Consider the following 72089-nt stretch of genomic DNA (forward strand, 5'->3'; position numbering starts at 1 on the left):
GAATGTCCAGTGAGATTACAATGTCCAGAAGAGTTGCTAGTGGTTTAACCCAGGCGAGAGGCCTCAGAAGCTGGCTACGGGAATCCCCAGGAGGAAGCTGGACAGTACCGAGAAGAAGAAGCCCCCATCCATTTGCTGGTTGGGAAGAGTGGGCTAGGCAGATGAGGACCTCACAGTTTGTACAGAGTCACCCAAGGAAGGAGCACAGAGAGTTGCGGAAATGGCAGTCAGCAGAGCTGTTGCTTGCTGAGGACATTGCTAACAAAGAAAGCTCTCCCAACACTGAGAAGGAGTGGCCAGCACTTAAAAGTAAAGAAAAGAGCCAGAAAGAGAGAGGCCCAACTTGGGGACCCCAGCAACAAAAGACGCAGGAGGAGTACAGAAGGCTCTTCAAAGAGAAATATCAGTCTGACTGAGGGTAATAAGATAAAGCTGCTCCCAGGTACTCTGGAGAGGTTACAGAAAAGGATCGTCTTGCTGGTCACCTTTGATGAGAAGAAAAAGGGGCTAGTTGGGGTCCCCAAAGAAAAAATGCTTGTGATATTAGTGGAGCTAAATATACCAGCAAAGTTAGAAGGAGTTTTGCGATGTGAGATCTTCTTCTTCTTTGCAACTAGACTAACAAAGACAGATACGAACTGGAAGGGCCTAAAGTTTAAACCAGAGTATATGGCAAAGAGACGGACCAAAGTGACAGTGCTTGGAGTTCCATGCTGCGTGAGTGCCAAACATATTGGTGCAATTCTCTCGCAGTATATTGACGTCGAGGAGGTACTTTCAGCATACAGCCCACAAAACATACTCACCGGGGACTACCACCTCAGAATGCGCATAGACCGGGCAGGCTTTAAGGAGATCCATGCTCAACTCACCTGTGAAATGTGGACCCTGTGCACCATCGTGGAGGGGAAGAGGCCAACATGTTGGAACTGTCACATGCCAGGCCATATGGTAAAGGTTTGCCCGAAGAGAGTCCAAGCAGCAGTGCCTTCTCCTGTGGAGACTACAGAGATGAAAGAGAAGACACTAGTGAAGCAGGCAGAGACCAAGAAGACAGAGACAAGCTGAAGTATGGTGGCAAGCCAAAAGAAGGCCACTGCCACCAGAAGAGGGAAGGAGATGGAGGAGGAGAAATCAGGGACAAAAAAGAAACTCCACATCCCTCTTCAAAGACGGAAAGAGACTCCCCAGATGAAGACAAAGAGAAGTTTACCAGAGAAAAGAAGTCAAAAGTTAAAGACGACGAATACTGCTCACCCAGAACCCCAATCCCCGACACAGACAGATGAGCAAACCCCTCCCCTTTTTAATACCCCTGTGAAAGAGATGGAAATGCAAGAAGAGGAGGAGGAAGTGAATGAGAATGAGGAAGAGGAAAAGGAAAGAAGGGAGGAGGAGGAGGAGGAGGAGGAGGAGGAGGAAACAGAAGTCACACCCACACCATCTCCACCGAAAATAAGGACCGTTGAGATGAGGAAGATGCCCTTTTTGTCGGGAGATAGAATCTGTGAGGCAGATAGTGGCAATGCCCAAGCACAACTGAATGCAAGGCAAAAGAGGTGTTTGCAACAATTGGAAAGCCTTATACACATGGACAGAATGGAGGTCAGAAGCCAACAAATTGCCCAGAACTGTCAGTACCTTTGACGACCTCATATCCGAGGATTTTAGACCTGTACTCGGTGAATATTACTAGTTAGGGAATTATGGCCACCTTAAACCTAGCTTGTTTGAATGAAAGGGGCATGAGATCCCAAAGCAAGGCTGTTCGCTTGCTGAGGGATCTCGTGGCCCTTGAGGTAGACATAGCTGCAATACAGGAGACCCACTTTGTTGGGTCCAGGGATGGCGATGTGCTGGTGAACGACTTTGACGTTTACTCAGCATATGGCAATTCCTATAGTCTTGGGATTTCTGTGCTAGCTGCAACAGTTACTGTAGTCCATGCGGACGCTCATGGAAAGCTGGTCGTGGTCAATGTTGCCATTAAAAGCAGTAAGTTCATGATTTTGGCTGTTTATGCACTCAATTTCGCTGGGGAGAGGGTTTCCTTTTTTCGGCAGGTAGAGGTTTTTCTATCGGTGGGTTCGGAGCAGCGTGTAGTTTTAATGGGGGACTGGAATGCCATTCTGGATCCCAAGAGAGATAAAGTCGAGAGGGATAGAGGGTCAGAGAGGTGTGAAAGCAGCCTGTCTGACCTGATGGCCTCGTGCGATCTTGTCAACAAATTCTGTCTGGATCACCCAGGGAGGGAGATGTGGACGTGGCAAAATAGTGTGGCCTCCCATCCAGGTACATACTTGGATAGGATGTTAGTTAGAAGAGGTGACATAGATTTCTTATCTTGTTCCACATTCCAGGTCATTCAGACCATAAATTAGTAATGGCCCATTTGAGAGTAGGTAATAGGCCTGGGTTGGCTGAGTACTAGAAGCTGAACGCCTCCTTGCTGGAGATGGCTGACTTACGAGAACTGCTGACAGCATTAATTCAGCGGGAGTTAGTGGGGGGCGGTTAAACAAACTTAAGCCCACTATTAGGCGTTATTGCATCCAATATAGCCAAAGCCTCGCTTTAACTAGGGCGTGGACGAAAATGCACTTAGATGATAGGCTGACCCGGGCGGTGGCTGGTGGAAATCCCTAGAGATAGCATTAGTTAATGGGGACTTCCAGTGCTTGGCTAGCAAGCGTTATGAAGGTTAAGTAGTTAGTGGTAGGTTAAAAAGAGTCTCTAACGCAGTCGTGAATGTTGATGTTGTTGAGCATAAGGCCAGTGTAAAACCTGGAAGGACATAACCTCGCATCGGCTTGAGAAATTTGCAATAGGTTTCGCAATATTTGGAGGAGCACTTTACCCAACTACCCAGACTCCACAGCCAGGAGTTTTGGGTCTGCCCTACAAACTGTATTTGAGGCTGTTACCCGTGTTTTTTCCTCTTCTGGTTGGTGTGTCTAACAACTGGTTTGGTCAGGGATCTATCCCTGGGCAAGTTACCAAGGGAATGGTCACACTACTGAAGAAAAGAGAGCGAGATAGTGGGGACGACTTAGATGATTATAGGCCCATCATTCTGCTAAAGACAGAGTTGAAGATTTTGTCCCGCGTTCTTGCAAATCGACTGCAGGTTGTTATCGGCAACTTGGTCAAACCGGATCAGACTTGCTCTGTGAAGAGGAGATCGATTCAAAACAACTTACACTTGGTGCACACAATCATAGAGAGGTTAGAAGATGACACAGGAGATGCATTGATCAATTTAGATCAGTCCAGCTTCGACCATGCTTTCTTGGAATCTGTTATGCAGACCGCCAGCTTAGATCCAGACTTCTGCAAATGGATCTCTGTCCTGTATCGTAATCCTGCGGTAGCGGTACAAGTAAATGGTAAGTTGTCGAAGTCCTTTGGGGTCTCTCGGTTGGTGCGCCAGGGTTGTCTGCTGTCACCTCTGTTGTATGTTCTGGCATTGGAGCCCTTTCTTCGCAAGTTAATAGACGAGGCGACTAGACCAGTCCTGTGCGGCATAGCTCTACCTGGCGGCAAATTTGCCAGGGTGTCTGCGTACACTTATGATGTCACCATGTTCATTGCATGATATAGCGATATGAAAGTGGTGATGGAGGTGGTCGCTGAGTATGAAAAAGTCATCGGGGCTGTAGTCAATCGCAGCAAGTTCGTTGGCCTGCTGTTAGGCACTTGGTTGGGCTCGAATGCCCTTCCAGGTGAGTTCAGCTGGATGGATGGCCCGGTAAAGATTCTCAGTGTGTGGTTCAGACCTGGACTTTAGCTGGACAAAAATTGGTTGAAAGTACAGATGAAGGTCAAGTCGTCAGTAGGGACTTTGATTCGCCGGGGTCGTTTCTTGAAGGGTCGTGTGGAGGTGTGAGCAACTTACATCTTTCCGCTGATCCTTTACCGCTTGTCAGTACTTCCCCTGCCTGCGGACCACTGTAAGGCTTTAGAGCGACTCCTTTTCAAATTCTTTGGAAGGGAGGAAAGCCATATGTCCGTAGACAGATCTGTATGCAGGGAGGCTTGGAAATGCCTGACTTATTAAGTCATAAACATGCGGAAAGATTCCTGAGTCGGACACTGCTTGAGGAATTGCACTGGGTACCAGTTGTGGAGCAAGCTTTCCCACAGCTCATATCCGCACCTGCTGCTGAAGGTCACAAAAGACCGGTAGGGCAATCATTGTTCCTCTCCGAATGCTGACCCACCCTTAGGGCATTACCGAGGTCCAGTGACCTTGCACAGCCTAGGAGGAGGCTATATCGGGATTGAATGGTGGGGACCATACAAGATCCGCTGGTTGAGCAGCTGCACATGTTGAGGGAGGAGGTCCTCTCTCAATGAAATTGGGCGCAAGCCAGAAGCTTTTTAAATAATTCTGAGTTTCCAATAACATGGAGGCTTGTCCAGAATGCGCTGCAACTTTTCGGTGTGCTTGCCAGGTACTGCAGCAGGGATGAACACGTTCCCTTCTGTCCCCGCTGCGAGGAAGATGAGGATAAAACAAGGAATCACGCCTGTTTTCTTTGCAGCGGAGCTTGGAGGCTCTGGAAGTACGTCGGAGAGGTAACGGCTCACATTGACCCTGAGTGGTTGGTGCCACTTGATTTTGCATACGTCGCTGACAACATGGACTAACCGTTTGCTGGGGAGAAATGGTTGGTGTTTCTCGCGATCCTAGATGTAGCTAGGTTAGTGATGTGGGTTACACATCTTAACATTGTCTATGGGGTTGAATGTGTTTTGGATCGGGATCTGGTTGCTTACTTTAAGCATCAGAGTAAAATAAAAATAAGATGCGATTGGAAAAAATTACATTGCATAGATTTGATAGGAAATGAGTGCACAACACTAGTTTGTGCATCTGACGAGGCGCTGGGTTTAAGTTTGTTCTCCTGCCCTAGTGATATTGGTCAGGAGGTGCTAAGGTTGTACAGAACCCAGCCTCGAGCAAAGTTTATTAGAGTAGGTTTAGTTAACCACTTCGAGTGGCAAATACTTTATTAGGTGCTAGACTTGCGCAAGTATGATATGCAACCCCCACACTGATGAAGCTCGGCTAGGGCCCCTTTTTGTCTGGAAACTCGGCTCGGATCGTCTGGTCCTTCCCTGGGTGTTGTTACATTGAATCCTGTATGCTGAAAGCGAATATCGAAGCTGCAGATAGAAAGAAGAACAGACACGTGAAACTCTATTCTACAAGGATTAATTCACGAAATTATGTACAAATGTTTTTACAAATATCGTTCAGTTCTTAGTAAGTTTTTCAAAGTGTCAAATCTTCACAGACAGTATCAGACGGGTGGAGGAGGAGGAGTCACGTCTTCAGGGAATGGCGGGTTACTTCGAGTTTTGCGCACAAACTCTTGCTGGACTACTTCAAAACTGACTAATTTTTGCGTGAAATTCGTATTAATAGTAGTGTATGTGGTTGAGGGTGGAAGTCTCCCCAGCCAATCAGATCATGCCACGAAATCGGGGAAACCCCAGATTTTGCGGGTGTGCAATTCACCAATTTTGCGATTTGAGATTTACAGATATATTAAATTCCCATGACCCCTAAGGTCAACCCTGTCAGTCCGACATCTGGCTTTTGAGTTAGCTAAGGCTAGACAGTGTTATGTTATTGTTCTAAGTTCCCTGTCATCAATTTTAAATGCAAAATATATTTCTCTGTCTTCCAAACAATATTTTGACAATGAAATAAAATATTTATATTCTCTATTTCAACTCCTCAGGATATTTGTCACTACCCAGGATCGATTAAAGCGATCTTAGCATAGTTATTCAGCCCTACTCAGGCCCCTGGGGGATCTAAAGTTCCCCAATGAGGGCAAATTGCCCCCTCAGGTTGATTACGTCACAGATAGTTGATTCTGTCTCAGACTTTATTTTTCATCGGCACTAGGAGAGCTTCCAAAGACGCCCAGTCCACCCTTTGTTTTGTCCCCGGTCTGCTCCCCCTATATGTACATTCATCTTGGAAGACGCCATCCATTTCCTATGTTACCCATTCCCATCTAATTTATTTTCGAAATATAGCCCCTAGGTCCCTCACTCCCCAATAGGGAATGCCCTGCTTGCTTCCGACGTTTGGGTCTGGAAGTCAGTGGGCGCTCCATATTTAGAAGTAGGTTTGGAGGATCCCTTACTAACCCACCCCCATAAGCATTTTGTGTAGTTGTTTTCTTTTTCTTTCTTTTTGGGTGTATTTTAGCTTGCCCCTGCCATCATCTCATGCCTCTTTTATTAAAAAAAATTGTATACACATTTTTGTTTTGTTAACTTGTAAATATTTGTTTTTCCACATTTTGTATATTATGCCGACTCATACGCTGAGGAGATTTTAAGTAGATAAACTTCATGGTAAGAATGAGGTATTATGGTGATAGTGTCTTAGTGTAGGGAACTTAATAAAGTCTTTGCAACGACCTAGCTCTTAGTTAGAATGACCCTCGACCCCCACTTCCCCCTATGGCCTTATGCCATAGTGATTTAAACCCTAAATGAGGCTTTGACAGTAGATAATGCCAGGGCCGGGGCCAAACACTAAATAAAGCTAACTTGGCCGAGCCCTGTGGGGCTTGGCAACAAAGTTCAAGCAAATACCATATGAGGGGGCACCCCACATATAAGACCATTGCTCTTGTAGCTATCAGTTATTGATCAATGTAGGGGAAAACCTTCATGCCAATTGTCACTATCTAGCTCCCCTACTCCCCGATGAGCTGGTTCCCATTTCCCCAATCTCTCCACATTAAAAACCAACCTTGTGCCTAATTTGCTCAGTGAGGAAGCATATAAATCCAGCTAACTCGGCCGGGGACTTTTCAAGGATTAGTAGTATCTTATCCAGCAGCATACGAGCTAATTTTCTGAAAGACCAAGGCGCTTTCCCACTTGAACACTTTTGTGCATCATTTAAGGGCTTTTCTTGTTTGGCTATTGGGACCAACCCCTTCTTTGGGTGAGTGGTCCCTTAAGCATTGTTTTTATTTATTGCGCACAATTGGGCTTGTTTTTGTTATTATTAACTGTTTTTCCTTTCCTTTGCAAGTTAAGGGACGAGGCAGCTAGACCAGTCCTGCACGGCATAGCTCTACCTGGCGGCAAATTTGCCAGGGTGTCCGTGTATGCTGATGATGTCACCATATTCGTTGCATGACATAGTGATATTAAAGCGGTGATGGAGGCGGTCGCTGAGTATGAAGAAGTCACAGGGGCTGTAGTCAATCGCAGCAAGTTTGTTAGCCTGCGGTTGGGCTCTTGGTCGGGCTCGAATGCCCTTCCAGGTGAGTTTGGCTGGACGGATGGCCTGGTAAAGATTCTCGGTGTGTGGTTTGGGCCTGGACTCCAGCTGGACAAAAATTGGCCGGAAGTACAGAGGATGGTCTAGTCGTCAGTAGGGACTTGAATTCGCAGGGGGTTGTCCTTGAAGGGTCGTGCGGAGGCATGTGCAACTTACGTCTTTCCATTGATCCTTTACTGCTTAGTACTTCCACTGCCTGCACACTGCTGTAAGGTTTTAGAGCGACTCCTTTTCAAACTTCTTTGGAAAGGAGGAAAGCTGTATGTCCGTAGACAGGTCTGTATGGAGAAACTCAGCGAGGGAGGCTTTGAAATGCCTGACTTATTAAGTCATAAGTATGCGCAAAAATTGGCATTCCTGAGTTGGACACTGCTTGAGGAATTGCACTGGGTACCAGTTGTGGAGCAAGCTTTCCCACAGCACATATCCGCCCCTTCCGCTGAAGGTCACAAAAAACCGGTAGGGGAATCACTGTTCCTCTCTGAATGCCGAGCCACCCTTAGGGCATTACCGAGGTCCAGTGATCTTGCACAGCCTAGGAGGAGGCTATATCGGGATTGAATGGTGGGGACCACAAAAGATCCACTGGTTGAGCGGCTGCACATGTCGAGGGAGGAGGTCCTCTCTCAGTGGAATTGGGTGCCAGCCAGAAGCTTTTTTAAATAATTCTGAGTTTTCAATAACATGGAGACTTGTCTGGAATTCCCTGCCACTTTTCGGCATGCTTGCCAGGGACTGCAGCAGGGATGAATACATCCCTTTTTCCCCCGCTGCAAGGAGGATGAGGATAAAACAAGGGATCATGCTTTTCTTTCTTTGCAGCGAAGTTCAGAGGCTCTGGGAGTACATTGGGGAGGTAACGGCTCGCATCGACCCCGAGCGGTTGGTGCAACTTGATTTGGTGTACATCGTCAACAACATGGACCCGCCATTTGCTGGGGAGAAATGGTTGGTGTTTCTCATGATCCTAGCATGGGTTACATGTCTTAACATTGTCTATGGGGTTGAATCTGTTTCGAATCAGGATCTGGTCCCTTATTTTTAGCATCAGCCTAAAATGTATTGGAGGTGTCTCTTGGATAAGAAGAATGAAAAAAGTTTAATGAATATCTCAACACGTGATAACTCCACACCAGTATTTTTTATTTATTTTGATGCTAAATTGTCATTATAATCCTTTATGTCACTAGTAAGGGTGCTGGAGGTAAACGTTTCATCTGGGCTGCCGTTATCCGCCTGATAGGGGACCGGAACCTTGGATTAACCACTAAGGAAGCTGTCCTATCAGCAAGTGCAAAGTACTGGGGCTGCTGTATTGCCATCTGGTAAATGGATTCTGGACCATGCAGTAGTTTCTGGTGGGGCCTCTCGACGCCATACTAGTGGGTAATTGTTACGGCTTTACCTTATCATTCAAAAAATTCCTATCTTTTTCTCTAATGCTTTCCCTCTCTGTCCTGCTCTAACGAAGACTGTCGACCTGTTCCACAAATCCCAAATCCTCAACATGAAATATCTCCAGAAAAAAAACACAAATAAACCTCGAACTCCATCCTCCAAAGTAGATGCCTACTACCATGTCTCCTTCTTCAACATCAGGGATCTACATTCCAACCTTCCAGAGGTTGAAACCCAATTATAGGAGACGAAACCAGACATATTCGTCCTAAACGAAACTGACATAGGGCCAACCACTTCCCTAGACGAGTTAATAATTAAAGGATACTAACTTAACATCTAAATCTGACCCCCAAGATCGCCATGGGCATGGAATATGTGCCTACATTAAAGATGGCTTTCCATGTGGTAGGGATAACTCCAGTGAAGACCCTAATTTACCTTATATGTGCTTTCGAGTTGCACTTGCTTACACCACTGCATTTATATTTGCCCTCTATCGGCCCCATAACTGCGGAGTTACTATCTTTAAGAGAATATCTGAGAAAATTGATCACATCCTGTCTGCTCATCCTTTGACTAACATCCACATTTGTGGTAACTTCAATGTCCACAATGTGGAATGGCTGACCCACTCGAACAAGACAGATGAGGAGGGGAGGTTCTGTCATGATTTTGCCATTGCTTATGACCTCACACAGATTGTTCACGAACCCACCCATGTGCGCGATATTTCCGGTCAGTACGCTAGCCTTCTAGACCTTTTCTCACACCTTGCCTTGAGCTATGTTCATGCTCCGTTCTGTCAGCTCTGGGATCTTCCGACCACTCGGTTGTATCAGTTAAGATGAGAACGAAATGTAATAAGTCTTCAGACATACCTCTCCACCGTACTGTATATCGATACTCTATGGCTGACTGGGATAGCTTCCGTACATTTATATCTGATCTACCTCTGCATTCCATGTTTAAAAAGGATGTGTCCTCTATAGTATCAGACTGGACTGAATGGTTAATTGTAGGCATAGACCAATTCATACCATCTAAAAAATTCCAACAGAATGTGCTGCTGCCATCGCGCACAGAAATCACTTTTTCCATAGCTACCAACGTAATAGATGTTCTGAGACTAAAGCTGCTTTCAGGACTGCCAGCAACCACTGTAAAAGAATAATAAAAAATGCAAGAGAGCTTTTTGCTCAGTCCATTAAATCCAAAGTAGCTGAGCAGCGGCTTGGTTTTTTTTGGGGTTTTTTTTACATAGGCGTCACCACTTATCAAGGCCGATAGGCTACTCAAGGATAAGGGTGTACAGTAGTCAAAAGGACAATATAGTAATCAATAGTAATGGAAGTTCGGTAAATTTGTTAACTTAAGTGGAACAGCTCATCAGAAACTTGTTCACGTTGGACTTGAAGACAACCATATTATAGACGGCTGGAAAGCAGGAAAACGGAAGACAATTCCACAGGTGTGCAGTTCTAAGAAAGAAGCTTTGATCATGGAATCTATGTTTAAGTTTAGGCACAGATAAAGAGTGGGGGGAATTATTAATAGTGTTTTCAGCTAGACGAGTGTTTCTTGTGAAAGTTTGGCGAGGGGACCCATAGATTGAAGCTCAGTCGAACATTTTCCATGAAAATAACGATAAAGCAGAGACAAACTCGCAACATCTCTTCTGTGAGATAGAGGTTGCAGTGAAGAGAAAAGGACATCTCCCACCAGGCCACGAAGTCTATTTTGAACCCTATCAAGGCAGGACAAGTCTTTTCTAGCAGCTCCTGCCCATATGTGGCAACAGTATTCCATCCTTGGACGTATCTGGTTCTTATATAGATAGAGAATTGCATCAGCAGTGAGATATCTACTGGATCGATAGAAGGATCCGACCATTTTTCCTGCAGCCTTGGCAACAAATTTGATGTACATATTCCATTTCGAGTCAGGAGTAAAGGTCAAGCCCAAAACTTGAGACTTCCCCAAGACAAGAGCCATTCATTTTAATTGATGCCAGATGGGGATCAGAACGTTGAAGATGTAAAGATAGAAGCTTGGTTTTAGATGCATTAAAAGTAACCAGCCACTCCTTTCCCCATTATACAATGTGATCAAGATCAGAGGAGAGAGAATCAGAGAGAAGTTGGTTGTTTACTGTCTTAGATGTGCTACCATAGATGGTCGTGTCGTCAGCAAAAATGTCTATGATTGATGTAAGGATGTGATTTGGAAGATCATTAATGTAGATCAGGAAAAGAGTTGGGCCTATTATGCGATATAAGAGAACAGCGAGGGGGGGGGTCTTCTGAAATTCAACTAGTGCCTTTATAAGTAAATTCAACATAAAATGAAAAAACAAGAATTGAGGGAGGGGGAGGTCTGAAAGAAAAATAAAATGGTTGAGTATGCTATCCTTAAGATCAACTTGGTAGATATAATAAACATTTATGACGAGAAAACAATCAGGAAATAAAAATATAAATTAAGTTTTGGCAAATAGTAAACAGGATCCTGAACAGAAGCGTGTGTTCTATCCCAACCATCATCAATGGACCTGAGGTCATCTCGTCAACATCAGACAAGACCAAACTATTTACCAAGAATTTTGCAGCTAATTCTACCCTATGTGACGAAGGCCATCAACTCCCCGTACTTCCTCCCATAACAGACAACACGCTTTGCAACATACAAACATCCGTGCATGTGGTCGCCAAGCTAATCAAGAACGTTGATTCCAGTAAAACAACTGGCCCTGACGGCATTCCAATTATAGTGCTGAAAAATCTTCAACCAGAACTTGCCCTCATACTTACAAAACTGTTTAAGCGTTGCCTTAAGGAGAAGTGCTTTCCAACCCCCTGGAAAACCATGTCCGTATGCCATGTATTTAAGAATTCAGGTGATAATCGTCTCCCTCTCAGTACAGACCTATAAGTCTCCTGTATGTCATGAGTAAGTTGCTGGAATCCATATTAAATAGAGAAGTAGTCAATCACCTCAGCAGAAATAACCTTCTTAGTGACATGCAATATGGTTTCCGTTCTGCCAGATCTACAGCAGATGTGCTAGCTGTTATATCGCATAGGATTAGTGAATTTCTCAACAAAGGCTTCCTTTCTAGGGAAATTGCTCTTGACATATCAAATGCCTTCAATAAGGTATGGTATAAAGGCCTACTTCACAAGATTTCCAGTTACGGTATAACTGGAAATGTTTTCTCAATCATTAAATCATTTCTCTCTGATAGGCTCATAAGAGTAGTGGCTGATGGGCAGAAATCAGAGGCCCACAGTATTAGCGCTGGAGTCCCTCAGGGGTCCATCCTGGGCCCAACTCTCTTCCTGATCTACATCAATGATCTCCCAAAACACATACTTAAATCATTCGTTGACATCTATGCTGATGACATGACCATCTACCGCAACACATCAAAGGCTGTAAATAACAAAACTCACTCTGATTCTCTCTCCTCTGATCTCGGGCGCGTGGTACAGTGGAGGAAGAGGTGGCTGATTACTTTTAATGCATCTAAAACTAAGCTCCTATCTTTACATCATCAACGCTCTGATCCCCATCTGGCATCAATTGAAATGGATGGCTCTCGTCTAAGGGAAGCTCCATGTTTTGATAAGTTTCTGGGCTTGACCTTTACTCCTGACTCGAAATGGAATACGTACATCAAGTCAGTTGCCAAGGTTGCTGGAAAGATGGTAGGATCCTTCTACTGCTCCAGAAGATATCTCACTACTGATGCAATTCTCTATCTATATAAAAGCCAAGTACGTCCTAGGATGGAGTACTGCTGCCACATCTGGGCAAGAGCTGCTAAAAACAGCCTATCCTGCCTTGACAGAGTACAAAATAGGCTTCGTGGCTTAGTAGAAGATACCCTTTTCTCTTCCCTGCAACCTCTCTCCCACAGAAGAGACATTGCAAGCCTGTCTTTGTTTTATCGTTATTTCCATGGCAAGTGTTCGTCTGAGCTTCAATCTCTGGTCATCCATTGCCAATCTGTCACGATAAACACTTGTCTTGTTGAAACCATTGTCAAAAATTTTCCGCACTCTTTATCTGTGATAAAACCAAAACCTAGATTCCATGAATAAAGCTTCTTTCTTAGAAGTGTACGCCTGTGGAACTCTCTTCTGTTTGCCTGTTTCCCACCTGACTACAACCTGGATGTCTTCAAGTCCAACATAAACAAATTTCTGATGAACTGCCCCTTTAAGTAAGATACTTCATCAAATTTCCAATCCTAACGATTACTACGATACTATCCCATTGATTACTGTACACACAATAGCCCTTAACCCCGAGTGGCTTCCAGGCCTTGATAAGTGATTACTACCTTGTATAAAAAAAAAAAGTAAAGTAAAGATGCGATTGGAAAAGATTACATCGCATAGGAGATGGATGCACAACACTAGTTTGTGCATCCGACGAGGCGCTAGGTTTAAGTTTGTTTTCCCGACCTAGTGATATTGGTCAGGCAGTGCTAAGGTTCTATGGAACCCAGCCCCGAGTAAAGTTTATTAGAGTAGGTTTAGTTAGGTTTTAACCACTTCGAGTCGAAAATACTTTACTATGTGCTAGACTAGAGCAAGTATGATAGTTGATCCTGTCCCAGACTTTATTTTTCATCGGCACTAGGAGAGCTTCCAAAGATGCCCAGTCACCCTTTTGTTTTGTCCCCAGTCTGCTGCCCCTATATGCATATTTATCTTGGAAAACGCCGCCCATTCCCTATGTTACCCATCCCCATCTAATTTGTTTTCGAAATATCGCTCCTAGGTCCCCACTCCCCAGTAGGGTATGACCTGCTTGCTTTCGACCTTTGGAACGGGAAGACAGTGGGTGCTCCATATTTAAAAGTAGGTTTGGAGGATCCCTTACTAACCCACCTCCATAGACATTTTGTGTAGTTGGTTTCTTTTTCTTTCTTTTGGGTGTATCTTAGCTTGCCCCCCTCCCCATCATCTCATCCCTCATTTATAAAAAAAAATATATAATATACCTTTTTGTTTGTATATACATTTTTTGTTTTGTTGAATTGTAAACAATTGTTTTTTCAGAACCTGTACCTGTAAATAAAGCCGACACGTATGCTGGGGAGATTTTAAGTAGTTAAACTCCATGGTAAGAATGAGGTATTATCGTGAGAGTGTCTTAGTGTAGGGAATTTAATAAAGTCTTTTAAAGATCTAGCTCTTAGTTAGAAATGACCCTCGATCCCCACTTCCCCTTCATGCCTAAGTATCTTGGACCCCAAATGAGGCTCTGGCAGTAGATAATGCCAGGGCCGGGGTCAAGCACTAAATACAGCTAACTTGGCCGGGCTCTGTGGGGCTTGGCAACAAAGTTCAAAGTTCAACCCCACATATAAGACCATTGCTCTTGTAGCAATCAGTTATTGGTCAATGTAGGGGAAACCCTTCATACCAATTGTCACTATCCAGCTCCCCTAGTCCCCAGGGAGCTGGTTCCATTTTCTCCAATCTCTCCACATTAAAAAACGGCCTTATGCCTAATTTGCTCAGTGGTGAAGCAAATATATTCAGCTAAGTCAGGTGAAGAGGAGGCTTCCGAAGCGACGACTGATGCTACCAGTCACAACGACCGAATCCACCAGCGTCAAAGGATTCCAGCAGCAGCAGCAACAGCAGCTGTCTTAGCAGCAGTTCAAACAGCCTTTATTAGGGCTAAACAACCAGCCCTTATCAGGGCTGATAAGTTTTTTCACAAATGCGATTCACTACTGCTTGCTTCCCACCAGCAGCAAACTTCACTCCCAGTCTCTAGTGCTTCCAGCTCACTCCAGCGGTTTCCTGCTCATTCCTGCAGTCTGTCTTTCAGCCCTTGATGCCTCCAGCTCGCTCCAGCGCCTCCCGCAGCTTTCCTGCAACCTTGCTTGCAACTTGCTCCTCCGGCCTGCAAGCTCGCTTGCACCTCGCTCCTCCGGCCTGCAACCTCACTTGCACCTTGCACCTCTGGTCTGCTACCTGGCTCTCTACCGACCGTCCGTTCCTTAATATGTATCCTCTGTTCTCAGTGTTGTCCGTTTCCTTAACATTAACCACCTCATTCTTAGTGTCCACCGTCTGTTCCGGATCGTGTTGACGTCCAGTCGATCGTTCCAGACCCAGCGAGCAACCCTGAACAACGCTACATCTAGAGTACCCATTCCAGATCTCCAGACCTTAACATCCAGTGACATGCGACCTTCCAGGCGACCAACATCCAGATCATACGAATTTTCGTTTCCTTTGCAAATAAAAGGCAAACCCTCGTCTTTAACCAAATAACCTGTGTCTGTCATTCTTCTTTGTCTTTTTGCTGTTTACTTTTTGCCCGTGTCTACCTTGTTATTAGTTGGGTCGATTGTCTCCGGACGACCGGCCCTGCAACACATTTCAAGTGACACCGGTTGTTCGACCTTGACATTGGCGTTGGTTATTTATAAACACGTGAAAAAGCAGACATGGTCGAATGTTCACGAGCAAGATTTTTTTTTTAAATATATTTACAAAACTTTTTCAAATTTAAAAGAAAAAAATAGTACTCGTACAGTTTAGTCAAGTCATTAAAAAATGAAAATATCGAAAAAGTTTAAATTGTACGTATCTGTTATGGAAATTAGGTGATTTTTTTTTTTTTTTTTTTGTCGGAGAACTGAAGTTCTCCAGAAAAAAAATTCACCTAATTTCATTAAGTAGTTTTTAATTTACAGCGAAAAAACAATTTGTTATGATACCGAGCAAAAGGTTCGATTTTTAGGAAGAAAAGCTAGTATTAAAGATGGGGAGGGAGTGTCGGCACTTTATATGGAGTTATCTCCCATGTCGTTTCTAAATTCAAACAAAAAATTAAAACAAATCCAAGATGTCTGCCTTCAACGCGCTCTCATAAAAATGTGTTTTTCCGCTGTAAAAAAAAAAAAAAAAAAAAAAAAAAACTACTCGATCAAATTAAGTGAAATTTCATGTCAAAACGGATACATACAATATAACATTTTTTTTTCGATATTTTCATGTTTTTAATGTCTTGATTAAACTGTACAAGTACCGAAAAAATATATATTTCCAAAACATTTTCTTTAATATTAAATATTTCCAAAACATTTTCTTTAATACTAAATATTTTCAAAACATTTTCTTTAATACTAAATATTTCCAAAACATTTTCTTTAACATTAAATATTTCCAAAACATTTTCTTTAATATTAAATATTTCCAAAACATTTTCTTTAATATTAAATATTTCCAAAACATTTTCTTTAATATTAAATATTTCCAAAACATTTTCTTTAATATTAAATATTTCCAAAACATTTTCTTTAATATTAAATATTTCCAAAACATTTTCTTTAATATTAAATATTTACAAAACATTTTCTTTAATATTAAATATTTACAAAACATTTTCTTTAATATTAAATATTTACAAAACATTTTCTTTAATATTAAATATTTCCAAAACATTTTCTTTAATATTAAATATTTCCAAAACATTTTCTTTAATATTAAATATTTACAAAACATTTTCTTTAATATTAAATATTTACAAAACATTTTCTTTAATATTAAATATTTACAAAACATTTTCTTTAATATTAAATATTTCCAAAACATTTTCTTTAATATTAAATATTTCCAAAACATTTTCTTTAATATTAAATATTTCCAAAACATTTTCTTTAATATTAAATATTTCCAAAACATTTTCTTTAATATTAAATATTTCCAAAACATTTTCTTTAATATTAAATATTTACAAAACATTTTCTTTAATATTAAATATTTACAAAACATTTTCTTTAATATTAAATATTTCCAAAACATTTTCTTTAATATTAAATATTTCCAAAACATTTTCTTTAATATTAAATATTTACAAAACATTTTCTTTAATATTAAATATTTACAAAACATTTTCTTTAATATTAAATATTTCCAAAACATTTTCTTTAATATTAAATATTTCCAAAACATTTTCTTTAATATTAAATATTTACAAAACATTTTCTTTAATATTAAATATTTACAAAACATTTTCTTTAATATTAAATATTTACAAAACATTTTCTTTAATATTAAATATTTCCAAAACATTTTCTTTAATATTAAATATTTCCAAAACATTTTCTTTAATATTAAATATTTCCAAAACATTTTCTTTAATATTAAATATTTCCAAAACATTTTCTTTAATATTAAATATTTCCAAAACATTTTCTTTAATATTAAATATTTCCAAAACATTTTCTTTAATATTAAATATTTACAAAACATTTTCTTTAATATTAAATATTTCCAAAACATTTTCTTTAATATTAAATATTTCCAAAACATTTTCTTCAACATTAAATATTTCCAAAACATTTTCTTTAATATTAAATATTTCCCAAACATTTTCTTTAATATTAAATATTTCCAAAACATTTTCTTCCATATTAAATATTTACAAAACATTTTCTTTAATATTAAATATTTACAAAACATTTTCTTTAACATTAAATATTTACAAAACATTTTCTTTAATATTAAATATTTCCAAAACATTTTCTTTAATATTAAATATTTACAAAACATTTTCTTTAATATTAAATATTTCCAAAACATTTTCTTTAATATTAAATATTTACAAAACTTTTAAGGATGAAAAACACACACACACACACACAACTATTTACACAAAACTTTTTAGTGTAAGTAACAAAACGAACGTATTTAAACAAAATATGTTTAAATAAATGGGTGTTTTTCTGGGTGCGTTTTTTTTTAAATATATTTACGGAACTTTTTAATAAAACTAATAATAGTAATAACATTGTTTTAAAAATAAAAAGAATGAACTATATTAATTACAAAACATTAGAAACTGAGAATTTTTGACACTAAACTTACTTGTATTTAATTTGCCCTTGTGGAAGTAAGCAAATAGCAAGTTTATTTGCTTCTTTTTTTTTTTTTTTTAAATAAAAATGCAAATTATAAAAAGATTTGTATCTTGTGATATTACACTTCATCTTTATAAAAATAAAAGTTATAAAAGATATGCGAATGAAATATATTTTTAAATCTCGATTGTTTATACTTGTTGCTTATACTTGTGATTTTATTATGCAAAAAAATTGTCTCGGTCTAGAAGGATTTCTCCTTCACTGACCACCTACATACATCGCACTTTAAATAAATATTAAATTGTATTAAAAGCGCGCAAAGAAAGATTAAAAATGTTACATGAAAAACGCTTGTCCCCATTTTCATGTAAGTAAAAATAAAGAGAATTAGTAAATGAAAATAAAATTAGAGAAAACATGAATCGAACCCTGGAGATAAGTTTTAAAGAACAATAGGTTTTAAATGGAATGTCCAGTAAATTGTTGATTCTGATAAAATAAATAATAAATATAATTTTGGCTGGAAGCTATTTATTGTTAGAAAGAATGTTGGATAAAAAAAAAAATGGGTTATATGAATTAGATATGTAGGTTGAATTCCTTTGTGAAAACAACAAAGGAAAAATGGGAAATCAGAATGTTTAGAAATGTGCAGGTCGCGCATGTTGATGGCACATGAATTGTGGTCATGTTGGCCGGACATGCATAGATTTCTCATTATAGGAAGTGAGAGTTAGTTAGTTAAGAGAGAAGTCAGAAGAAGGGAGGCAGAAAGTCAGAGTCAGACGAGAGTCTGACCAGGGAAGAGAAGGTTCAGTTCGAACCTTGGACTCTGGAAGCGAGAGGGTTTTAAACAGAAAAAGATGTAAAGAAAGAAACTTTGAATTCCTGAATGCAAAGCCATTGACCGGTCAATTGGAAGGAATAAATGATCATCATGTTTTTTATAACTGCTGTCTCCTGTGTCCATCATTACAACGAGAAAAGGTATTGTCAATTTATATATAAGAACCATTTGAAAATTATCATCTAAAAAAAATATATGTTTAGAAAGTATATGTGTCATACTATTTATGTTATATAAACAGAGCCATTTCATACAGAACTGTCAAAGCATAAATGCCAACCTCTCAATCTATCGGTCTATCTATCTAGATATGAAATCCCCTCTCAAAGTGTAATTATATGTACTCTCTTCATTTATATACACCTGTTAATGTCTCCATATCTCACAACACTTACACATGAACCTCAAAGATCTCTTACTTCCATGAACACTCTTAAGACTCTTATCCTTCTTAACATGAATACAAAAGAATTTACATTCATCATTGTGATAATAACATTACATAACAAAAACGCACACACACACACACACACACACACACACACACACACACTCGCTGTATATAAAAATTAATCTTGGTTGCAAAAATCCGAGCAAGTCGGTTATTTTATATTTGTTTTTTCCATTAAAAAGTTTAGTTATAATAATTTTATTTAATTTTTTATTTAAATTATGTATTTTTTAATTGACATGTACAGTCACACACACACACACACACACACACACACAAATAACGAACCATTATTCATTTCAATTTTCCCTGCGCATTTTGAAAAAAACACCTGTCAGCAACGGCTCAATTTTAAATACGCCTACACACATTTCTCAAAACAACAAAAGTAAAAATAAGATATGTTTGGCGGACATAATTGAAAGCAGGTCACGTGACACAACCAGCCAATGAAAAAATACAGAAATAATCTTTTTCACAGATTTCCAAAAGCGAAAATATCAGCAGGAGCGGTCCCTTTCTGGAGCTCGCCAAAAATGTATAAAATAGCTGTTGACAGAGGCGTTTCAGCTTTCTCTCCCTCTCAGCTCACTTCGAGACACCACAAGAGCATGTTTCTCTTGTTCACGACCTCGATGCCGCCAACATCGTAAAACATCACACGTTTACGCCATGCGGACACAAAAAGTACTTGTGCACACACACATTCATCCCAAACATCTTCTAAAGTTAATAACAAAATCACTCACTTCTTGAATTTCTTTCCTTATGGGACTTTTTAGGCAAGGCGAACTTCGCCATACACAAACTTTAAATTCGTTTTTTTAATAACTTTCATGCAGGACTTTTATCTAACATTTCTAGTTACAATGACATTGAAAGGACTCTCACCCGTTGGACCTTTTGTGATCACCCTATTGTTGCTTTAAAAAAATAAATGATGTGCATTTAAATCAGAAGGACGTGTCGTTTTGTTTCATTCTTTTTTTATTATTTTTTTGGGGCGAGGCAATTTAATCTCATTTAAATTTCTGACCCCCCACTACAAAATTGGTGACACCCGACTGTGAAATGAAACACACACTTCCTTCGACAACCCACAGATTCACATCACACTATTTTCCCATTTAAATTGAGACCGCAGACGTCTGTCTATACCAATGTGAAGACCAGACTGGCAATTTAAAGGCGTCCAAGTTACTTTTGGGACCAAATCAAGCAAAACAAGAGCATGGATCCATCACATTCAGAAATATCTCCAGCCACCCTATCGTTAAACATCCAGACATTCAACCTAACCAACATTAAGTCCTAGTTTATCCAAATCCAAGCGTTATTTGACGTGAAGCGGATAACGTCACACAGGACAAGATATACTTACCTGGTCGAGAAATTACCTACCGACATTATGGAGGAAGTAATTGATTTACTTGAGATTATCCAGAAGAAAAACCTTATGACCGGCTGAAGGAGGCAATTCTTAAACTGACTGGTTTATCGAGCGAGTCAATGTTACACAACTTATTTACTCAAGTCAAGCTTGGAGACCGCACTCCATCGCAGTTGCTACGTCACATGCGAGCCCTTTTAGGAGATAACAAGATGTCGGAAAACATCATGAGGAGTTTGTGGCTGAATAAACTACCAGCATCAGAACCTGAAAAACTCGCAGAAATAGCAGACTGAATTTGCAAAAACCTCCGGACATACCGAGTAAACTCGTTACAGCAAAAGCCTGCGCAACAAAGAGACGAAGAGTTAGCCAAGCTAAAATCCATGATCGAGCAGCTTTCCCAACAATTACAAAATTTACTGAAGGCAGATCGCCAGCGCACACAGCACAACAGGTCATCCTATAAATGAAGGAGTGTCAGCCGAAGTCGGATCATGGAACGCAACAGAGCGGGTGGAACTGTTTTTACCACTCAAACGTATCACTTGCAAGCAGCAAACAGTACCAAGATATTCACATTCGGGGATAAATCACTGACCATGAATATTGGTTTGAGGCGAACTTTCATGTGGATTTTTACCATAGCCGACATAACAACGGGCATAATAGGAGCGGATTTCCTGGCAAAATTCAACCTGTCTGTGGACATGACCAACCATACGCTATTAGGGGTCAGAGGAGTCTCCACTCGATACCAGTCAACAGATATCAGTTCAGCCCTACCTGAGAACCCATCAATCCGTCGATTACTTCAAAAATATCCGCAGCTGTCTCAGCCATTCAGGGACACGGACACGGTCAAGCATAGTGCTAAGCACTACATTAAGACGTCCAGACAACCAGTCCACGCCACCTCCAGACGTTTAAAACCGGATAAATACCGAATAGCGAAGGAAGAATTTCAGTATCAATTTTCAGGGGATCATCCAACCCTCGAAAACCACATGGTCTTCTCCCTTACATATGGAGCAAAAATTGGACGGTACATCCTGGCGCCCATGCTGTGATTTCAGAAGACTGGATGCACAAACTGCATCGGACAGATACCCGATTCCTCACATCCACGATTTTGTGATCGGATTACAGAATGCTACGTTTTCGAAGTTGGATCTAGTGAAGGCATACTACCAAGTCCCGTAGCAGAGGAGGATATCCACAAAACAGCCTTGACCACACCATTTGGACTTTATGAATTCATTCGCATGCCCTTCGGACTTTGAAACGCTAGTCAAACTTTCCAACGTTTAATAGACAAGGTTTTCAGAGGATTGCCATTCATATTTGCATATGTGGATGACATCCTAATTGCTAGTAAAAACCTTGACGAACATAAACAGCACCTGAAACAAACTTTCCAGAGATTATCTCACTACAGCCTAAAAATAAACGTGGACAAATGCATCTTCAGCCAATCAAAAGTCAACTTCTTCGGACACACGATCGACAAGGGCGGAATATCACCACTACCCGTAAAAGTGAATGCCATCGCTAATTTTCCACAGCCCACATCTGTTCGACAAGTCTGTTGATTCATAGGGATAATCAACTATTACAGTCGGTTCTTACCCAACCGCTCTGAAATTCTTTCGCATTGCTGTTGCAGAACAAGACCAAGAACCAGTAGTTAACATTAGATGGATCAGCCTTAGCAGCTTTTGCTCAAGCGAAGAAAGCCTTAGCAAATTTCACAAAGCTGACGTACAGACTCACACTTACAATGGACGCGTCAGACGTAGCCATAGAGGCGGTCATCCACCAGCTGACCGATGATGGGATGACCCTATATCATTTTTTTCGGCCAAGCTAAACAAACCACAAAAAAAATACACCACATTTTTGAGAGAATTATTGACAATTTATCTGGCGATTAAACATTTCACACACATCTTGGGAGGCAGAAATTTTACGATCTGCACAGATCACAAGCGTTAACTTATGTGCTACACACACATGTGGACAAATATGGCCCATGAGAGATCAGACATCTCGATTACATTGCACAGTACTCCACGGACATAAGATACATGAAGGGCCAGGAGAACATTATAGCAGACGCCTTATCCAGAGCCATGATCACTTCTCTAAATTCCAGCTTGCTAAGCATGGAATTGATAGCACGAGAACAGGAATCAGACACAATGTTTAAAGATGTTCAGGAAAACACATCCTTACAACTTGAAGAAATGCCCGTACCGTTCAGTACAGCGATTGTTTATTGCAACATGGCAAAGAAACAACCATGACCATACATACCACCTAGCCTATCTCCACAATTTATCTCACCCAGGAAAAAGAGCTACTCTAAAGCTAATTATGCAACATTTCGTGTGACCGAATATGAACGCAGATATTCGAAATTGGACTAAGACGTGCATACCTTGTCAAAAGCACAAAATTCACAGACACACAAAATCACCACTGGGTTCCTTTAGCACACCCAATGCTAGATTCACCAACATCCACATCGATTTGGTAGGACTGTTACCCACTTCAAAGGGACACACCCACATCCTGACTATCGTTGATAGATTCAGCAGATGGCCTACCACCATAACCGTTAAGGATACTTCAGTTTCAATAATAGCCAGAGCCATACTTCAGGACTGGATAGCCATTTTTGGAGTACCCACAGTCATCACGATAGACAGAGGTTCGCAGTTCCAATTGACACTCTTTGTGGAATTCAATCAATTACTGGGAACAAACCACATCAAGACTACAGCATATCATCCTTCCTCGAATGGCTTGGTTGAACGTTTTCACAGGCAGTTAAAAACTTCCCTGGCAATGAATCTGAACAGTACCGACTGGACACACAATATACCTTTGATATTGTTAATGATACGAAATTCTGTAAAAGAAGACTTGCAAAGTACACCAGCAGAGTTAGTCTTCGGTTCCACTTTGACTCTACCGGGTCAATATTTTGATAAATACACATTCGTAACAGAGCTGAAAGACAAAATGTCTCCTCTAGACTTCACACCCACCAGGAGGACAGACAGACGATCCTATATTCCAAAAGATCTTCATACCATCAAACATGTCTTTGTCAGGAACGACTCGGTGAAAAAGCCATTTTGTCCGAATTATTCGGGTCCATACCCAGTTGTGGACAGGCAGAATAAATATTTCACTGTTTCAAAAAATGGGAAAAGAGACACTATCATGTTGGATCGACTCAAAGCGGCATACATGACGAACATTTTCAAGACATTTTCCCACCGAAGCAACCTCTTACAGAACCCACTGTTGTACAGAACGCCGACTCAACTACAAAAACAGGCAGGAAAGTAAACTGGGCGAAACGTTTTAAGGAATACGTTACATATTGAAAAAAAAAAAGAAAAGAGTTTTATCTTTTTTTTCAATCTGGAGGGAGTATTTGTACAGTCACACACGCACACACACACACACACACACACACACACACAAACACTCGTGCGCAAATAACGAACCATTATTCATTTCGATTTTCCCCGCACATTTTGAAAAAAACATAATCTATCAACAACGGCTCAATTTTAAATACACCCACACACTTTTCTTAAAACAACAAAAGTGAAAATAACATTGTTGAAATTTTTAATAGAGAAATAATTTTTATTTATTTTTTATTTATACCCATTCAACATCTCCGCATTTGGGTCAAGGAACGCATTCCTTGACCGGCAGATCACTTCTATTATCATCATCATCAGCATAGGTATAGTTCCTTTCTAGTAGTCAGCTCCACTCCTACCCTCTGGAGGGGGGAGGAGGAGGAGGAGGAGGAGGAGGATGGGCTTTTTACCCATTTTCGTCAGTTCGAACCTAGCCGGCCAAGAAGAAGGACGCTATTTGGCTCCATCAAAAAAGGATTCTTGACGTTAAATTCTACGTTTTTTTTTTCTCTCCTCCTTTGGAGAAAGACGTTTGTTTAGAACTCCATTAGGTGGTACTAAACTGTTAACGTTAGTTTATTCTCAGTCATTATAAGACAACTAGGTCTTACGACTGGAAGATTAATACCGGTTATTAAAAGACAAACGAGTCTTTCAACTGGTAAATTATTATTCTCAAAGGATTAACAGAGGAAACAACCGTGTGTTGAGGAGTTCTTTTCTAAGAAGAACAAAAATTAATTTCGCCGACGAAACAAGCAGAAAATCGCCCCTAGGAAGAAAATCCCCTCTTTGAAAGATTTTTCAACCGAAGTTTCGTTCAGAAAGGAAATCTTCCGTAATTCAAGAATTTACCCCGTATTTGTACACATAAAGCCTACCAAAGCGGCTTTATGGTCTTCTGTTTTTTCCTTTGAATTAAAAGGCACCTGAGCCTTCACAAAGGAAAAATACTTCTTTCTTCCATTTTAGGTCAAAGAAACTTTTTGATTGTGATTCCTTTCGGAAAAGAAAAAAAAAGAACATTTTGTCAAAGATGGACTGAACATTTTATTAAAAGGACTGAATTCAAAACAAGGACTGTTTTCCGTTTTTTATATGTTCTTTTCTTTCAGCCTTTCTTGCAAGTAAGGATTGACACCTTTTTTTCTATTTTTTCATAATGTTTCCTTAAGGGTTTTTTTAACCCCAACCTTGGGAAATAAAGGCAATCAATAACTTTTTATTTTAATAAACTTGGATCATTTTACTTATGCGGGTCTGTATTCTTTTGCTCATTTCTATTAGTTACTCTTTTCCGAGAAATTTGCTCTAAATGCTTTTTTTTTCTTTTTGTTATTATGAAAAACGGATTTTGGTGACAATCCCAAAATTCTGTTATTTTGTCTTTATTTTTCCATGCCTTATGCGTTTACAAACAGCATAAGACATTTTCTTTTAAACCCCGGTACTTTGCCTTTATAGTTCCCGGTCTTATGCGTTTACAAACAGCATAAAACATTTTCCTTTAAACCTCTACACTTTGCATTTATGTTTTCAAAGTCTTATGTATTTATGAGATACATAAGACATTTCTCTAAAATTTTCTGAATTTTGCTTTTAACCTCTCCTAGTCTGATATGTTTCCAACCACGCGGGAGCTTTTAAATTCTCCCGCTATTTCAACTTTTGTGCGTGACGTCAGCACATACGTTGAGACCTTCCTTCCATTAAGCCTTTACAATAGTCCGTTTTTTTTTTCTTACTATTTTAGACTCTCTTATAATTTAACATTTGGAGCAAGGCTCATTTTAATTTGATCTGATTGTTGATTGCCTTATTTCCATTTTGTATATTTTGTATGTAATTTTGTAAGCTGTTTCCCACCATTTTTGCTTGGCTCTGCGCCACCTCCCTCCCTTGACCATGTCGCCATTTTGAATTTTTTAGGGAATTGAAATTTAAACATTTTGCTTTGGAGTTTTTTCCCCTATAAATTTGCATTTTTCTTTTATTTGTTACTTTAGTGGAACACACGTAACATTTATTGATACAAATTTGAAAATTTATTGATAATTTGAGAATTGAATGTATTATTTAATTTTCTTTAATTTTGGTATGTAGAAATTACCTTTTACCTCGGGATTTAAGTAAGAATTTAACAAGCTATTTACCTCCTGATAACTTCCGTCATAAACAGCAGGTTAATTTACCATAAATTTATTTATCAACAATTAAGTTATTTTCCCATAGTCATAGTGGGTTTATTAAAAAAGGAAATAAGTTTCCTAGGAGATATTTTTATTCCAGTAAATTGTATACGTTTATTTCAACAAAGAATTTATTTCTTCTTTGTTAATTCATTTATCCCCAAACCTTAGCGCCACAGGTTTTAAGAAGAAAGTTTTAAAAGAAATATTTCCTTTCTCTATTTTCGCCAATAGTTGGCAGTTCGGTGCATTTAATTATTGTAAGTCTACAACGTGAGAATTTGCCCCGGGACTTAGCGTGAATAATTAAATTTAAGTTGTAGTTTTCTTCTGACTTTAGTTTTACCTAACGTTGGTTCTGTCCGTAGTTAAAAAAAGAAAAAAAATATTTATGCTGCATTTTTTTTGTTGTGTGTAAAAAAAAAATTCCTTCTGTCCTCAGTCAGAGAAGGAAAAATTGATAGTTTTTATTTCAGAAAAAAAATTAGAAAAGTTTTGCTGCACTTTCAGTTAATATAAGAAATTTATTTTTGTCCTCAGTCTTGAAGGATAAAATTCCTTCAGAGGTTATTCAATTTGTCCCAATCCAAAGAGCATCCTTGGAATTGGATTTTCTCCTTTATTAAGCCCGACTTTGTGTCCACTTACACCTTAGGGGAATAATTGATAATTTTATTTATACAATTTTAGTGTTTCAAATTATTAGTAAGGCAAACCTCAGTTTAATGAGGATTTTTTTTAACTTTCTATAAGAGAAAATTTACTTTAAAATTTAGGTAGAATTCTATGTGATAGTTATTCGACTTTAGTTTATATTTATTTCATATTTTTAAAAGCCTCAGCATGTCTGCAAATTCTTCTTATTGTACATTGGTAGAAGAAAGGTTATTTGCTATGGATGCTATTATTCTCAATCTCAGCTTTATGAGTTCAGACAAAAATTGTCCTAAGGTTCTCTTTTGACAAAATATGACTGAGATTAGAGAAGGCTTAGATACGTTTCTTGACTTGACTGAGCAAGTCTATGCTTGTTTTTCTCCCGAGACTGTGGATATGGAATTTCTAGACGCAGATGCTTCTCGGGTAGATGCATTCCAGAATAGTGTTAGAGAAGCCATGCATAGTTTAGCTAGTGATAAGCTAGGTGAGTCTATTAGTATCCCGGTACTCTTTGATACACCGATGATAATGCTGATGAAGGTTTCCATCCTGAACCAGAATGCCCGGTTGCTGAGACCAACTCTCTAAGTAATGGCGAATTCGGCTTAGTGAGGGTCAGGCCGCAGTTAGAAAATTGTGCGGCAATTAAATTTAATCTGTCTAGATTGCAGCTTGCTGTAAATATAGCTAGAAATAATTTAAATTTGTTAGGAATTTTTAAGGACTCCAGTTTGGTCCATAATTTGTTGAGCATGGATCCCTTGAATTTTATGCAATTCATGGAGGAATTTAAATGGGAATTAGTTAGAGACATTGTGCCTATTATTAAAGGGAAACAGCTAGGGTTTTATAAGCAGTACGCTGATAGTCAGGGAAACTGTTTAGATTTGGGCACTTGCCAAGATAGCCAAACCCTGGTATCTGCATGCCTTGATGTCCATGTTATTCCGAAGAACTGGAGTTTAGCTTGTCGCAACTCCTTTTCAGAACAAGTACTGGAAGAAGACACTAGTACTTTTAAAGTACTTACTGTAAGTACTACATTCGGTGCAATCATGCACCTTCGGAGCAAATGTCACTCTGAAAGTTTCAGGACTTCTGGTCCTTTATCACCTTGTCTCCATGTTGGAGTGAAAGGGAGGCTATTTTGCCGAGAGTTTGGCAAACTCAATCTCCACTGGATGATTTCAGTCGAGTGTCGGCAGTTTAATTTTCAAGTATTTGTTAGCTACATGATGTGTAGTGCAGCCCCTCCGAAGATCTGTGAGAGTGCATATTTTGTTCTGCAGAAGCCTTCTGTAGAATTTTGTCTGTATGAGGATGAAGTTTCTTCTTCAGGATGACCTTTCCTGTTTTAATTAAAGCTATTTCATACCTCATAGAGTATTTGGGGATAATCCTCTACATTGGTTCTTGCAACATTATTCAGGTTTTTATAGCCCAATTTATTTTGCTACTGGATTCTTCCCCTGGAGCAAAAGTAATGTTTTTAGGAAGATTTTTTAAGTGTGCAGTGAAGTTCCTGATGCTGGAACATGAAGCTTGGGATCTCACCCAGGAGATTTCTGAAGAATCTCTTAGCACCAATGACTTGGGTGCTTGTAAGAGACTTGTCAGTCCTAGTTTGTTGAGCTTGATGTGTGAAGCTCGACAGACATTTAATGTTACATTTTCCCTGTGCAGTTTATGCAGGAAATATACCTTGGATATACCTGGATAAAGAGCCTGTGGTGGCTTCTTTAATCAGAGGAAAAGTTGCGTTCGCCCTGCTCCTATTTCGGAGTGAATATGACTGGGTTATTATGGATTAGAGAAATAATTCAGGCTTGCCTGTTCTCGTAATTTAAATTCCATAATAAAAGACAGCCATTTTTCATTTTCTTACACAGATTTTCATCTAAAAACATAGAAGATTAATATTTTTCAAAATTTTAATTATGTTTATATTTCGACGTCCCATAGATAAAAGAAAAAAATTAAGCCCCTTAAATTTTAACCTGATCTAGGTTTTTAACTTTTTGTTACAAGAATTTTTTTTCTTTTCTTGTCGGGAGAGTGTTGAAATTTTTAATAGAGAAATAATTTTTATTTATTTTTTATTTATACCCATTCAACATCTCCGCATTTGGGTCAAGGAACGCATTCCTTGACCGGCAGATCACTTCTATTATCATCATCATCAGCATAGGTATAGTTCCCTTTCTAGCAGTCAGCTCCACTCCTACCCTCTGGAGGGGGGGGGAGGAGGAGGAGGAGGAGGAGGAGGAGGAGGAGGAGGAGGATGGGCTTTTTACCCATTTTCGTCAGTTCGAACCTAGCCGGCCAAGAAGAAGGACGCTATTCGGCTCCATCAAAAAAGGATTCTTGACGTTAAATTCTACGTTTTTTTTTTCTCTCCTCCTTTGGAGAAAGACGTTTGTTTAGAACTCCATTAGGTGGTACTAAACTGTTAACGTTAGTTTATTCTCAGTCATTATAAGACAACTAGGTCTTACGACTGGAAGATTAATACCGGTTATTAAAAGACAAACGAGTCTTTCAACTGGTAAATTATTATTCTCAAAGGATTAACAGAGGAAACAACCGTGTGTTGAGGAGTTCTTTTCTAAGAAGAACAAAAATTAATTTCGCCGACGAAACAAGCAGAAAATCGCCCCTAGGAAGAAAATCCCCTCTTTGAAAGATTTTTCAACCGAAGTTTCGTTCAGAGGGGAATTCTTCCTTAATACAAGAATTTACCCCGTATTTGTACACATAAAGCCTACCAAAGCGGCTTTATGGTCTTCTCTCCCCCTTTGAATTAAAAGGCACCTGAGCCTTCACAAAGGAAAAATACTTCTTTCTCACATTTTAGGTCAAAGAAACTTTTTGATTGTGATTCCTTTCGGAAAAGAAAAGAAAAGAACATTTTTTCAAAGAAGGATTGAACATTTTGTTAAAAGGACTGAATTCAAAACAAGGACTGTTTTCCGTTTTTTATATGTTCTTTTCTTTCAGCCTTTCTTGCAAGTAAGGATTGACACCTTTTTTTCTATTTTTTTATATGTATTTTTAAATGTTTCCTTAAGGATTTTTTTAACCCCAACCTTGGGAAATAAAGGCAATCAATAACTTTTCATTTTAATAAACTTGGATCATTTTACTTATGCGGGTCTGTATTCTTTTGCTCATTTCTATTAGTTACTCTTTTCCGAGAAATTTGCTCTAAATGCTTTTTTTTTCTTTTTGTTACTATGAAAAACGGATTTTGGTGACAATCCCAAAATTCTGTTACTTTGTCTTTATTTTTCCATGCCTTATGCGTTTACAAACAGCATAAGACATTTTCTTTTAAACCCCGGTACTTTGCCTTTATAGTTCCCGGTCTTATGCGTTTACAAACAGCATAAAACATTTTCCTTTAAACCTCTACACTTTGCATTTATGTTTTCAAAGTCTTATGTATTCTCTCCCCTTTGAATTAAAAGGCACCTGAGCCTTCAGAAAGGAAAAATACTTCTTTCTCCCATTTTAGGTCAAAGAAACTTTTTGATTGTGATTCCTTTCGGAAAAGAAAAAAAAAAAGAACATTTTGTCAAAGAAGGACTGAACATTTCGTTAAAAGTGTGCAAGCCTTTTCTAGTCTCACACAAAAACACGCGTTCACATCTCAAGCCATATAACATACGCGGGCATGTCCACACACGTACATATATTCACGTTTGCGTATATACACTCACATTCACGTGTATACACACACATGTACTCACATACGCACACATGGGCAACGTCACTTGCCCTTTCAAAGGAAATCCACACATGCGCAAAAGACCACCGGAAACAACTATAAAAGCAAGAACAATAAGCAGCTTCTTTCTTTTCGGACCAGCTTCCGAACTGAGTGGTCTACAGACCAGCCGCCACCGTTCCAGCAGGCGCGCCTTACGCCACCTGCTACCATGTGGGGCAAAAAGCCAACAGACAGTATGTACACTTTATACGCTTTCTCTCTCCATGAACTGGATTGACATTCTCACTCTTTCTCTCTCTATATATACAACTTGTGCCTGAGAATACCTTCGCGTAGCTGACTGCTAACATGGCGTACAGCTTTACTGATGTAAACCCTCTATCCTTTTCATTGTCTACACACTGGACTGTCATTCCCATTTCCACTACATTACTCACGCCCCTTCCCATGCGCGAACAAACGATAGTGAGATGAACACACATTTCCTTTTCTTTCTATACTACCATTCCCGCAACAAACAATGGTGACACCCGAACGCGGACATGAACATATATTATATTATATCTAAAACATTAATTCTTTCAACAGTAAATAAACGACATGTTTATCTTATCCAGCAATTGAGTTTTTGTTTCCTTCATTCCATTCGTTTCATTATTTTCTTTTGTAACGGGATTAGGATTTATATATCCCAGTCCTCTACAAAAGGACTGAATTCAAAACAGGGACTGTTTTCCGTTTTTTATATGTTCTTTCTTTCAGCCTTTCATGCAAGTAAGGATTGACATCTTTTTTTCTATTTGTTTTATATGTATTTTTAAATGTTTCCTTAAGGGTTTTTTTTTTAACCCCAGCCTTGGGAAATAAAGGCAATCGATAACTTTTCGTTTTAATAAACTTGGATCATTTTAAACTTATTCGGGTCTGTATTTCTTTTGCTCATTTCCATTAGTTACTCTTTTCCGAGAAATTTGCTCTAATTTTTTTTTTTTTTTTCCTTTTTTTCTTTCATTTTGTAACTATAAAAAGACGGATTTTGGTGACGAACCCAAAATTCCGTTAAAATATGTTTGGCGGATGTAGTTGAAAGCAGGTCATGTGACACAACCAGCCAATGAAAAAATACAGAAATAATCTTTTTCACAGATTTCCAAAAGCGAAAATATCAGCAGGAGCGGTCCCTTTCTGGAGCTAGCCAAAAATGTATAAAATAGCCGTCGACGGAGGCGTTTCAGCAGCTCACTTCGAGACACTACAAGAGCATGTTTCTCTTGTTCACGACCTCGATGCCGCCAACATCGTAAAACATCACACGCTTATGCCATACGAACACAAATACTACTTGTGCACACACGCATTCATCCCGAACATCTTCTAAAGTTAATAACAAAATCACTCACTTCTTGAATTTCTTTCCTTATGGGACTTTTTAGGCAAGGCGAACTTCGCCATACATAAACTTTAAATTCGTTTTTTTAATAACTTTCATGCAGGACTTTTATCTAACATTTCTAGTTACAATGACATTGAAAGGACTCTCACCCGTTGGACCTTTTGTGATCACCTTATTGTGGATTTAAAAAATAAATGATGTGCATTTAAATCAGAAGGACGTGTCGTTTTGTTTCATTCTTTTTTTTTATTATTTGTTTGGGGCGAGGAAATTTAATCTCACTTAAATTTCTGACCCCCACTACAGACATCTGTGAGAAATATTTCCATTCCCTCCATGTAGCCCTTTTTTGGGGGCGCCTAGCAGTGCATGAAAAAATATAAGCAAACAACAAAATTACCTTAAAATTGAACAGACGTCTTTATTAATGTAATCCTCGAGGTTGCAAAAAAAAATGCTACACTTTTTTCAGCTGCACATAACTGGCTCGGGTATAATAGGATCTTATGATCCAAAAGTTCCCTTGGGAGTATCAGAGTTCGATTTACAGAGTTAACAGTTTATCCAGAGTTAAAGTCCATCTCCTTCTCGTTTCAACGTAAGTCGTCACTGTCGACAAGTTGAGAAATGTTTAACTTAGACTTTTCGTCTAAAAATGATTCGTTAACATCGGCACGCTGAAACACGTTTAACTTAGATTTTTCATCATAACGGTTCACTCATGCCTTGTTGGACAAACAAGTCCGAAAATTAATTAAACCCATTTTTTAGGGTTTTTAAAATCCCCTCGTGGGGAATATCTTGAGGCAAAGGCTGCTATATGGTGCGGCGGGAAGAGTGACGTCTCCTCCGTTCGCTGTCTTGTCGAAAACTCTCCTGAAAAACAAACAGACACAAATTTCGCGCCCAATCTCTTCCGAGTGGCGTGACAAATTATTAACCAATGATAACTCCGCTGCTACTGCTATAATTTCTCACACACTGCCAAGGGAGGGAATAAAAAGTAATGTGTTTGCATTACTTTTTTGAAAATTTGTCAGTTAACTGACAATTACAATTTTTAATTATTATGAGCACTACAATATGTGTGTCTGTCCAACCCCTAAGATTTATAAAATTTCTTTTTCCAATAAAACAATGTTGATAAGTAATTACAATAATATTAAACACTAACTGATGAAGAAATTCAACGAATGATGTGTAGTTGTAGAACAATTGAAACAAACCCACTCGCCAACTGCGTCCCCCTGAGTAACCCCGACACAATCAAAGTGGAACCACTCCTCACATGAGTCACAACAAATCATGGGAGCGGATCCATCATTGGCTTTGGAACAGGTAGGACAGAAAAAGGGGGCCGCCCTCCTCATGGAAATCTGTAGTAGAAGGATTTATATTTTCTTTAATTTCTGAAGGAAAGATGTTTCTCAAGGAATGCACCTGTTCGCACCCGTCTTTGAGAATAACAGCAGATCGAACTTGATCATCCTTTCCTAAGATTAATCTGATTACTTTCCCCATATTCCAATACTGTCTTGGCTTATTTGGGAATCTAACAAGAACAATTTCCCCAATTGAAATCTTTGGGCTCTTAATGCGCTGAACCCCAGCATTTGACTCTCGTAGTGACAAGAGGTAGTCATTATGCCATATTTTCTTAAATTTATTGATAAACTTTTCTCTTATCTCAAGAGAATGAATAAGCTTCATACGATTGGGGGGGTCTGGACACAATTCTTCTGACTTATAGTTATTCAACAGTAAACTGGGATGATAGCCCGTTTGTAAAAGATGATTAGGAGTCAAACAATTAGGCTCTCTATCAGAAGAATTAATATATGTTAATGGCCTGTCATTCACCGCCTTAATTACATCAGAAATGGCGGTTAGGAATTCAAAATATTCTAATTTTTTCCTTCCTAATGCCTTTTTTAAACATTGCTTAACAGTTCCTATCTGTATCTCCCACACCCCGCCATGCCAGGCAGCATACAGAGGTATTGTGCGATGTTCGACAGAAACTGATCTGAAATGTTCTTTAAAGTCATCTGATTCAAGAACATCAGATAATAGGACTCCAGAAGCCAAGAAGGACTTAGCGTTATCGGAGTAAACATGGGTTGGTATACCGAACAAATTAGAAAATCTAATAAATGCTGGAAGGAATGAACGAGTGCTCATGTCCGGCACTAGTTCTAAGTGTATGGCACGGAAGCTCATACATGTAAACAATAAAATATACATCTTATTTTCTGAGTCATTGTATCTCACTAAGAAATGACCAGTGAAATCCACTCCCACTTGTTGGAAGGGATGAATCAAATTTACTCGATGCGCTGGGAGGACTGAACCAGTAGGAGCCCCGCAAGGTGCGAATTAATTTTTCTGCAAACAATACACGCACGTAGTGTGTTTTTAACTGCTTGTCTACCCTGAGGAATCCAAAATCATGACAAGCGCAACTTGCATAGAGTGGAGTTAGTACCTAAGTGACAGCAACCCTCATGCGCCTCGATGATAATTAACCTTGTCAGGGCATGCCTTTTTCCTACCAGAAGGGGAAATTTGGCCTCGAACGGTAGAGCTTCTGCATTCTGAATTCTACCTCTGGTCCTGATCAAGTTGTCCTTATCAAGAAATAAACCCAATGCGGCCACTCTAGGTGGCGCGACCTTAACCGAAGGTTGTTTTAGATATTTAAGTTCAGCAGGAAATGATTCTTCCTGCATATGAGAAAAAAGTAACAATTTAGCTTTGCTAAAATTGTCACATGATCGATGACGTACTAAATCGCCAAATTTTAGGACCTTCTCCAAGACCCTGATGATTTTTGAAAGCTTAGAGAATCTTTCTATTTCAATTGGAAATTTTCCCTCATAGGGGGGTTCACAATTTGAAACTAAACAAGACACGATCTCTTTGTTAGAATCTTTAAGGCAAAATAAGGAACTTGGCCATTTAATTTCGGGCAAGTTCATCCATTCGGATCCATGAATCCAGAAATTGTAAAGTACTGTAAATTTAGAGGAGTTTATATCTCTGGTTAACAGGTCCGCCGGGTTCTCGGCGGAGGGAACATATTTAAATTTTGGGGAAACACCAAATTTAGTCAGGATTTCTTCAGAGAATTTTGAAATTTCCGAAATCCTGTTCCCCACGAAAACGTTTTTTCTTGGACTTTTACCATTTAATACCCACGAAAGAGCAACCTGTGAATCTGACACGAGGTAAAAATTAATGATATGAGATGCGTTAAAAACATCTAAAATGTGTGGAACAACTTTGATAGCTAGATAAATAGCTAACAGTTCCAATGTAGGAAGTGATCTCCCTTTAATGGGAGCAACTTTCGCTTTCGCGAACAATAAATTACTTACAGCCCCTTGCTTCGCGTATATTGCGAAGCCATATGTTTGTTTAGAGGCATCGCAAAAACAAATAAATTCTGTCGGAATATTGTCTGACAGAACAAACCTAGGGAATTCAAACTCTGTCAACTTATTCAACTCCCCAGCTAGATGCTCCCATAAGCAACGAATGTTTTCTGGAATCTCCTGATCCCATGATAATTTTTGTTTCCATAATAGACTAACAATAATTTTACCCTGGACAGTGACAGGTAAAAGAAGTGACAGTGGGTCAAAAACACTGGCCACTTGGGAAAGAATCTCCCTTTTTGTTTTAACTTCAGAATTTACCGAAGAGGGAATAATTCTAAGAGAATCATTTTCTACAGAATAATAGTAACCCAACACCTTCTCAAATGAAGTAGCAGGAGTACTGAGTGAGTTATCTATCGACATTTTATTCCTTAGTTCAGGGTGATTGGAGTTGCAGGACTGTAATTGGAATCCTGCCTCCCCCAAAAGCTTACTAACCAAGGTGTAAACAGAGCAAAGGGTCTCGTGGTCGTTACTTGTGGTAACGAGATTATCCACATAAAAATTATTTAATATGGCGGACGATGCGATGTCGTTCCCATATTTCTTTGCGTGATATTTAAGCAAAAAATTCAATATAAAGGGGCTGGCGTTGAACCTAAACAACAAAGTATTGAATCTATAGGTATGTAACTTATTACCTATTAACAAATGAAAACAAAAACGGTTTTTATCTTCTAACGATTTTAACTTAATTTGTAAGAACGCCTTTTTTAAATCTCCTAAGAGCACAAAGAGGTTCTTTCGGAATCCGACTAATAATTTCAGCAAATCTGCTGTCAAATTAATGCCCGCATAGGCAGCATCGTTCAATGATACTCCTCCCTTAGCCTTCAGGGAGCAATTGAAGACTGGCCTGATTTTAGTAGTAGTGTTTACATCCTCCTTTATAACAGGTCTGTGTGGAATCCAAATGAATTCATTTTGACGACCTGGAGGAACAAGGAATTCTTCTATTATGTCCTCCTCCTCATAATTCCTGAAGACTTGAATATAGTCATTTAATTTATTTTTTCTTTTTAAAGACGAAGTGACTCTCTCGCAAATTTTCACGGACACGTTATGATTGTCCCTAACCAAGGGAAGCAACTCAAACTTCCACGGAAGGTTAACAAAATAATAACCTCTCCGCAGAGATATGGAGTCCTCGAACTCCCTAATTTTTTCCGTGTCAGTGATCGAACATTTTTCACCCTCCTCAATTCCGATTGAATCGAGGGATAAAAATTTTTCAATCCCTCTTTCGACATCCGAAATACCGAACAGGGATTCAAAGTTGTCCTCATAGGAACAAAGGGGGTTCAAAGCAGATTCAACAAGGAAACTGTCCGTTGGACTTAGTTTATCGTATTTGCCCTTGGGGGGAGGCAACTCAGACCTTTCATCCAAGAAACCTCCTGCCCTTCCCCATGGAATGAGGGTCTCATCTATCTTCCATGCCATACCTTTTAAACAGGGGGTGGCCCTTAAATTTTTAATATGTTGCAAAAGGTCCAATCCCATGATACCTTGCAACTGCGCACCGTTCTGGTCCCTATACCCAGGACACAGCCGGTAACCATTCTCTTCGAGATTGTGTATTACAGCCTCAAAGTCACTAACTTGAAATCTCAAGTTCAGGTCAGTCAGGAATAGGGCGTCATAGCTAAAAGGACTTTGAAGACCTAATTTTACAGACACCCTATACCGAAGAGCACTTAAGTTATTTTGACCCGTAAGTGTATTGATCGGCAAACGAGTCCTTTTAGCTCTTACAGCACCACCGACATGGAGCTGCTCAAGCAATTTCGAAGAAAAAAACGACCTCTGACTTCCCGTGTCCATCAGAACAAAAAAATAGACAGGGCCTCCCTCTGATTTCAAAGAAATCTTGAAAATGGGAAAAATGCTAGAACCATCCGAAGGAAGCATATTTTCCCCCACGAATGGTCTAGTCTGCTTGGGGCACATCACTGTAAAATGTGATTTAGAACCACAAGCATGACATGCATACGGAAAACCTGAATTTCCTTTGCAATCCTTTAATGAATGATTGCCCAAACAATTAGTGCAAATGCCTAACTTTTTGGCTTTCTTCAGTCTATCTTCATAACGAGGATAATTAGAGCAATCGCTCAACGAATGTCCTTTTACGTCGCACAATTTACAATATTTACTCTTAACGGTAGGAGACAGCACCGCCATCTTGGATTTTCCAACCGAAGAAGACGAAGAAGAACTTGGTGCCATTTTTTCCCGGCCAGAATTTTCAATGGGGGTAGCGATTAATATTCCTAAGATGTCGAAAACCTTCGACATTATAAAATTGTAAGAGGGAATTCTCTCTTCGCTCCTACAAAGAAGTTCCCTTTTAACGTTATTAGGGAATTTTTCAAACAAGACATGGGCTACTAAGGAACCGCTTGTCGAGTCCGGTCTAGAGAAATCCGTGTTAAAGGAATCGTCCAATTCACCCAATTCCGCTTTCACTTTTTTTAAAAAGAACTGTAGCTCCTGAATTTTCGTGAACCTATCAGGAGAGGAAACTATATCCTTATAAATTTTTGATTTTATTAATGAAGGGTCCAAAAATTCATCCTTCAAAATAGAAATTGCAACATTATAGTTGTCGGCTTTGATATCAAGATGCGATATTAAGTCAAATGCGCGACCATTTACTTTGCTTTTCAAAAAAATTAATTTCTCTGCCTTATCTATGTTGGCAGTGCAAAATTCAAATTTATTAATAAAAGTTCGAAACTCGAACTTATCTACATTACTACTAGGACCGGTGAAAGAAGGACAGTCTATATTAAAAGAAGCAGATTTGGAAGGATGGGTCGTTTTACTCACACTTAAAGCATCCAATCTACATTCTATACCTTCAGTAAACTTTTCGGCCTCCTGACTCAACATTTCTCTATCTTCCGACGAAGATTTAACTATCAAATCGTCGTAAAGTTTGTTGATATCGAGAAGCCAAACGGAGACTCTATTTCTTTTAGCTTCGGAGATCTCCGCTTCCTTTAAGGCACAGTCGATTCTTAATTTCTTCGACTCAATTTTGGCAGCTAATTCTTTCACCGCCATACCGAAGCCTTTAAAGGATCCCCCCAGCAAACTTTGTTACCGTGAGGCAAAGGCAAAACCAAAGTAAAAGGAAACAACAGACCGAAAGAATCACACTAAATCGTCTACATAAAAATAGCACGGATAGAATTTAATCAGAAGGACAGACACCACTTTAAATTTAAAACTGTGACAACAAGTGACAACAAGTCCCAGCAACAAAACTTTTTTGAAAATTTACCGATTTCGGTTTATTTAAAATTTAACAGATATTATTATTGTTTTAATTAGGTATGATTCCTCCTTTTTTATTTCACGACCTCGTGGGTCTTACATAAAAGGAAAGAATTACGATACGTTAGTAATATCAATATCGAATTAAAAATGTTTTCAACAAGAATTTATCTATTTATTTTAATATTCATCATTTTTCATTTTCATTTTTTTTTGCAAGAAAAAGGGTCTACATGTGAGATATATTTCCATTCCCTCCATGTAGCCCTTTTTTGGGGGCGCCTAGCAGTGCATGAAAAAATATAAGCAAACAACAAAATTACCTTAAAATTGAACAGACGTCTTTATTCTTTATTAATGTAATCCTCGAGGTTGCAAAAAAAAATGCTACACTTTTTTCAGCTGCAGCTGCACATAACTGGCTCGGGTATAATAGGATCTTATGATCCAAAAGTTCCCTTGGGAGTATCAGAGTTCGATTTACAGAGTTAACAGTTTATCCAGAGTTAAAGTCCATCTCCTTCTCGTTTCAACGTAAGTCGTCACTGTCGACAAGTTGAGAAATGTTTAACTTAGACTTTTCGTCTAAAAATGATTCGTTAACATCGGCACGCTGAAACACGTTTAACTTAGATTTTTCATCATAACGGTTCACTCATGCCTTGTTGGACAAACAAGTCCGAAAATTAATTAAACCCATTTTTTAGGGTTTTTAAAATCCCCTCGTGGGGAATATCTTGAGGCAAAGGCTGCTATATGGTGCGGCGGGAAGAGTGACGTCTCCTCCGTTCGCTGTCTTGTCGAAAACTCTCCTGAAAAACAAACAGACACAAATTTCGCGCCCAATCTCTTCCGAGTGGCGTGACAAATTATTAACCAATGATAACTCCGCTGCTACTGCTATAATTTCTCACACATCATCCGAAATTCTCAGTTATAAAGTCGGCTTATTTATTTATTTGTTATTATTTTACAACCTGCCCCAGTGCCCCACCCCATGTTAAGGACGGTTTTCGGAATAAAAGCCCCTCAACCTCCCATGTCAAGAACGGCTTTTGAGGTTGGGTGTTTATTCTGAAAGCCGTTCTTAACATAGGGAGGTTGGGGTGTTTATAATACGCTGGGACACGTCGTAAAAATTTACTATTTGTTTATATTATTATTATTATTAAAAAGATCTGTAAATATACTTATATATATATATATATATATATATATATATATATATATATATATATATATATATATAAACGTACTCAGAAAGACACGCATTTAAATATATTTTGTTTAAATACGTTCGTTTTATTACTTACATTAAAAAGTTTTGTGTAAATAGAAAAAATATTTTCTTTAATCCTTAAAAGTTCTGTAAATATCTAATATTAAAAAACATGTTTTGCAAATATATCTTTTTTCTTTTAAATCTTAAAATGTTTTGTATATATATTTAAAAAATTTTTGCTTGCGAACATTCGACCATGTCTGCTATATGACGTGGTTACAAACAACCAACGGCAATGTCACGGTCGAACAACCGGTGCCACTTGAAATGTTCGCCAGTATTCGTCGTCTGCTATGGGATATCTAATTGATCCGTGGGTTTTGTCCGGTGTCTTTTTGTCCGATCCCCTAGATGTGTGTGTGTGTGTGTGTGTGTGTGTGTGTATATATATGTGTGTGTGTGTGTGTGTGTATATATATGTGTGTGTGTGTGTGTGTGTGTGTGTGTGTGTGTGTGTGTGTGTGTAGTGATGGGGCGATTCCAAATTTTTTCCCGATTCCAATTGAATTACTGATTCTGTCTTAAATTCCCGATCTGATACATTCCTGATTCTGATTCTTTTTAAATTTCTAAATATTTAATTAGTGATTTGTTAGCAGTGTCAGAAATCGATCTTAAGAATGTGTGAAAAAAAAATTGAATAATTCGACCTCCTATCTTCACAAGCTTATAACCACTTGAAAAATGTAATTCAAACCCTAATAATTTTTTTTAAACGAGCAAAGACCAAATTTTTAAAAAATAACAGGTTTATTAGCAAATTATGCAATATTTGTTTTTTTGAATCGGTTTTACTTTTCTTTAAAAAAAGATTTGAAGAAAATCAACAAAATTTTACTTACTTCGATTATAAAAATCGATATAAATTCTAAACAATCACTTACCTATAAAAAATACTATTCTAATGTGTAGTTCCATTCTTCATTGTTAAGAAATCCATATTTATATTTTAAATTCCATTTGTTTTTTAAATGACTATTTGAAAAAGGCGCTATTATGTAAGCATTTTTATGTTCTTATTGAAAAACCGGAAGTAGTGTTTGTTCTGGTATAGAACTACGAATACCCAGAAAGCAGTAAAAATACACTTTCGCGTTAGCCATCTAGCCTTGTACGTAAAGAAATATGTGTTCCCATGGTCAAATTTTACTTATAATTTTTGCCTTAAAAAAAAAAAAAAAAAAAAAAAAACAGTCGAGGATTTTTTTTTCTTTGAATATTTCATAAACAATTGAAAATAATTAACGATTGTTATGCAAAATAAAACGGTATAGGAACAGAATAATTAACAAAGTCCCCTCTCGATTTTAAACATGAGTTTCTAAATAACAGTTACTATATAGAAAATAATTCTTAACTGAAGAACGGATGTGAATGTACTCTTAACTTGGTATAGAAATATGCGCTCTCTACCAAAGAATGTTCATGTGTTTACCCTAATCATAAATATTTCCCCGGTTATTACTACTGACAATGTCGTAGATATTGTTATATTCGCATATCTCTCCACATTTCCATGAATAAACCGGAAATCAGCAAGGCAATGACGGCAGCAACAATGGCGACCCTAAGACAAATCTGTTCGCCGTTACAACGTTGTCAAACACAATGAATACACAGGACAATTTCAAATCCCATCCCTTGAGATACACACATCATTAAAACAACTCGCACCGTACTTCAACATAGAAAACCTCCAGAGAAAGTTGCACAGCAAAAGAAAAACCTAAATAAAAAATCACAGACACTACCGTAAACGCAACTCAGATAGCATAAAAACGCAAATAATGATTCCACAAAACACCCCAACAATACGACACCGACTAGGTTACATTCACAACTTTCTCAGCTTTAAATCGATGTAACACATGCATACACACACCAAACAGATAATTCTCTACAATTCATTAAAGCACAAAAAACAAACACAAATAAAAAATATGATGGCCATTTTGACGCCGGAGCCGATGTGCCTTTTACTACGTCCGCACGTGCTGTATAAATAAGCCGGCCGTCGGAGAGAAAGTCAGTCTTCCAGCAGATCGCCAGCCAGAGCAGGTCGCCTCGCTACCAGTAGAAGCGGACACAGCTGTTCCCCTCAACTCTTTGCAGCAGCTCAGCGACAGCCGTTCCCCTCAACCTTCCAACAGCAGCAGCAGCAACAGCCGTTCCCCTCAACTTTCTAGCAGCAGCAGCGGCAGCAGCAATAGCCGTTCCCTTCAGCTCCATCTAGCAGCAGCTCAGCGACAGCCGTTCCCCTCAACCTCTAGCAGCAGCAGCAGCGACAGCCGTTCCCCTCAACCTTCTAGCAGCAGTAGCGGCAGCAGCAATAGCCGTTCCCTTCTGCTCCATCCAGCAGTAGCAGCGGCAGCTCAGCGGCAGCTCAGCGGCAGCTCAGCGGCAGCTCAGCGGCAGCTCAGCGACAGCAGTTTTATTCAAAGCGCCTTTGTTCCAGTCCCGGACGTCATCCCTAGACCGTACCAGCATCTAGGCCCCTGTACCTGCCCGAACCTGATCAGGCCAGGATCCCTACCTCTCTAATCCCTATTCCGGCCTTCCTGACGCCCGGCTGACCGTTCCGGCTTTGATTGAGGATATATATGCTTATTCACTTTGACCCTCAATAAAGGTTGAAACCAAATTACTTCGTTTGTTCTCCTTGCTTCCATACGCCTGTGTTATCTTATAACAACTGGTGTCAGAGCGTTCAGCAAGATGAGTACAGACAGCTACGAGGGTTTCACGCGGTCAGAACTATTCACACTGATCAAAGAACAGAAGCATCTGCTGTTCAACCTGAGGACAAGCTCAACACAACCATCGGAAGAGGCACTTCAGGAGATCCGAAATGACATAGATGCCATGACAACCGCCCTGAGATCAACAGCAATAACAACAGCCACCACCCCCCACACAAGCAGCGACTACAGTATGCTAATGCGCCAGCAAACAATTCGGGACGCCATGAGACAACAGAAGCCCTTCCGCCCTGGACAGGACGTAAACCAGTTCATAGCAGCGCTCACCAAAATATACGCAATACACATCTTACCGGAGGGAGCAACATACCCAAGCCTGGAGGGCGAATTTGTCAAGGCCGCGAAAGACATGCTGGACCAGGGTATATTTCAGCAAATGCTGGATTCTGCACAAGATACATCCACCTTCAACAACCTGAAGGAGTATCTACTAACAACACACGGCAGCCAAATGACCACCTTCCAACATCTAAGCAAGGCCTGGGACTTAGAACGACATGACGGCGAAAAACTAACCGATTTTGCCGGTCGACTCGAAACCACACTCAGGGAAGCGGCCGTCCACATCAAGGCAAAACACAGAAAGGACAAAAACAATGAACTATCCATTGACGGACTCATAGCAATCATAGGCGCAATGCTTATGAGTGAAAAGGTGAAAGCATGGAACACAAATATCTACCCGCACCTCGTCAGAACAATGGACAACCACTATACGGCAACTGGTATAGCAGCTGAAGCACAGCGATACCTGGATCGCGGCATAAAATCCGATGTCACCAATTCCCAAGACTCCGCACTCCTCTCTCAAGAGCACCACTTGAGCCAAAGAAAACCTTACCATGTAACAAACATGCACACCCACTCTAGTGGACGCAAGCGCTCGAACTTGATAGACGCACACAAGAAAACTGATCAACGTCAACATCAGCAGCAAGAAGCTCGCAGGCAAACAGTAAGTTTCCCTGTATGCCAGAGATACCTCAGAGGCCTATCCTGCTTTAGGCAAAATTGCAGATACCGTCACCCACCCCGCACCCAAACACAAGCCCTTGTCGCAACAACAGGCAACAACATGCCGGAGACAGAGGACCAGGATTTTCACTTCGGTCAGGACGAGATGTGATGCCCCGCCCGACCCGCTCCAATATCAGCCATCACGTCTTCAACTTTCAAGAGCAATCTAACTATTCACCACTTGTCTACTCCACCTTTTACATTGGCGACACAAAGTTCTCAGACATCGCGATGCTCGACTCAGGATGCTCGACCTGCATCATACCAGCATCACAACTACCAGACGAAGCCAAGAAGCACATAAAACGCTCGGACGTCAAAGTGAGGGGCATCAATGGCAGCATTACCGCGCTTGGCCAACTAACATGCGACATTGTAATCGGCAACCAGAACACACCCGCATTCTGTGGCATAAACGCCCTAATAACGGCACAATCTACACCAATCCTGATCGGCCAAAACATCCTATGCCATGATACCCTCATCTCGTACACGGTCGACAACGAAAAAGCGAAAGTGGAGTTCAAACGCACACTTGCCCAAGGAGGCTCCACACACACAGCTAACATCGTACGGCAGACGTCATCACCAAACAGTCCCACAGACGACTCCCAGACCAAGGTCATCCAGGACTACCTAGCTATCGGACCCCATCCCGAACTCCACACCTTGGATGAAAAGCTTACATGGCTAAAACACAACACAGGACTAACACTACCAAACCATCCCAACCGTGATGAACTAGAGGCCACCACCAACCTACTAATCCGCTATGCCGACATCATCGGTACTGAGAATGGCGACAAGGGCACATTCATCCGTCCCATTCGGATACCAACCAACGGCCAATCACGCAGCCAAAAACAACATCCGATTGCTCAAGCCCTGGAAGAGGAGGTCAATGCCGAGATTGGCCGCATGGCAAGCAAAGGCATCATTGAAGCCTGCAGCGACCCCAAAGGTTTCAACAGTTCAGTATTCGCCGTACGTAAGAAAAATGGGTCAATTCGCGTTGTTGCAAACTTTAAAAGAACGCTAAACAAAGTGCTAGTCGATCTGGACCCCTACCCAATACCCAGGATGGATCACCTGCTCAACAAAATCGGCAAGGGCAACAGGTATTTTGCATCCCTGGACCTGCGTAGTGGATATTGGCAGATTGAAATAGATGAGCAGGACCGGCACAAAACAGCCTTCACATGGAAGGACAAATGCTACCAGTACACACGCCTGGCCTTTGGTCTCACTTCGGCCGGACAAATCTTTTCCCGTTGCGTAGCAGAGGCCTTAGCCACGGTCACATCTCGCAGCAACATATCATCTTACATCGACGACAACCTGGTGCATGCTAAGACATTCAAGGAGTACATCATCGCGCTAGAACAACTGTTCATGGCCCTCTAAAAGTTTGGACTTAAGCTGAACCCAGACAAATGCTCCTTCCTCGCACCTGAGGCCAAATTTCTCGGCCGCATAATAAACAGCGAAGGGTTCAAGGCCGACCCCGAATATGTTCGTGCCATAGGAGAAATGAAACCCCCAACCTCAAGAAAGGAACTCCAAAGTCTCATCGGCCGCTTGGTCTGGATCAGACAATTCCTTTAGACGCGCCTTCATGAACAAATCAGATCAAGCATGTTCTCAAAACTCATGGCTCCTATACACGAGCTCAACAAGGTCAACAAGCCATTCCACTGGACCGAGAATGCAGACAGAGCATTCAGGAAGATCAAGGACCGATTATCCTCCCCGCCGGTTATCTCATTTCCAGACTTCTCCATGCCCTTCACGCTCACTACTGATGCCAGTGATGTCGCATGCGGAGCAATCCTGATGCAAGAGTCCAGCAACGGGAAGAAGAACATTGTCGGAGTCGCGTCCCACTCCTTCAATACAACAGAGCAAAACTGGTCTACAACGGAACGCGAGGCATATGCAGTGAAGTGGGCGATACTGAAATTTGACTACTTTCTACGTAACCGTCCCTTCGTGGTGTTCACTGACCACAGATCTCTGACATATCTCGACCAACGGGAATTCAACAATGCAAAAATACGAAGATGGCAGGACGAGATATTGTGCTACAAATTCGTATTAGAATACGTGGAGGGCGAATCTAACGTTTGGGCTGATATGCTCAGCAGAGGCTGTGGACAGAAGAAGATTAAGACTCCCAGCGACCCCAATCCAGCAGGAAGAACATTCATACTGGATGGCTCAAGCTTACGCATCTACGTCCCATCATGGTGCATCAATGACATCGACAGTCTGAAACTTATTCCCAAGACGCACACACCACGGAACGCCCACACGCAAAGACGCATCAGCGACGCGTTTTTCGCATACCACACCTACTCCTCCATTCCTGCTGAACAAATCTGTGAACACCTGGATATTGCAACCGAACAACAGAAGGATGAGACCCTGGCCGGAATCATACACGCACTCCAAACATCATACCCGGACGGCCCACAAATTGACCCCGATGACCACCGAGCTAAGTTATTCAAGAGAAAGCTACATCAATTCTTCTTAGAACCAGGAACCACGGTCCTAATGATAAGAGACCACAAACATTCCCCTAGGCTGGTCGTACCATACAAGCTCAGACCCAAATACCTGCATCAAGCACACGACGCCAACAACCACTCAGGCATAACACGGATGCAGGAACTCCTCTCCGGTTACTGGTGGGAGTCCAAGAACAACGACATCAAGGCTTATGCTGATTCCTGCATCACATGTGCAAAATGCAAGGGAAATTATGGCAGACGCACCCGCTGGCCTATGGGCCACTGCAAGCGGGGTAAGAGACCATTTGAACTCGTCTTTGTTGACTTTGTCACAATGCCCAACTCAAAGGGGAAAAGATATATACTTACGATACTGGACAGTTTCAGCCGGCATCTCACAGCTATACCGTGTGCAAGAGACCGTGCCATCGACGCCGCCCGTGGTTTATACCAGTTCTTCCTCCGACACAGAGAAATCCCACGCATAGTGTCCTCCGACCGAGGTACACACTTCACAGGGGAAGTCTATCGACAGTTCTGCGAACAAATGGCCATCACACAGGAACTGCATTGCCCGTGGCGCCCACAAAGCTCAGGGAACATAGAGAGACAACACCGGACAATGAAGAACGCCATCTACATGCTGTGTGAAGACAGGAATTGCGAGTGGACAGATGTTCTCGAATCTGTTGTGTCTTCCATGAACGCCACAATCAACAAGGCCACCGGTGTCTCCCCGCATTTCACAGTCACGGGCCGCCACCCTAGCATCGGCCTGCCAACACCCCACAGAAAGGAAGCTAGGAGCGATGACCCAGGTGCATATGGCATGCAAATCAACGCCCTGCTAAGACAGGTTCATCACCGTGTCGCCCTGGCAAATGATGAAGCAGATCATAAAATGGAGAACCGCGAAAAGCACTTCTCCCACGAGAACCCGCTACAAGTAGGAGACAAGGTCCTACTTCACCATCCTCAATCAGCCACGGCCCAATCAACACACATGCAATGGATAGGAAGCTTCACTATCACCAAAACCAACAGCTTGATGTACCAAGTACAAGATGAGAGCGGCATCACAACCTGGGTACACCGGGCGCACATCCGACGAGTAGCACCACGCCCGCCGCACCTGTCTATCACAAACCTCCCACCCCCACCCAGCATCACCGACGAACAGCATTCCACGAACGGCCCCACATGCAATCCGGACGAGAATCGGACGCCATCCTCACAAGCCAGCCAACCCAGGAGATTACCAGCCAGAACAACAAGAGGACAACTCCCTACATGCTTCAGAGACTTTATCATGTAAATATGATCGAGATCTGGGGGAGCATTGTTATATTCGCATATCTCTCCACATTTCCATGAATAAACCGGAAATCAGCAAGGCAATGACGGCAGCAACAATGGCGACCCTAAGACAAATCTGTTCGCCGTTACAACGTTGTCAAACACAATGAATACACAGGACAATTTCAAATCCCATCCCTTGAGATACACACATCATTAAAACAACTTGCACCGTACTTCAACATAGAAAACCTCCAGAGAAAGTTGCACAGCAAAAGAAAAACCTAAATAAAAAATCACAGACACTACCGTAAACGCAACTCAGATAGCATAAAAACGCAAATAATGATTCCACAAAACACCCCAACAATACGACACCGACTAGGTTACATTCACAACTTTCTAAGCTTTAAATCGATGTAACACACGCATACACACACCAAACAGATAATTCTCTACAATTCATTAAAGCACAAAAAACAAACACAAATAAAAAATACGATGGCCATTTTGACGCCGGAGCCGATGTGCCTTTTACTACGTCCGCACGTGCTGTATAAATAAGCCGGCCGTCGGAGAGAAAGTCAGTCTTCCAGCAGATCGCCAGCCAGAGCAGGTCGCCTCGCTACCAGTAGAAGCGGACACAGCTGTTCCCCTCAACTCTTTGCAGCAGCTCAGCGACAGCCGTTCCCCTCAACCTTCCAACAGAGCAGCAGCAGCAACAGCCGTTCCCCTCAACTTTCTAGCAGCAGCAGCAGCAGCAGCAATAGCCGTTCCCTTCAGCTCCATCTAGCAGCAGCTCAGCGACAGCCGTTCCCCTCAACCTCTAGCAGCAGCAACAGCCGTTCCCCTCAACTTTCTAGCAGCAGCAGCGGCAGCAGCAATAGCCGTTCCCTTCAGCTCCATCTAGCAGCAGCTCAGCGACAGCCGTTCCCCTCAACCTCTAGCAGCAGCAGCGACAGCCGTTCCCCTCAACCTTCTAGCAGCAGCGGCAGCAGCAATAGCCGTTCCCTTCTGCTCCATCCAGCAGTAGCAGCGGCAGCTCAGCGACAGCAGTTTGATTCAAAGCGCCTTTGTTCCAGTCCCGGACGTCATCCCTAGACCGTACCAGCATCTAGGCCCCTGTACCTGCCCGAACCTGATCAGGCCAGGATCCCTACCTCTCTAATCCCTATTCCGGCCTTCCTGACGCCCGGCTGACCGTTCCGGCTTTGATTGAGGATATATATGCTTATTCACTTTGACCCTCAATAAAGGTTGAAACCAAATTACTTCGTTTGTTCTCCTTGCTTCCATACGCTCGTGTTATCTTATAACAATATGTAGTAGATTGATCTGTTTTAATGCAAAAAACAAAAAAAAAACGAAAAAAAACAAGGTACAGATAATTATAATAGAAATACTTTTTACTAATATTGTGAGAATTTTAGACTAACACCCTTGGCTAAAAATGATATTTTCCGTTTGTTTTATTCGACTTTCATTTTGTTTTATGCGATTGCATATGGACACCTTGGAAATCTTGCCAGAACAAAAAACACAATTATTTTTAACTTTAAACTTTAGTACATTAATTTAACTTCAAATGATGAATAATCATCATTTCCAGGCTACTCTAACATTGTAGAAATGTTCATTAACCCAAAATCTGACTGGCAAGGTTGTAAAACTATGCGTAATCACTTACACCCCCCCCCCCCAAAAAAAAGTTTACAGAATTTATTTTCATGAGAAAAATAATAATTTTTGGTTAGTGTTCTGAAATGCTACAATGTCTCTGAAATGAAAAATCATTTTACGTCCAATTAATATTGCTCAAGCATTTCTCAACTGGAAGGATCTAGAATCCGACTTTGCTGAAGGAAAGGTAGTAGAGACAAAGTAAAGTAACATCTTATTGAGAAGGAAACTAAGAAATGGTGGGAAATTCTAGCTAGATTGCTGGACATCATCAGGTTTTTCGCCAAGCAGAATCTGGCACTACGGGGTCACCGGGAAGACATCCATAATGTCATCATTAGAGATCAAGAAAACAAAGGGAATTTTTTTAGAATTGGTAAATTTATTGGCCAAGTATGACCCTGTGCTCCATGAACATTTGATGAAAGTTAACCTGGGAAAGAAAATCGTTACTTCTTAAATTTCAATTTATGAGCATTTTGGCAAAACAGGTAAGAAAGAAAATCATCGATCAGATCAAGGAAAGCAAATATTTTTGCATAAGTTTTGATAGCACTCCTGATGCATCTCACAAGGATCAGATGAGTGAGGTGGGTAATCGTGAAGAAAGAGAGGGCCTGTTTCCTCCGTTCGACTATAGGTGGCGTTACTGTCTGTCCACCCAGTTACGGAAGCACAAAATGTATATAATGCCACCCTTGAAATAAATGTTTTTGTTATATTTTAATTTTAAACATGGTTTGGGGTTTTTTTTTGGGGGGGGAGTGCAAACATATTTAAGTTTTGTTTTTTGTTTTTTCAAACATATTTACGTTTTTTTTGTTTGTTTTTGCAAGCATATTTAAGTTTTATTTTTCCAAACATTTACGTGTTGTTGCTTGTTTATTTTAAAACATTTACGGTTTTTTTTTTTTTTGCAAGCATAAACTAAATATTTTTGAAATATTTTTCTTTTTGAAAAGTTTGCTTATGCACTTATTGGTACCGCGCTATTTTTAAATAGTAGTTTCAAGTAAGATTCAGGTTTTACAATATCCTTTTTCAAATATATATATATATATATATATATATATATATATATATATATATATATATATATATATATATATATATATATATATATATATATATATATATATATACTTGCGGAAAAGGTAAAATAAATGCAGAAAAATTAAGAATAAAGGGAAGGGGGTCCATAAAAAAGATAAAAGAAAAAACGTTGATTTTTTTCTATTATTATCATAAGAGCGTAAAAAATACTCGCGGAAAAACGGTTGTACCCCTAAATATGTTTAAAAGAAAAATATAGCAAAAACATTTAGTTTATGCTTGCAAAAAAAAAAAAAAAACGTAAATGTTTAAAAATAAACAAGCATCAAAACGTAAATGTTTGGAAAAATAAAACTTAAATATGTTTGCAAAAAAATAAAACTTAAATATGTTTGCACAAAAAAAAAAAAAAAAAGAAACATGTTTAAAATTAAAATATAACAAAAACATTTGTTTTTATTTCAAGGGTGGCATTATATACATTTTGTACTTCCGTAACTGGGTGGACAGACAGTAACGCCACCTATAGTCGAACGGAGGAAACAGGCTCTCTCTTTCTTCACGATTACCAGTGAGGTGTTGAGCTACGTAAAAATTGACGAAAATAAAGTGACAGTGGAGGGGAGGAGTCGAATCTCTGCTTCATCGAGACAAAAAGTAAAAGTGCAGAGGACATTTCTAAATTGATTTTGAGAGAACTGGAGGACGATGGGATTCAGATTGGTGACTGCATTGGCCAGGCATTTAACAATGCTGCTATTATGGCAGGCCATCGATCGGGTGTGCAGAAATGAATCTCCAAAATCAACCCAAAAGCTCTATTGTTGTCAAGCCCTAACCATTCATTAAATCTAGCTTGTGTACATGCTGCTTCTGTAGCGGTTCACTCCTTTTGGCATACTGAACCGGTATTCTCATTGTTTTCTGTATCTACACATTGCTGGGACATCTTGATTCAGTTGACCGGTATAAGTATCAAGCGGACTGTAAAAACGAGATGGAGTAGTTGAGCAGATGCTGTAAATGTTGTCATAAAAAAATTGGAAGTCGTCATTGCCCTGGAACAGCTCACAGAAGAAGGAGAAAATGCAACCACAAGATCAGATGCATCTTTAATTCTCAACTCGGTATTGTCGTTTCTGTTTCTTTTATTTATGAGCCTTTGGAAAAAACTATTCTCCCAGAAATCAATGATGCCCAGAAATATCTTCAAGAAAAGGGGCTAGATCTGCAACAAAGTTCTGTCACCCTGATGGCATTGAGAGATTGTCTTCTTTAGAATAGAGAAAAGATGGTGGACACTGCAATAGACGAGTCAAAAAAACTCTGTTCTGAAATGGGGATAAGCATGGAGAATCGTATCCGCAAAAAACAAAACAAAAAAAAAAACGAATAGGTGGTGAACGATTGACTGGTGCAACACTGAGATTTGATACCAAATTGAGGAAATGCTGTCTGTCATAGACAGGTTGAATCAAGGAATATCTTTCAGATTTCAACGATCTTGCAAGTAAATACGTTTTTCTTACACTGTCAAATCTGCTTGATGATAATTATGATTGTCAGTTTGGTGAAGTTGACGAAGATATAGAAAAAAATAAATTCTTTGCTGAAAGAAAGATTACAGTATTTTCTGAAAGCTTCAGGAAAAGAAAAATCAATTGACCTCTGGTCGAAAATTTATCCTCTTTCAGATAAATTCGATGCGAAAATAACAGCCTGCAAAAAAAATAATAAAAGCATGAAATAAAAAGGGGGATAGGATAAAGAATAAAATATAAAGGTCTTGTTTTAAAAAGAAGAAATTTTATTTACAATGAAGGTTGTAAATTTTTCCCTTTGCAGGCATTAAATACAAAAAGACCGCCAAAGTAACAACATATAATGCAAAAAAAAAAAAAAAAAAAAATGCTGGTTCTTATATTGAAAATGTATCAATGAACGAATATAATATTATAATTCAAATTGCAGTTCCTAAACTCTCTCATACGCAATAAATTTTAGGAACATACTCACAAATTGAAGGCAGTCAACAGATGTACTTTTTTTTCAATTTAAAGTCTTTTAAAATTACTCTCCTTCCAAATACATGCAAACTGTAGCCACATAAATAAAGTTTTCAGAAGTTTGCCTCATCGCGTTCCGGTGTTTTGTTGCCGGGTTATACTTCTTTGAAGGAGGGCTCAGGAAATTCCATATTTGCGCTGGGCAATGAATCCACGTCCATTCTCCACGCTGCCGAAATTCAAGAGGTTGATTTTCGCGCTGGGGCTTGTGACGTCATCAAGGAGCTAGCATTGAAATCCCAGGCCTAACCTTCTTTTCGAGTAACGTATGTTTCTCCAAAGCTTGACATCCCAGGCATAACCTCCTCCTTATTTTCGAGTAACGTTTGTTCCTCTAAAGCTTGATATCCCAGGCATAGCCACCTGCTTATTTTCGAGTAACGTTTGTTTCTCTAAAGCTTGACATCCCAGGCATAACCTCCTCTTTAAAATACTCGGCATTTCCCAGGATTGGATGAAATATGTGGAAATATGTACTAGCAGAATACCCAGCAGTGTCGGGAGATTGGATGAAATAGGTAGAAATATGTACTAGCAGAATACCCTGCGTCATGCAAGATTGTATATATATATCAACCTATTTCATCCAAAGAATACCCGTCGTCACCCAAGATTGGATGAAATAGGTTGATATATATACTAGCAGAATACTCGTTGTTGCCCGGGATTGGATGAGATATGTGGAATTATGTACTAGCAGAATACCTGGCGTCGCCCTTGATCGGATAAGATAGGTGGAAATATGTACTAGTAGAATACGCGGCATCACCCGGGATTGGATTACATAGGTAGATATATGTACTAGCAGAGTACTCGGCGTCGCCTGGGATTGGATCAGATAGGTTAATATATGTACTAGGAGAATACATGGAGTCGCCCGGGATTGGATGACATATGTGGATATATGTTCTAGCAGAATACCTGGTGTGGCCCGGGATTGAATGAAATAGGTGGAATGTTTCCTAGCAGAATACCCAGCGTTGTCCGGGATTTTATGAGATAGAGGGATATATGTACTAGCAAAATACCCGGTTTTGCCCGGTATTGGATGAAATAGGTGGATATATGTACTAGCAGAATACCTGGTGTCATCTGGGATTGTATGAGATAGGTGGATATATGTGCTAACCGAATTACTTGCATTGCCTAGGATTGGATGAGATATGTCGATATATGTACTAGCAGAATACCCAGCGTTGCCCGGAATTGGATAACATAGATGGATATTTTTACTAGTGGAATACTTTCCGCTGGCGGGATTGGATGAGATAGGTGGAAATATGTACTAGCAGAATACCAGGCGTCACCCAGGATTAGATAAAATAGGTTGATAAATGTACGAGCAGAATACCCGGCGTTGCTCGGGATTGGATGAGATAGGTCGCTACGTGTCCTAGCAGAATACCTGGCATTGTCCGGGATTGGATGAGGTTGGTCGATATATATATATACTAGCAGAGTATCCGGCATTGCCCAGGGTTGGATGATGTAGGTGGATATATATACTAGCAGAATAACCGGCGTTTCCCGGGATTGGATGAAATAGGTGGAAATATGTACTAGCAGAATACTCGGCCTCACCTGGGATTCGATGAGGTAGGTGGAAATATGGACTAGCAAAATACCCGGCATCGCCTGGGATTGGATGAAATAGATGGATATATATACTTACCAAATACCTGTCCGGGATTGGATGAGATAGGTGGAAATATACACAAGCAGAATACCTGGCGTCGCCCCCGTTTGAATTAGATAGGTGGAAATATATATTAACAGATTATCTGGCATCGCCGCGTACTGAATTACATAGGCGGAAATATATACAAACAGAACATCCGACATCGCCCGGGATTGAATGAGATAGGTGGAATTATATACTAGCAGAATACCTGGCGCCACCCAGGATTGAATGAGACAGGTGTTAATACATATTAACAGAATACCCAGAATCGCCCTTCAATGGATTAAATAGGTGGAAATATATAATAGAAGAGTATGTGGCATGGCCTGGGATTGAATAACCTTGCTGGAAATATATACTAGCTTTGTACCTGCCATCGCCCGGTATTGAAAACGTTGCTGGAAATGTATACTAGCAGAATGTATCAAAGTTATTTTAATAAAGTTGGTCGATAATGTGGGTTAAATCATTTAAAATGATTGTCGAAATTAGTAACATATCCAAGTATTTTGAAATGATGAAATGTGAGTTATTTTATTGGTGTGTTTGTAATAAAATAACCAGTCTAGACAATGCATCAAAGTTATTATTTTAGTAAGAGGGGGCGATAATGTGGGTTTAATCATGAAAAATAATTGTCGCAATTAGTAACATATCCAAGAATTCTGAAAAATGATGAAATGTGAGTTATTTGATTGGTGTGTTTTTAATGAAAATAAAAAAACAGCCCAGACAATATTTCAAATTATTATTTTAGTAATTGGGTGAAGTGATCCTGTGCGTTAAATGAAAAATGATTGTCTAAATTAGTAACATATCCAAGAATTACGGAAAATTATTAAATATGAGTTATTTGATGAGTGTGTTTGTAATGAAATAAACAGCCAAGACACTGTATCAAAGTTATTATTTTAGTAAGAGGTGGGCGACAATGTGGGTTAAATTATGAAAAATGATTTTCGAAATTAATAACATATCCAAGAATTATGGGATTCAATGATATATGTTAAAATATATACTAGAAGATTACCCGGAGTCACTCAGAATTGAATGAGATACATGCAAATTTTGGCGCTGGGGCTCGTGACATCATCAAGGAACTAGCATTGCCCTTTTCTTCAAATTAAATGGAGTTCGTTTTGTACAAACCCAAAATATACAAAACTAAGAATCATAAAAGATACGAAATACAGAAAATCAAATATAAGAACCAGAATAAAAATATAATAAATGTATACAGGGGGATGCATAATTATTGGTACAAAAAAATTCCAACACTCTTGAACTTTTTAACTTTATACAGACATAACACCTTGGGGATTTTGTCCCTAATATTGTGATCTGGCCGTGCATTTTCCTTACCCGAGCTATTAGCATTGCCAGATGTGAGCACTCTATCTAAAAACAGAAGCTCATAAAAAACTACCTTCGATCAAAAATGAGCCAAACAAGTCGATAGAGTGAATTTTGATAGAGTTATTGATAACTTTGCCAAAAAAAAAAAAAGCACAAAAAATATTTTTGTAAATTTCCAACCGACTTGATGCCTTGTGATAGTTCTCTCACAAAAAATAAATTTATAGCCTTATTTTCAATTCATAAATGCATTTATTTAAAAAAAATTTTAAACTATTTTTAAAAGGATTGAAATATTATTAACAACAACAAATTTCTTACATGTCACGCTTAAACCGAGCGATTACACACAGGGATTTCAAAAAACAAAGATAAAAGACTTTTTTTCTCTCTTTGGGAGACTTGACTCCTTAATAATAACATTATGAAGAAAAAGAAAAGAAAACTGCATCGGACTATCCTCTCCTTGATACAGCCATGTTTTTTTGTGAAAATTCGAAAATAACAACAATAAAAAAAGTAAATAAAAATGATTTTATCATTTCATAACATTTTCAGGTATACAAATTTTCTAACTAAAATTTATTATCATATTTGTTTGTGTAGCCAATTAATTTAATTTAACATTTTTTTATAATTTGAATTAGACATTTTTGTTTTGAAAAAAATATTTGGTTTTAACAGAATTTTGGGTTCGTTACCAAAATCCGTTTTTCGCGGTAACAAAAATGGAAGGAAAAAAAAGCAAAAAAAAAAAGCAAAAAAAAAAGCATATAAAGCAAATTTCTCGGAAAAGGGAAACTAATAGAAATGAGCAAAAAAAAAATACACACCCGATTGTGTTTAAAATGATCCAAATTTATTAAAACAAAAAGTTATCAATTGCCTTTGTTTCCCAAAGCTAGGGTTTAAAAAGAACCCTTAAGAAACATTTAAAATAAATTAAAAAATAATACAAAAAAGACGAAAACTCTTATTTGTAAGAAAGACTGAAAGAAAAGAACATATAAAAAACAGAAAACAGTTCTTTTGAGTCCTTGTTTAAATTCAGTCCTTCTTTTAACAAAATGTTCAGTCTTTCTACAAAATGTTTTTTTTCTTTTCCGAAATAAATCACAAACAAATAGTTTCTTTGACCTTAAATGGGAGAAAGAGGTAAAATATTTTTCCTTTGTGTAGGCTCAGATACCTTTAAATTTTAAGGAAAGAAACGAAAATAATAAAGCCGCTTTAATTTTGTAATAATTCACGAGATAAATTCTGGTATTAATGGAATATTTTTTTTGTGAAGGAAACTTCAGTTGAATAATCTTTCCTGGAGGTCACATGTGCCGATAATCTGCTCGACTTGACGGCGAAATTAATTTCTGTTCTTTGTAAAGAAATCCTCAAAACACGGCAAGTTTCTTCTGTTAATATTTTAGAGACTAATTTCCCAGTCAATAAAACCTTGTGCTTTTTAATAACTGGGACTAATTTTCCAGTAGATAAAACCTTGTTGTTTTTTAATAACTGGAATAAAATTACAATGAAACTTTAATAAGTCTTTAGGAGAAAGAAAGAAAAACCTGTGACGAATTTAATGTCAAATCTCTTTGGAGCCCGAAATAAAACCTTCTCGTCGGCAGGTGATCTTCGAACTGATGAAAACGGGCAAAGGCCCTTTCTTCCTCTCCAGAGGGTAGGAGGGTAGCAAACTGCTGGAAGGGAATTATAACGATGATGATGATGATGGAAGTGACCTGCAAAGGCCGGTCAAGGAGTGCGTTCCTTTCCCCAAATGCCGAGATATTGAATGTGTGTGTATAAAAAAATAAATAAAAATTACATCTTTATTAAAATTTCAACAGTTTTTTTTGTTTCATATTAACGTTTACATAATTCCCTTCAGATTAATGTTTACATAATTATTATTATTCAAGTTATTGAAAAGAATTTGTTAAATTAAAATTTTAAAAAAGGGGAATTGTGTAAACATTAGTTCACTGAAAATCAATATTTTGAGGGCTTTTTGGAATTTTGAAGGTTTCAACAGGTTGTCATACACCAATAGTGGTGGTGGGGCGGCAAAACAGGTAATCATATGCCAGCGGTGGGGTGGGGGGGACATGTAATTATATGCCAGGTGGAGGGGATAAAACAGGTAATTATATTCCAGTGGGGGGAGGGACAAAACAGGCAATTATATGTCAGCATGGGGGGGGGGGTCGTCGTCGTCAAATTTTTCGACCGCCCTGGGCGGCCAAATTTGATGGAGAGGTACATCTGAAGACTTATTACATTTTGTTCTTATCTTAACTGATACATCTGAGTGGTCCGAAGATTCCAGTGGACAGAACGGAAGATGAACATAGCAAGTTGTGAGAAAAAGGTCTAGAAGACTTGCATACTGACCATCACTGTTGATCACACGGGTGGGTTTGTGAACAATCTGAGTGAGGTCATAAGCAATGAAGAAATCATGACAGAACCTCCCCTCATCATCGGTCTTGTTTGAGTGGGTCAACCATTCCCCATTGTGAACATTGAAGTCTCCAGGGACTAAGGTAAACAAAGATAACTAAACAAAGCTGATTAAGACTGCATATTTGGAGGTCACTAATGTTGATGGTGAGGAATGTCGGGAGTTGCCAAAATGTAGAAATGGAAGACAAGAAATATCATTCTAACATTTAATAAACAGCTTTATTGGTTATCTTTGTTAGTCAAGGAAACAGGTTAGTCATGGAAATAGTTTCTGTGTAGAGACGTTAATGGTTATACAAGCCTGTTGAAAGAGAGAAGAGTTCATGTGTGTGTTTGAAGTTATGGTTTGTAGCCATAATGAATTATTTATTTCCTAGAAGTTAGTAGAAGAAGCATTGCGTCACGATAGATTAGAGACAGAACTGTAGGATGAGAAAGAGAGTTTGTTTGCGTACCACACGTGGAGATAGCCATGCTGGCTTGTTTATATTCTCATTTTAATTGAACCCCAAGCCTGAAGGTTGGGTGAGTTCTATTGAGTCTCAGGAGAGAAGTTGGAGGTAGACAGGTCCATTTCACATGAAGTTGTTGTCAGTCCAAGATCTAGAAAGAAAGAAAGAGAGAGTGTGTTGTCGATTAAACCTTTTATAAACTCGGTCACATGACTGATTGGACAAGTGTATTCAAAATCTCTAACCGTGAGAATTCACTGCTGCTTATGTTTGTTGCAATTTCGTCTGCTATGCATGCAAACATAAAAACAATATCTTTAAAATGTTCTCTTCTTTCATTTAAAAATAGTATCCTTAAAGATACGAATTATTGGCTTTCTTGCATGAACGGTAATATAAAAATAACATTTTACGAATAGTCCCTTTACTTCAAAGGGAATTCTCAAACCACTTCAGGTTAAATTATCTGCTAAGACCTGTCTCTTCTTTGAAGTTCCTTGAATAAGGGGGGGGATTTATTTTCTCTCCAATCACTGCAGTCGCATGGTGAAAACTTGACAACATGCTTGATTTCATCTACTCTGGCTTGTTGGCAAATTTAACTTCTGTATCTCTTACAGAAAAATCCTCAAAAAACACAATCCATTTTTCTGGAGGTATTCTTGAAGCAAATAATTTTTCCATTGATAGACCCCTTTTGCCCTGTAATTAATGGAGAATGAAATAAAATATATTGAAAGTTTGGCTACTGTCAATGGAGCTCCCAAAAATTGTATCCTATCTCTGAAGGAGAAACATCCGGAACTTTCAGAATTTGATGGAAAAAAAATGTAAGCAACCCTTCTCTCAGAACTGTCCCATTCGATTCAAAAAGGGCACAAAAATGTTCTCAGCGACCTCTACTCTCGTAGCCTTCTCCTACGACTGTTACCATGTTAGGCTAGAGTGTTAAAGATGAGTGCTGATGATTCATACAACAAGGAAGCTACCAGGCAAGGAAGGGCTGACTGTTATATCGCATATCCGTCCATATGAATAAACCGGAAACCAGCAATGGCAATGCTAGGACAAATCAGTTCGTCGGTACAACACAAATGAACACAATAAATATACATGACAACTTCAAATCCCATTTCTTTAGATACACACATTATTAGAATAACTCACACCTTACTTCAAAGAAAACCACCAGAGAAAGCCGCACAGCAAAAGAAAAAAATAAAATACAAACCTCACAGTAAACGCAACTCCATATAAACACCAATATATAATTCACAAAACATTGCAACCTCACAACACCGACTAGATTATATTCACAATTTTATCAGCTTTAAATCGATATAGCACATGCAGACAATTCTCAGACAACTCATTAATGCACGAAAAACAAACACAATCAAAAAGCGAAACTCAAGCCAGCGACAAAAAACAACCTGGCGACTACTACTACGTCCGCTTCATGACTATAAAATACAAGCCCCTTTCCTTCTTCGGCTGATACCAAATTATCACCTCTCACCAACCCCGCGCTAAGCGATATCAGCTAACAGGGATCCCGCACACGCTAAGCCACATTTCTGCCATCACCGCCCCACACCCAAAGAAACTTTGATCGTTGACGCCCGACCAGCCATCATAACGACGAAACTATTTCACAAATCCACAACAGCCCAGTAAGATTCACTCTGAACATGAGAGAGGGACAAACATAGTTATTCCTCTGCTTATGTAAGCTGTGAATCCATATGCAACTGAAAACCATTTCCTGCACAAACTGAAAGGAAACTGAGAGGAAAATACAGTTCTAAAGACTCGTCGAGCTACATTAATTTTAAGCTGGGCAACTTTTAAAAAAAAAGTGCTCAAAAATCCTTCAAAAATCTCCATTAAGGAGAGCTCCAAACCTTCAGGTTCCAGCATCAGGGATCTCACCTCAGCCTCACAAAATCTTTCAAAAAATAGTAATTTTGCTCCAGATGGAGAATTCTGAAGCAAAATAATTAGGGCTACAAAGGCAATATTGCTGAAAGCAATATTGAGCACATCTTCAAAGAATCAACAAGGCATGAAAAGGCCTTAATTATTAAAGCTAACTCCAATCCAAGAAATGTTATCCTGAAAGGAGAAGCTTCAGCCTTATACCAACAAAATTCTGCAGCATACTTCTATAAAACATAATCTGCAATCTTGCAGATTTTCTGAGGGGTGGAACTACACACCATATAGCCAACCTCAGATTTTACTAACAGGCAACACTCTACTGAAATTAACCAGTAATGCTTACTAAATTCCCATCTGAATAATCTCCTCTTGACTCCAACAAGGAACAAAGGAAATATTTGGAGAGGCTTTCTCTTAGGTGCTGAATAAAGTACTCAAAGAATGCCTAAGTTACTGAGTTCACCCATTACCTTTTCTAGAGAGGATTTGCGACAAGCTAAATTCCTTGAGATTGTCGGACTGACTTCCTCATCTTGGTTGTTATAGTCACAACGTTTCGGCCGTTTTGCCCTCCGGCCTTCATCAGGCAGGACGTGCAGGAAAAAGGTGCTGGCAGGCGTCGCAGGCTGCAGGCAGGACGTGCAGGAAAAAGGTGCTGGCAGGCGTTGCAGGCTGCAGGCAGGACGTGCAGGAAAAAGGTGCTGGCAGGCGTTGCAGGCTGCAGGCAGGATGTGCAGGAAAAAGGTGCTGGCAGGCGTCGCAGGCTGCAGGCAGGATGTGCAGGAAAAAGGTGCTGGCAGGCGTCGCAGGCTGCAGGCAGGATGTGCAGGAAAAAGGTGCTGGCAGGCGTCACAGGCTGCAGGCAGGACGATGTCGCAGGAAGGGCTGCAAGAAACTCTGGAAGTGCAGGAGGCGACAAGCAGTAAATCGAAGGGGAAGGCCTTTTGTATAACCTAGCCATGAAAAGGGCTCTTTGAGTTACTGCTACGGCTGCTGCTGTCTGGTCTTTCGGAGTACCAAAACATGAAAAGGACTCTTCGAATTACTGCTGTTGCTGCTGTTGTTGTTGTTATTGCTGAAACTACTGCTGCTGCTGCTGCGGCAAGTGAAGTGGATCTCCGATTCGGGGGACTCTTAGCCCCCTGCCAAGCTTAGCTTTATTTATCATGAAAATTGTGTGTACATTTTTTAGGGCATACAACAACTGCCGGGCAGGCTCTATATAACAAAAAGAATGCTATAATTCTATGATTAGGGTGGGGAGGGGTGTCGGGTGTCGTCCACTGGTCTATTCCCTAAAGCTAGATGCAATCACCACAATACCGCATTCACTCTATGAACTTAAGCTATTTAAAATATACCCAGATGAGATGAAAAAGATATATTTACAGTATTTACAATGCTAATATATATATATATATATATATATATATATATATATATATGTTAACAACCTCATATATCATACACATCCTCATATATCATACACATCACCCAATTTTTGTACAAAAAAAAAAAAAATCCCTAATATATATATATATATTAGGGATTTTTTTTTTTTTTGTACAAAAATTGGGTGATGTGTATGATATATGAGGTTGTGATGTGTACGAAATATGAAATGATAAACTTGTGATGTGTATGATATATGGGGGTAAAGGGGGGGGGAATGAAAGCTTTAAAACACCCCAAAATAAAGAAAAATAACAATAATACAAAATAAAGAAACCAAATAAAATGCTAATGATGATGTGTTAGCAGGAATCCTTCCTTCCTAATCTAATTCTGAAATGTTTCCTGTTTTCCGGTTCACCACCAAAAACAAGGGAGTCATTTCCTAAGTGGGAGTGGGCAGTCTACAGACAAACAAATGGGTGGGGTTTGTAGGGATGTACGGTGACCTCCAAGATGTGTGCCGTGGGGATGGACAGGGTCTAAAAAATAAATTAATGGGTGTGGGTTTCTTGGAGGTATACTAACACCTGAAAAATAAATAATGGAGCCCTGAGATTCATTCATACCAACTAGCTAAGGGACTGATCCACCATGATGGGATTTTTTCTCTTTTTGTTCTTATAGTCGGCGTGTGCCATGCCTAGGCAGGGAACACGTACTCGAGCCTGTTTCACGTGAACGCGCACAAACTAGCAGTGTGTATCCACCTACGACTAAATACCGAGCGGGATAGCCTCCTTCTATCACATCTGATTTTGATTTTAAGTTGATGTTTAAAATGCGAAATCAGATAGTAATGAGAGATTGGATCCCCCCCCTCGCCCTATCTCTATGCGTGATGTCCACACAACCAGTCTAGCTACGCTTAAGATCGCTAGGAACACCATTCGTTCCTCCCTAGGCCACAGCAGATCTGCATTGTAGACCACGGATGCTAAATCCAGACACGTCACCTGGTCGGGAACGATGCGAGCCGTGACCTCGCTGACATACGCCCAGTATTCTCGTAGCTTGGAGCACTCGAAAAAATGTTCGACAGTTTCCACGTGCTCCTCCTCACACCGAGGACAATTTGGGTTGATTTCGTCGTCATAACTGTGACACCTGTCATTAAGGACAAGCGCGTTCCTTACCAGTCGCCAGGTCAGGGAAAACTCGGAGTTGTTGAGGTAACCCCGGCCTGGCGCCCAATTCCACAGAGAGCGCACCTCCCCATCCGACAGCCGCTCCCCTAGTTGGTCCGACGCGGTCCCCTCCACTAACTCCCTGTAAAATGCCCTTCTAGGCCGGGCGAGGTCACTGGACCCCGGCAACACTCTGAGCGCCTCTCGGCATTCATCGTAGAACCGCGGCTGCTTTCTCGGCTTGCGTCTTCTTTCGACCGAGTGATCGGGGATGTGGTCGGGAAAAGCTCTACCGACAACAGGGCCCCATGCCGATTCCTCTACCAGAGTTCGACTCAGGAATGCCAGCCTTTCGGCCCGCTTGTGGCTCATCAAATCTGGCATCCCTAAGCCCCCATCAATCGGACGTTGAGTACAGACCTGTCTACGGATGAGCGGCTGCCGCCCATTCCACAAAAGGGAAAAGAGCAAACAGGTCAAAGCCACAAGACGGTTCGCAGGCAGGGGAAGTACAGCCAGCTTGTAAAGGACGAGCGGAAAGACGTATGTAGTACACGCCTCCGCTCTACCTGTGAGCGACAACCCCCTCCAGAGCCAAGTCCTCACCAACGCTCCGACCTTTGCCTGTACCTCCGACCAGTTTTTGTCGAGCTGGAGGCCCGGTCCGAACCAAACTCCAAGTATGCGAACCGGGCCGTCTGTCCAGCCAAAAGATCCCAGCAGTGCTAAAGAGCCCTGCCAGGCAGCCAACCTCAGGCCGACGGACTTGCTAAGGTTGACAACTGCTCCTGTGATTTGTTCGTACCACTTGAGTGCCTTAATCACTGCGAATATGTCATGATGGCTCGACACGCACACGGTGACATCATCGGCAAACGCGGATACCCTGGCCCGCGCACCGCCAGGCAATTCAATACCGCGTCCTCAGCTTGCGCAGAAAAGGTTCTAAGGCGAGGACATATAACAGGGGAGACAACGGGCACCCCTGGCGCACCAACCGGGAAACAGCGAACGGCGCCGACCACACCCCGTTTACCTGCACGACTGACGTCGGCCGAGCATACAGAATGGAGATCCATCTGCGGAAGTCAGGCCCAAAACCGCCAGCCTCCAACACGGATCCCAAGAAGCGATGGTCCACCCTGTCGAACGCCTTGGACTGATCCAAATTGATCAGCACGGCTTCGGTGTCATCTAAGTTTTCTATAATTGTGCGAATCAAGTGCAGATTGTTTTGAATCGATCTCCCCTTCACAGCGTAATTCTGATCCGGTTCGACCAAGTCGGTGATAACAACCTGCAAACGATTCGCAAGAACTCTGGCCAAAATTTTGACATCCGCATTTAAGAGCGTGATGGGCCTATAGTCATCTAGCCCCCCGACACACCCGTCCTTCTTCTGAAGAAGCGTGACCACTCCCTTGGTAACCTGACTCGGGACGGATCCCATGTCGAACCAGTGGTTAAACACGTTCGTCAAAATGGGAACGAATATGTGCGACAGCCTCAAGTACAATTCGTAGGGCCGACCATCAAGTCCAGGTGACTTGTCGTATCCAACCTGCTTCAACGCAGCAACGACCTCACACTCTGCAACCCGACCATCACAACCAGCCACTCAGGCCGCCTCCAGGCGGGGCGAGCCAGCCAAATAGTTGTCAAACTCCTGTACACGGAGCCTGGACAGCCGCGCGAAGTGATCCTCGAAGTGAACCCGAAACCGTTTGCAAATCTCCCGAGACGACACTAACGAGCACCCTTCCGGGCTCTGGATTTCTCTGATGTAGTTGACAGATTTGCGCCCGAGTGAAGCTCTACGCTCTGAAGCGTCTATGTTCACGGCTTCGTTTGACACCTTACGTAGCCTAGCCCTAGTTACCTGGCCCTGATACTGCTCGCTAGCCGAACGGTTCAGGTCCCCCTTAGCTAGTTCTATCTCTAGGGTGTCCCCCCCCTGCTACCGCTCGGGCCAACCTATCCTCTAGACGCTTCTCTGCCTTGGCTTATTTAGTGCGAGGCGCTGGCAGAGAAGTCCTAATGCTAGCTTTGGCATTAACCCACCACTTATTCCCGGTTACCGCCCCCACTAGCCTCCTCTTGATGTGATCGACCAGCTTTTCCTGGAAGTCGGCCAACTTCAATAACGAGGTGTTCAACTTCCAGTACCCAGCCAGTTTTTGGTTCCTATCTAAGTTGATCCGAGCCACAAGTAGTTTGTGGTCGGAGTAACCTAACCAGTGGAACGTGGGACAGGTAGTATAATCTAGGGTGCCTCTTCTAACTAACAACCGATCCAGGTAGGTACTCAGACCGGAGGGCCTATTAGAGAGCCACGTCCACATCTCCCGCCCCGGATGATCCACCCGAAACCTGTCGACCAGATCGCACAAAGCCATCAGATCAGACAGACTGGTGTCCCACCCATCCGTCCCGCTAGTCCCACCCACCTTATCTACCCTGGGATCAAGGATGGCATTCCAATCACCCACTAGGACTAACCGTTCCGAACCCTCGAGAAACACCTCCAACCGCCGAAAAAAGGAAACCCGCTCTCGTGTGGTATTAGGCGCATAAACCGCGACGACTCGAAATGATCTATTTTCAACGGCAACATCGGCCACGACCAGTCTGCCATCATCATCCGCGTGCATAACGCTAACCGCTGCAGAAAGAGCGCGTCTAACTAGCAAGGCCACCCCCTACTCTGACGGTCACCGAATGCTGAAAAGACATCGTAATGCCCCTCCAGCACCCGTTGATCGTCAACCGAAACGAAGTGAGTTTCTTGCAGTGCGGCCACATCTATGTTCATGGATATGAGGTCCCTCAGTACCCTAGCGGCTTTGCTTTGGCACCTCATGCCCCTTACATTCAGGCTAGCTAGGCTCAAGTACGTAGCCATTATGCCTATTCTGTGTCAACCACCGGCCTAAAGTCTTTTGCAGTCAGGATGCCGCAGGACTGGGTGAGGTTACCCGAAAGCAATCCGGACATGACTCATCCGTCTCGCACAATTCCCCTGACATTCAGCAGAAACGTTAATTTTATGGCCCTATAGAACAAAGGGTGGACGTATAATGGGACCCTCCCCTCGCACCTATTTGCCAGCTGTTTGAGGGAGTCGTGCCCCTCCTCCACCAACTTGATGTTCTTAATGGCTGTTTTTGCGGCCTCTATCATATTCCACATGGCCTTGATGCATCCCACTCTCGTGTGACGCACAAAGGTCATGAGTAGAGGAGCGTTATTAAACTGAGAAGGATCCGCAGTCGATAAGCCGTCCACTGTCTCCAGCTTCTGGAGCGGTTTCATGAGCCCCCTCTGCCTGGGGGTTATTTTTTTCGACAGCGTAGTGAGGATCCACCTCACAGATCCGGTCTCTGGGGAGGAAGGGGAGCTTCCTGGTCTTGTCTCTCCTCACGGGAGAAACTGATGCTACTCTGCGGCCAGTTTGTGTTGCTGGCCTCTCTCTCAACAAGGAGCGGGCGCCAGCTGAGGGTGTATCGAATAGAGGTGGGGATTTCGGTGCAGCAGAGGGGGTGTGGGATTCGGGTGGCTGAACCGTAGAGACAGTCTTCTCTAGATGCATGGGGGATGGGGAACAGGACCCAGTATCCTCGGTCTTCTTGACCTTTTTCGTGTCCTGCTTCCGGCACTCTACCATGACAGCCGAGCTGCTACTGACTATCTGCTCCCCTTCAGAATCTGATGAGGAGACCGGATTTTTCCTTTTCAAGGATGACGACTGCAGATCCTTTATTTTGTTCTGGGCTTGCGGCTCTGTACTCTTGGTGAAGGAGCCACGTGACGACCCTGTGAGAGCCTGCTTACGTAATTCTTGTGGGGGCTGCTCTTTTGTTTTAGAGGGGATCTTTGCTGATCTTCGGGAAACAACTTTGTTCCAGCCCTGGCTTTCTTCTGTGCCCCCTCCGGCTGGCTTCTCAGGGGCTGCTGGTGCCACTGTCTCCGTTGTTCTGGTTGTTGTTGTTGTTTCAGTGGAAGCAGGGGCGCCCGCAGGAAATCTTTTGGGGCATTCCTTCATTATGTGCCCCTGCTTCAAGCAATGCCAACAGCTTGGCTGCCGACCTTCGACAATGACGCTCATTGTCCAGGTGTCGCACCTGAGCAAGGCGGGGATCTTATCGAAGCCGGCGCGGTCTACTTTCATTTTGAGTTTGTAGTCCCCCAATAATAGGTTACGGGGACCACACACCGGGACCACGGCTTCGACGTCCCCATACTGGCTCATCACAGCCCCGAGCTGCTTTGAGTTTATGTAACAGGGGACGCCAAGAATGGAGACGTTGGTATGTCTCTTGCTCAGATACTCCGGCTTGAGGCGTAAATGACCCCACCCCAAGTCGGTTCTGGACAATCTAATCGAGTCCTCTTCCGTGGGCAAAAGCAGATCCCATGTTCCGTAGGCTCTTCTACAGATGTAGATAGCTGGGATACTAAGCTCCCCCAGCATTTGAGCCATTACTTCCCGGGAGACCCCAGTCAATGATTTCTTCTTGACATCAATAGTGACTAGAGATACTATTCTTCTCTTTAGTCTGGCTATTGTGGTTGGCAACGGCTTAATAATGTTGCCGTCCGTCAAGTCTTTATATGTTGTATAATGCAACTGACTTCAGGTGCCAACTGAGACTGGGGCCCCCAGGTTTTCTCCTGGGTTACTGGTCACACTGGCGTATTCGGCGGTGTCCTGCTGGAAGGTGGCGGCGTTCATTGTCCGGGAGGAATCGTGCTGTCCAGGGATTCCTGGGTGCCCGGAAGCGAAGGCCAATCGGAAGGCTTCTGTGCTGGTGATGTCACAGTGGCCCCAACTGCTCCATTCTTGTGGTCAGGGTGAGCGGCCCTTGCCTTCCTTCTCCTGGAGCGTAATTGTCTTGCTCCCATCTGGGATGACTTTCTACTTCTTTCATCCGCGCAACTGTCATAGTTGCTACTGCTGCTGCTGCCGCTGCTGCTCAGCTCCATGTCCCCCTTTAAGGTCTGCGACAGCTCCAGGTCAAACCCAATGATGCTGTTGACAGACTGCTCCTGCTCGTCGGGCACCGCATTCTTAATTGCCTGATCCGGGTCGGTGGTTCTTGATTGCGAGAATTCGAGCGACCCTGAATGTTTCAATCCCGGCCCCAGGAGTACGTTCCTCCTCTGGGTCGGGGGGATGACATTTGAAGCCCTGGGTCTCTCCCACCGAGCCGGATCACCTCTCCCAGCCGGCCTAGCCCTACTCTGCTGGGGATGGCAACATCGAAGGAGTCGGAGTAGCCTAATGCTCTAAACCCCGCTTCTAGAGTGCGGGGGGCAGCACTCGCACTGGCACTAGGGGCGTGGCTCTTTACGAGGCCTATTCCGATGACCGTGTCAGGGACACGGGCGGCAGAACCCGGGCTAGGCAGGGTAGCAGAGCCTGGACTGTGGGGAGTGGGTGGAACGGTTGTGGACCCTGGTCCAGCGCTCATATTTGACCGCGAAGGCCCCCTCTGAGCACCGGACCCCAGGCTAGGCATTGCTGCGCTGGAGCCTGGACCAGCCACCCTCCTCTTCCGAGCTTAGATTTTTGGTCAAAACAACGCTGTCTTCATAGCGAAAGTTTCTTACCAGTGACGTCGCTCTCAAAAATGAGATAGACGAAGGTCATTAAATTCTAGGCGAAATCCCCACAATCGAATTACGTTTTTGGGTACAACGATTGTATTTACATGGATTTCGTCTGACACAGAAAAACCATTGTTCATTTAGTTTGTGATTATTTGTCAAAAACACAAATAAACAAGAAATTTGTAAAAAAAGAAAGTTGTAAAAAAGAAAGTTGTAAAAAAAGAAATTTGTAAAAAAAGAAAGTTGTAAAAAAGAAAGTTGTAAAAAAAGAAATTTGTAAAAAAAGAAATTTGTAAAAAAAGAAATTTGTAAAAAAGAAATTTGTAAAAAAAGAAAGTTGTAGAAAAAGAAACCTAAGTAGGTCAAACAACCCTCGCTTTCGCTTTGTTGTTGTTTATTCATCCGTGTTCTCTTCTTATTCTGTCTCTCTTTCTCTGCTGGAAAGTCAAGCGGTCATTCTGTTGTGTGAAACCATGGAGTGGGGAGAAGACGAGAGAACATAGTTTTTTCTTGCCCCCGCGACAAGGCCCTCTCCCTGGATAATTGATCATAGTCAATTAAAAAGAAAGTAAATGTAACGTACAGTCCTAGTAGGGGATGTACATATGATTTTTTTTTTTTTTTTTGAAACAAGGCCCTCTCCCTGGATACATAGGGATGATCCATTAGTAGTAGATATATGTTTTGTATCTACTTGGGAAGGTGACTTTTCTACCACTCCTGGTATGTCTGGAGGGAGGCCTGAACCATTCTGAAGTTTGGCCTTTCTCTTGGCAGGCTGTCCAAGATGGTGGCGTTGTTGGGGCTGGTTCGGTGTCTGGGCGAGTTAAGACGGGTTCTGTCCCTTGTGGAGTTTTCTCAAGGAAGGCTGGCTTAACCCTGTCGATAGAAACTGTGTCTGTCCGACTTCCTCGGTCAATGGTGAGATACTTTTCTGAGCGCTGCAAAACCTTGAAGGGACCTTGGTAAGTCGGTGTTAGTGGTCTCTTTACCGCGTTGTTATGGATGAAAATGTAATCACAATCCTGTAGCTGGTGAGGAACGTGGGTTGGTGATGATGAATGCCTTGGTGGTGAGTACTTCAGTTGGGCCATTTTGTGGCGTAGTTCCTGAGTGAAAGGACTTACGGTGATAGGGTTGGGCATGGCATCCTCAAAATATTGGCCGGGAAGAGAGAGCGGCGTACCGAAAACTGTTTCCGCTGGGGTACAAGCCAAGTCTTCTTTTAGAGAATTCCGAATCGACAGAAGAACAAGACGTAGCTCATCTACCCAGTTGTTGGTGGGGTATTTTGTAGTTAAAGAAACCTTTAGTGTCCGGTGGAAACTTTCAACGAGGCCATTGGTGCAAGGATGGTATGCTGTGGTCTTGATGTGTTTGGCGCCAAGCAGTTGGGTGAATTCTTGAAAGAGTAAGGATTGGAACTGTGCACCGCGGTCTGTGGTGATGGTGCCGGGCACGCCGAATACAGCAATCCATTCTTTAAGGATTGCCTTGGCAACTGTGTTAGCTGAGGTATCCCTGATGGGTACCACTACTGGCCACCTGGAAAAACGGTCAATCACTGTGAGGAGGTATTGGTAGTTTTGACACATCGGGAGAGGTCCGACTAGATCGATATGAATGTGGCTGAATCGTGCGTCGGGGTTGCTGAATGTGCCTGGTGGGGATTTTGTGTGGCGCTGCACCTTGCATTTTTGGCACTCGAGGTAAGTTGATACCCAACCGCGGACGTCAGCATTCATGTTGGGCCACACGAAACGGTCAGCAATTAATTTGATTGTAGCACGTTTGCTGGGATGTGATAGTCCTTGAAAATGGTTGAAGATTTGTCTTCTGAGTGTTGGAGGTATATAGGGTCGGGATGTTCCAGTTTTGTATCACAGTACATCGTCTTGTTACTGAAGGGGGCCGGGAATTCCTTCAGCTGTAGGGGCGTGTTAGTCACAACGTCGGGGAGGGTTGTATCAAGTTTCTGGGCTTCTGCTATCCGGTCCTGGCTGAGTGGGCTGCCTTCTAATGAGTTGACATTGCATCTGGATAAGGCATCCACTACCGCGTTGTTGTTTCCCTTAACATATTGGATATCCGAGGTGAACTGTGAGATATAATCCAGCTGTCTGATCTCACGCGCTGAATATTTGTCGGAGTTGTTTGACAGGGAAGTTGTTAGTGGTTTGTGGTCAGTTAGGACCGTGAAGTTCCGTCCTTCTAGCAGGTGCCGAAAATGCTTGATGGCAAGATATATTGCTAAAAGTTCTTTCGAGAAAGTGCTGTATTTTGACTGCATTGCTGACAGCTTTGCAGAGAAAAATGCAATTGGTGTGCGTTGGTCGCCATTCTGTTGTTCTACCACAGCACCCACTCCTGTATCTGACGCATCTGTTGTCAGGTATACTTGAGTCTGTGTATCCTCATTCATTTGTGCTAGCTTAGTAAAGTTAGCTAAGGCGGTTTTTGCTGTCCGAAATGCTTTTTCCTGGTCGCCCTCCAGGGTGATGGCTTTGTTTTTCTCTGGAGGAGATTCGTCAAGGGGGTGAGGAGGTCTGAGCATTTGGGGATGAATCGTCGGTAAAAGTTTACCATCCCCAAGAAACGACGTAGTTGCTTTATGGATGTGGGTTGTGGGAAGTTCTGTATAGCCTCTATTTTGGCAGGGAGTGGAGTGATACCATGTGCGTCTGTGTGGTGTCCAAGGAAATCAATATGTTGAGCCCTAAATTCACATTTGTCGGGTTGATTCGTACGCCAAAATGTTTCAGACGTTGAAACACTTCCTCTAGGTGTTTTTCATGGGTAACTGCATCTTTGCTGGCCACCAGGATGTCATCTATGTATGCATACACATATGGCAGACCTCGCAGGACTTCGTCCATCAGCCTCTGAAAGGTCTGTCAGGCCAAAAGGCATTTTTAAAAATTCAAACAGTCCAAACGGTGTTATAACTGCTGTCTTATGAATGTCTTCTGGAGCGACTGGAATTTGGTAATAGGCCTTAGTCAGGTCGATTTTTGAGAAAATACGGGCCCCCCCGAAGACCTGAGGCGAAGTCGTAGATATGTGGTACGGGATACCGGTCGGGCACTGTTGATGCATTAAATTTCCGGTAGTCCACGCAGACCCTAAATTCCCTTTCAGATTTGGGTACTAGGTGAAGTGGGGAGGCATATAGGCTGTCCGAGGGACAGATGATGTTGTCTGATAGCATTTCCTCAAACACTTTTTTTGCATATGTCATCTTGTGTAGAGGGAGTCGTCTTGGTCGTGACAATGTTGGTGGTCCGGTCGTTTTGATGTGGTGTCGAGTTTGGTGTTCTCCGGCGTCGGTAGGCCTAATGGGCTGAGTAATGTCCTTGTACCGATGCAGGATTTCCATGTAACGTGGATTGTGCCGTGTTGCCACACTAATCCTAGTTGTGGCCAAACGTGATGGAGTCCCTGTAATCTTTAGCGATGTTGTGCTGTCAGACAGGGTCCTCGTTTTTATGTGGACAACCAAGTTGTAATGGGCCAAGAAATCCGCACCGAGCAAAGGCGTTTTTACATTAGCTACTGTGAACGACCACTTAAGATCACGCCTGAGGTTGATGTTGAGTGTCAACTCTTTGTTTGCGTAGGTTTGTATGATCGAACCGTTTGCTGCCCGAAGCTGAAATGGTGTGGGTTTTAAGGCAGTTTCGTTGGTAGGGAGTATGACTGCTAATGGCAGCACCGGTGTCGACAAGGAATTTTAAACCATTGTTCCGGTCCCACACATAAAAGAGATGACTATCCGGTTGTGTACCAGCAGGGGTCGTCGCCACTGCCTGCTGGTTTACTCATTTCCCAGAACTCTTTTATATGAGCAGGGAGGTTGGTACTTGCGGGCTTGATCCCCGAAGTGTTGATGATACCA

At 41.0% G+C, this 72089-nt stretch overlaps 3 protein-coding genes across 3 annotated transcripts; 1 reads left to right on the forward strand and 2 right to left on the reverse strand.

The window, feature by feature from the left end:
* Positions 1–23153: 23153 nt before the first annotated feature.
* LOC145284593 (uncharacterized) lies at positions 23154–23663 on the forward strand. Its single transcript, XM_080133504.1, has one exon. It carries the CDS (start codon positions 23154–23156, stop codon positions 23661–23663), a length of 510 nt encoding a protein of 169 aa, XP_079989630.1.
* Positions 23664–33041: 9378 nt separating this feature from the next.
* Positions 33042–33902, reverse strand: LOC145284594 (uncharacterized). The gene has a single exon (XM_080133505.1). It carries the CDS (start codon positions 33900–33902, stop codon positions 33042–33044), a length of 861 nt encoding a protein of 286 aa, XP_079989631.1.
* Positions 33903–34168: 266 nt separating this feature from the next.
* LOC145284595 (uncharacterized) lies at positions 34169–38230 on the reverse strand. The gene has a single exon (XM_080133506.1). The coding sequence runs from the start codon at positions 38228–38230 to the stop codon at positions 34169–34171; it is 4062 nt and encodes a 1353-aa protein (XP_079989632.1).
* Between the last annotated feature and the right edge of the window lie 33859 nt (positions 38231–72089).

This window comes from Euprymna scolopes, chromosome 9, assembly GCF_053919585.1.
Source record: "Euprymna scolopes isolate OS-2025 chromosome 9, ASM5391958v1, whole genome shotgun sequence".
In the NCBI taxonomy this organism is placed as follows: domain Eukaryota; kingdom Metazoa; phylum Mollusca; class Cephalopoda; order Sepiida; family Sepiolidae; genus Euprymna; species Euprymna scolopes.

Excerpts from the sequence above, each read along its gene's own strand:
- LOC145284593 (XM_080133504.1), top strand. The coding sequence starts at position 23,154 with ATGAATCTGAACAGTACCGACTGGACACACAATATACCTTTGATATTG.
- LOC145284594 (XM_080133505.1), bottom strand. The coding sequence starts at position 33,902 with ATGAGCACTCGTTCATTCCTTCCAGCATTTATTAGATTTTCTAATTTG.
- LOC145284595 (XM_080133506.1), bottom strand. The coding sequence starts at position 38,230 with ATGGCGGTGAAAGAATTAGCTGCCAAAATTGAGTCGAAGAAATTAAGA.